Source organism: Notamacropus eugenii, chromosome 7, assembly GCF_028372415.1.
Source record: "Notamacropus eugenii isolate mMacEug1 chromosome 7, mMacEug1.pri_v2, whole genome shotgun sequence".
NCBI classification, from domain to species: Eukaryota; Metazoa; Chordata; class Mammalia; order Diprotodontia; family Macropodidae; genus Notamacropus; species Notamacropus eugenii.
The window spans coordinates 5539293-5611381 of record NC_092878.1 but is presented as its reverse complement, the minus strand read 5'-3'; the positions used below and the strand labels follow the sequence as shown (position 1 = coordinate 5611381).

Sequence of the window (72089 nt, the reverse complement as noted above, 5' to 3'; positions counted from 1 at the left end):
TTTCTCCCAGTGAAGCCAGAAGAAACTAAGTACTTCTATGAATAGCTTTTGGGGGCATGGGGTGGTAAGAGCTCTACAGGGGGAAAAGAAAGTGAAGCAGAGAGGAGTTAGGTCCAGATTTTGAGGAGTTCAGTAATGCAGGAAAAAAGCACTAGAGTGTTCTGGCTCGCATGACCAACAAGATGGAGGATTAGATATTTCCTCCAGTTTTCATGAATCCCTGAAACTCCCCCAAATATGTCTTGTATACTAAAGGCAAAGCAATTGCAGCAGCTTCATAGGTCAAGACACCAAGAATCTGAACAAGGTAACAATATAATGAATTAATAAAAGAGAAGGTGAATCACTAAACTGTACTGGGATATAATCTTGAAAATGACTGAACGATGTGTGTTTGAATCCAAGGCAAACAGCTCAGTATCACAGTAATACAAGTCTATGCTGTAACCACTGATACCAAAGAGGCCAAAGTTGATCAGTTCTCTTAAGACCTACATCTTCTAGAAATAACAACAAAAGATGTCACATTCATCATAGGGGACTGAAATGCTAAAGCAGGAAATCAAAAGACAATTGAAATAACTGGCAAGTTTGACCTTAGAATACAAACTAAAGCAGGGCAGACACTAATAGAATTTTGTTGAAATAACTTCCTGGTCATAGCAAACACTCTTTTTGAACAACCCAAAAGGCAACTCTGCACATGGACATCATCAGATGGTCAATACTGAAATCAGTCTGATTATATACTTTGTAGCTAAAGATGGAGACATCCTATACAGTCAGTTAAAACAAGACCTGGAGCTGACTGTGGCTTAGATCAAGAGCTTCTTATTGCAAAAATCAGATTTAAACTGAAGAAAGTAGGGAAAACCATCAGATCATACTGTGTTTGTTCGTCCTTCATTGCCAAAGAAGTATGCTGTCACAGAAATGATGACATGACCTACACTTGACTTTGTTTTGAGTGAGGGAGGGCTGTGCAGGTCACCAGCCTCGGTTCTCCTCCAGAGCCATCTGAATCCAGTGACGGGATATTCATCAGGATGACTGGAGATGACCCAGGATGAGGCAGTTGGGGTTAAGTGACTTGCCCAAGGTCACACAGCTAGTGAGTGTCAAGTGTCTGAGGTGAAATTTGAACTCAGGTCCTCCTGACTCCTATACTGGTGCTCTATCCACTGTACCACCTGTCTGTCCATCAGATCATAAAGGCATGATCTAAATAACATCCTTTTATGAATATGAAGTAGAAGTGATGAAGATTTAAGGTATTAGATCTGCTAGACAGAGTATCTGAAGAATTACGGACAGAGGTTCACAATATTACACAGGAGTCAGCAACAAAAAACATCCTAAAAGCAAAAAAAGGATCAAGAAAGCCAAATGGCAGGCTGGTGAGGCTTTCCAAAAAGCTGAGGAAAAAAGGAAAGCAAAAAGGAAAGAAGAAAGGGCAAGACATACCAAACTGAATACAAAATTCCAGAGAATAGCAAGGAGAAACAGGCAGGTTTTCTTACATGAGCAATGCAAGGAAATAGAAGAAAACAACAGAATGGGCAAGACAAGAGATTTTTTCAAGAAAATTAGAGATGCCCAGGGAAAGTTTCATGAAAAATGGGCATTGGAAGAGACAAAAATCGTAGGGATTTAACAGAAGCAGAAGAGATTAAGAAGTACCAAGAATACAAAAAAGAACTATAAAAGAAAAGTCTTAACATCACTAATAACCAGGAGGGTGTAGTTAGTGATCTAGAGTCAGATATCCTGGAGAATGAGGTCAAGTGGACCTTAGGAAGGATTGCTGACAATAAGATGGAATCCAAGCTGAGCTAAAAGATGATGTTAAAGTGCTGTACTCAATGTGCAAGCAAATTTGGAAAACAGGACAGTGGCTACTGGTTTGGAAAAGACCAGTTTACATTCCAATCCAAAAGAATGGCAATGCCAAGGAATGCTCAAATTACTGAACAATTGGGGTCAGTTCCCATGCCAGCGAGGTTATGCTTAAGATTCCTCACTATAGGCTTCCGCAGTATGTGAACTGAGAATGACCAGAACTGCAGCTGGGTTTCAAAGAGGCAGAGGAACTAGACACTAAATTACCCACATTCTCTGGATTATGGAGAAAGCAAGAGATTTCCAGAAAAACCTCTACTTCTCCTTCATTGACTAACTAAAGCCTTTGACTGTGTGGATCACAACAAAATGTGGCAAATCCTCAAACAGATGAGAATGCCAAGTCATCTTGTTTCCTGAGGAACCTGTAGGTGGCCCAAGAACCATCAGTTAGAACGGAACAAGGTACAACTGATTAGTTTTAAATTGGAAAAGGAGTATGACAAGGCAGTATATTTTCACCTTATTTATTTGACTTCTGTGCAGAGGACATCATGGAAAATGCCAGGCTGTTTGAATCAAAAGCTGGAATTAATGTTGCATGGGAAAATATCAACAATCTCAGATGTGCACATGATACCAGTCTGATGGCAAAAAGTGAATAATTAATAAGCCTCCTGAGGGTGAAAGAGGAGTGTGTAAAAGCTGGCTTAAAGCTTAACATAAAACAACTAAGATCTTGGCAACTGCCTGGCAAATAGAGGGAGAAGAAATGGAAGCTATGTCAGATTTTACATTGTTAGGCTCCAAGATCAATGCAGATGGTAACTGCAGCCATGAAATTAAAAGAGACTTGCTCCTTGGAAGGAAAGCTATGGCAAATTTGGACAGCATACTAAAAAGCAGAGACATTGCCTTGCTGAAAAAGTCTGTATAGTCAGAGCTGTGTTTTTTCCATTAGCAACGTATGGCTGTGAGGATTGAACTGTGGCTGGAGGAGACTTTTGAGGGTCCCTTGAACAATGAGATCAAGTCAATAAATACTTAAATTAATTCAGGCTATTTACTGGCTGATCAAATACTGAAGCTGAAGTTTAAATACTTTGGCTGCATAAAGAGAAGACAGGACTTATTAGAAAAGACCCTGATATTGGGAAAGATTTATAAGGCAAAAGGACAAGGCGACAGCAGGAGACTAGATAGACAGTATTATGGAAACAATGAACTTGGAGAGAAAGTGGAAGATAGAAGGTCTGGCATGTTACGATCCATGGGGTCATGAAGAATTGGATATGACTGAACAACAAAAATGCTCATTCAAAAGCCCCTTCCCCACCAGTTCCTATATAGTCTAGCAGCAGAACAACCCATCTCAACTGCTTGTTTTCTGAGATCCACTAGGAAATTTCATTTCTATAGCTTATACCAGCACACCATGTCCTTGCCCTTTCCCCACTATTCTATGACAACAAGCAATATACCTCAATTCTGCCCTCTCTCTTGGAGATGATGGGGAAATATGGAAAAAAGTGACTCATGCTCTTCTTTGGGGCAGGGGGAGTAGAATGCTGCAGCAGCTCAGCCAGAGAACCAAATGTATAGGGCTACACTATAGTGGAAGAAAGGGCAGTGGTATCTAGGTGAGTTAGTTCTGTCACCTCAGAAATCACTTGGGGCAGGGACTGAAACTGGTAAATTCCCCAGTATGGAAGGAGGCTGAGAGTGCTTGGAAATCTACCCCTAGGGGATTCACCTTTAAAGCTGGTGAAGAGTCCAAAAGTGAACAATAGGGAAATAAAAGGAAGAAAGATAGAAATTACCAAAGATCTCAGTATGAAGAAAACCTAGTTAACAACCTTGAACACAAGCAGATAAACCAACAGGGAAGACATTATAACCGTGGACAAGACGGCCACTAAGACATCTAAACTATTCCAAATATTTCTAAGTAAAAGTTCCAAGACAAAGAAAAAGAATTTGAACCAATACTCTGAGTCAAAGAAATCTGTTTATTCCCAATGGTGCATGGAGCCATAGCCAATGTTCAAGAAAGAAATGAGAATCTTGAAAACTGAAGTTAAAGGAAGGAGAAATGGCAGAATGCATGATCTGAACAACAAGAAAAAATAGCAGAAGGGAAAACTTAAATCCATGGGGGCTCATCTCGCTATAGAAATAAAAAAGAGAATGATTGATTAGGAGCACAATTACACGAAAGTGAAGGAAACAAATAAAATGCAATAATATTAAGAACATTATTACTGTATGTATAAAGACAATGCATAGAGAGACAATTTAAGGATTAGATGTCACCCAGAAGAATATGACAAGTCAAAAAGTTTGATCACCTCCATGTTAGAAATATTACAAGAAAACTGCCCCAAGCTTTGAAACAAAGAAAACAAAGTGCCAATTGAAGTAATCTAGATCGTTTCCAGAAAACAAAACAAAACAATCTGATGCAAATTCAACGACACAGGGTAGTTAAATTTAGACATTTCAATAAAAACAATAAATTCCACAACTGACTAAGATAAAGAAGACCTTCAAGTGTAAAGGAAAGGAAATTTAAATAACACGTTTGTTCTGCACATTCCAAAAACCACAGAAGGGAATGGAATGTATATTCCAAAAGGCAAAAGATTTCTAGATACGATCTATAATAACATACCCCGAAAACCCAAGTCTGGTCATCAATAAAAAGGACTGAGTCCCAACAAAAGAGAGGGACTTGAAGATTCCTACAAAAAAAACTGATCAGACCATTTGATTTACAAATGCTTTAAACAACATGGGCACAAGAAACGTAAATAAATAAGTCTGCCAAGGAAAACACAAGTAACAAAATAAACTACCCAATCTCTAGAGACTATTAAAAAGAAGGGGGTTTTAAAAGGCAGAAACAGAAAGGCACTGATTAAACAAGAACAATGACAAAATAACAACAGAGAGACCTTTAAAAGGTTTCTTTCTAAAAGTACATAAGGGGATGAAGATGAAAGCAGAATTTTAATAGAAATGATGGTGGAAGGATAGACTCAAAGCACCATCCACACACCCCACAGGTGAATCAATGATTTTTTTAATGAGTCTAACATGTCAAATTAGAGCATACATAAAAGGGAAAAGCAGAAGAAAACCTAGCCTAAGTGGACCCAAAGTAAACAACTATAAACAATGAAGGAAAAATAACTCCTCTAGTCTCAAGAAGGGAGGCTGTAAGGAAAATTAGTGAGTAACAAAGGGAGTGGTTAACATAAAAGTAAAGGAAGGTGGAAATGTCAATTCAGTAGTAAGGGGGAGTCCCACTAAAGAACACTCAGCAATGAAAGATGGGAACGTTAAGATGAGTATAACCCTCAGGGATGTGGCTCCATGGACCCATCCCGACTCAGAAGAATGAGGCTCAGAGTTCCTGGGGGCAACTGACTTCAAGATGGATGAGAGGGCATGGATCCAGTTTTCATAGACATCAGGGAAAAAATATCATGGAGAAGGCAGGGAGAAGAAATGGAGCTCATTATCAGGGATGTGAACATTCCTACCATAGGGTGATATTTCAATTTTCTCTATCTCTTACAGGAACTGATACTTCTAATAGTGAGATACAACAGGAAAGAAAAGGAGGGAGCAAGATCTACAAGGCAATATTACAGAAACTGTTTAGAAGAGGGCACTAAAATAGATATTTAAAGGGCATAATTTGAAGTGAAACATGAAAACTAGAGAAGGAATAAATAAACACAAGGACCATGCATCAAATAATAGAAGTTTAGACTAGAGAAGAAAATTAATGAAGAGAATGTGAGAAAGACATGAAGTTGTTTTTTAAGGCACCAAAATGAAAAATAACAAAAGTTCAGGGAGAGGAGAGGAAGAAAGATTTTAACTAATAATCTAAATAATTAAAAAAGAGGGAAAAATCAGATACACAGAAAAAGAATAAAGGAATGCCTCAAAAATCCAAATTCAGAGAAGACCAAATAATGTCTTAAATCATCCAGTCTCAGAAAGAAAAAAGTTGTGCCAAAAAACTGCCAAAGATAAAAATAAATTCTCATTCGGATGGATTCATAGGTGAATTCTCACCAATGTTTAAAGAACAATTAATACCTATACTAGACAAAGTATTTTCAAATTTTGAGAAAGACAGCATCCCACCAGAATCATTTTTATGAGAGAAATATAACTGAATACCTAAACCAGGAAATAACAAAGCACACAGAAGAACCATAGACTAATATTATTAATGAATATCAGTTAAAAAACTATTAATAAAATCTCAACAGGCTATGGCAATTTATCCAAGAAAGCAATGATTATGACCAATTTATCTTGTATTGGATACAAGAATGGTTCAACATTAAGAAAGCAATCAACATAATTCATCACATTAAAAATAAAAACATCCTAAACCACATAGTTATTTCAACAACAGCGGAAAAACCCTTTGGGAAAAGTACAGTAAGCATCAAAATCCTGTGGAGTCTTGGCCCAGAGGGATCTCTTTTCTTTTTTTTAACTTCACAAAAATAGAGCTGTGTGACACTAAAAGCAAGCATCGCACAAGAAATTTTCCCAATAAAAACACAAACAAAGAAAGGATGTCTACTCTCCCCACAATGATTTAATATAGTTCTGGCAATGCTCACAATTACAGTGAGATAATAAAAATTAAAAGCAAAAACATAGGCAAAGAAGAGCTAAAACTATATAGCCCTATGGGCTGATGGTACTGTTCCGCTTTTAAAAATCGAGGAAATCAGCAAAGATACTAATGAAGACATATTAGCTAACAATAAGGTAAACTAAAAGAAATTTCTGTGTAAAATAACATAATTCAAGAGGCAATAATAAACACCATCCAAAATAACTAAAAATATATGGAAAGAACTAGGAGCTGATATACAGTGAAGTAAGCAGAGCCATGAAAGAATACGTGCAAGTCAAGTCAGTAAGCATTTATTGAGCATTTTCTTGTGCCAGGCATTCTGTTGGAGATACAAAGAAAGGCAGAAGACGATGCCTGCTCTCAAAGACCTCAGTCTATTGGGGAGACAATACGCAAGCAACTGCAAACAAGGTATATGCAGGATAAACTGGAAATAATCAGCAGAGGGAAGAAAGTAATATGAAGATGGATCAGAAAAGGCTTCTTATAGAAGGTGGGATTTTAGCTACAATTTGAAGGAAATGAATAAATGGAAATAAAACGTAAGAATTTGGGATTAGGCTCCAGGCAAGTGAAAGAGAAGAGGAGCAGGGAGTACCTAGAACACTGACGCTGATTACATTTTAAAGCTGCCATCCTCATTTTTTCAAAGAGGGAAGATGTGGAAAAAAGAGGAGAAAAAGCACAAGGGAGCAAATGGGGGAAATATATAATGATTATAACTGTGAATGAAAAAGAGACGAACTCACCTAGAAGGCAGAATCTAATAATTTGCTCTTGACAAGAAACATATTTGAAATAAACATTTATATAGAGTTGAAACAAAAGGCTGGAGTGAAATCTATTAAGCTTCAGCTAATTTGAAAAAGGCAAGTATAGGAATCATGATCTCAGGCAAGGCAACAGTAAAAATAAACCTGATAAAAGAAATACATGGGAAAACTGCAATGTCTGAAGGGTATCCTATGCTAAATCAGATATCAGTGCTAAACAGAAATTCACTAAATGGCATAACATCCCTATATTTAAAGGAAAAGTAAAATTAGTTACAGGGAAGAACAAAAATTATAATAGTACTCCTTTTAGACTTAGACAAATGTGTCAGTAAAATAAGAAAGGACATGAATAGAATTTTTAAAAAATTAAATATGAAAGATCCCCAGAGATTATAGGAAACTAGGTGGTGTAGTAGAAGGTACACTTGGTTTGGGGTCAGCAACACCTGAGTTTAATCTGGCCTCAGGTACTTAATAGCTGTGTGACTCTGGGCAAGTCACTTAATATCTGCCTAGTTCAGTTTCCCTGACTGCAAAATGGGGATAAAAAAAAACACCTACCTTGAAGGATTGTTGTGAGAATAAAATGAAACCATCTTTGAAAAGCACTTATCACAGTGCCTGGCGTATAGTGGTACTCAATACATGCTTGTCTCCTTCCTTATTGAATGCGAATACAAAGGAGTACGCAATTTCTCTGGTGTACATTGCCCATTTACAAAGACTAGCCATGCATTATGACATAAAAACCTCAAAAACAGATGCAGAAACATAATAAAAACAAAAATTATATTTGATAAGAGTCATAGGAAATGACAGGTAATTTCATTGAAGATAATAATAAGTGGTGATAACACTGAAACAAACCAAAACTTTGGAGGAAAAAACAAAGCAATTCTTCAAAGAAATTTAAATCTTTCTACAAAAGATAAGAATACAATAGTGAACTTGGGCCTGAGCCCCAAACTTGCCTCAAACACTGACTAGCTGAATAACCATAGGCAAGTCACGAAACCTCTTTGGGTCTCCTTCTCCTCATTTGTAAAATGGGATTACCAGTGGCACTTACTCGATCAGGTTGTGGCCAGTATCAAGTGAGATAATCTAGATATAACATTTTGAGAACCCTTAAAGGACCATGTAGATGTTAGCTATTGCTATATGTTAATAACAAGAAGAGCCAAAATATGATTCCATCCAGTGATGCAGAAAAAAGCTTTTGATAAAATACCCATTCTTTTTTAACACACTAGAAAACATAGGAATAAATGAACTTTTCCTTCATAACTAATATCTCTCTAAACACAAGAGCCAAAGTATCTTTAATGGAGAAACAATAGCTATAGGGAAAAGCAAGGATGTCCACTATCTTCACTACTATTTTATAGAGTTCAAAATACAGTAGGTACAATAAGATAAGACAAAGAAATTAAGGAAATAAATGTGATCAAAGAGGAAACATTATTGCTTTCTGAAGATAATATGATAGTTTACTTATATCTCTAGATTCAACCTGAAATTAATTGAAACAATAACCTCAGGAAAGTTGTAGAATATAAAAATAAAAAAAAATCAGAATTTCTTCATGTTACCAACAAAACCCAACAGGAAGAATCAGGCAGAGAATTTGCATTTAACATGACTATAGAATGTGTAAAATACTTGGCAGTCTATCTGCCATGACACAAGATATATATAACTATGACAAACAAATTCTCTACACAGAAAGACCCAAATAATCGGAGAAATAGTAATTACTCATAGCTAGTTCAAGATGACATGATAAAACTGATAATACTACATAAATTAATGTATTTATGCAATGCCATATCAAACTAACTTTATAGAGCTAGAAAAAAATGTAAAATGCATCTGGAGGAACAAAAGGTCTAGAATCTGAAGGGAAATAATTTTTAAAAATGGAAACAAAGGAGACCTAACAGAACCAGATCTCAGACTACAAAGCAGCCACCAGCGAAATAACTTAGTACTGGTTAAGATATAGAGAACCTGATCAGTGGCATAGCAGTATCTTTGCCAAGAAAACCCCAAGCAAAGTCATGAAGAGTTGTACGTGAATGAGTTGTATATGAATGAAATGATTGAAGAACAAAAATAAATGGCAAATAAATAGAAGCTAAGTGTTCAATAAACCCAAAGTCCCCAGCTACTTGGGTAAGAAATCACAACTCAATCAAAACTACTAGGAAAATTGGAAAGCAGTCTGGCAGAGCCTAGGTGTAAACCAGCATCTCCTAATAGGTACAAAAGATAAACTCGAAATGGACACAGGATGACTCAGTCATAAAAAGTAACATAAACAAATTAGAGGAGCAAGGAAAGAATTACCTTTCAAATCTATGGAAAGGAGAACAATTCATAACTACATCAGATCCTGAGAGGATCGTAGAAGACAAAAAAGCATAGTTTCGCTTATGCAGAATTAAAAAGGTTTTGCACAAATTAAATGCAGCGAAAATTAGAAAGGCAGTGACCAAACAAGATTGCAAAGGACCTATGAGGAAACATGCTACCCACCTCTTGATAGGGAGGTCATGAATTCATAGTGCAGATGGAGACATATATTTTTTGCACATAGTCAGTATGGAAATTAGTCTTGCTTGACTTACAAGTGTCTTTTCCTTTCTTCTCTACTGGGAGGTGGGGTTGGGGGGAGGGACCAGAAGAGGGAAAGAATGTAGATTTTGTTCATAAAAAATTTAAATTGAACCTAGAAAAAAAAAGGAAAGCATTTATTGAACTATGTGCCACGCACTTTACTAGGTTCTGAGTATACAAAGACAAAAATGAAACAGTTTTTGCCCTGTGGGAGCTTACATTCTACAGGGAGACAACATGGACACAAATAATTACATACAAAATTATATAAAATAGAAGTACAAATTGAATTGGGTGGAGAGGGCACTAGCAGCTGAAGGGATCAGGACAGGCTTCCCGTAGAAGCTAGTATTTTGAGGGAAACAAAGCATTCTAAGACGTGAAGATGAGGAGGAAGTGAATTCCATGTATGGGGGGATTGTGCAAAGGCACACACTTGGGAGATTAAATGTCATTTGTAAGGAGCAGCAAGAAGGTCCATTTAAACCTCTAGGTTAAAGATGAGTTTCAGATGCCTAGAGTCATTCAGAAGATAGGTAGCAACTCATCTGACTCAATGTCAGAGGTCTGCATGCATGTATTTGGATGGCTCACAGTGTGTGAAATAGATCAAGAGCAGGAGAGTGGCCTAGAAGTATAGTCTCTTAGCTTTAATGATAAGAAAATAGAATATGTATTTCTGGTTCTAGAAGAACCATGAGAGAACTGTAAGAACAATTCTCATGGGGGACCCATGAGAACAGTCAATGAGCTTCTAAAAGAGGACACACAAGAGAACCGTTTATATGGTCCTTGCACCTGATTCTGGAGTCCTCTTACTATGGTTATGCTACATCAGTTGTGCTTCACTTCTTCTCCTTTTCCATTTTTATTTCTTTTATTACTGTGCTCCTTTTTTCTCCACTTGCTTTTTAAGTGAGTTAGGGGGGAAGGGCACCAGCAGCTGGAGGAATCAGAAAAAGGCTTTTTGTAGAAGATAGTCCTTGTTTGTTTTCCTTAGAATGGAATGGTGTCTTTGATGGTGTCTTCATACGACCACGCACATTGGAAAGGAAGAACCAAGAGATGATTGCTCTTGAGGGGGCATCTCTAACCCTAAATGCTTTGACGTTCCAAAACGGAGTGGTTGGGTTTAGAGTATGGGTAGCTTTAACCAGAAATGCACACTGAGCATTAAAGGCATTGACTTATTAAAAGTCAGTGTTCTGGGGATACACATAAAGATTAAATGGTAGACTCTCTTTTTCCTGTCCTGAAGTTCTGTCCAGGAAGCAGGAGGGTAAACTTTTTGGAGGGGTAAGAAGGCAGGGATAAGGAGGAATGTTCTTCCATAAAGGAAGTGGTAATGACACCTCTTTTACACTCTTCCAAGGGTATAGTGACCAAAGTAAAAATTAGTCTTCAAGTAGAGACTGTTGATACAATAGGGGTGATTCCTATTTGAGTACAGTTTCTACTAGCTGATCACTGAGGTCCTTTTCAGTTCTGAGATGCTGCGATTTAGTACCTTAGACATGTATAAAATACTTGTATAAAATAAATAGCAACATACATTGCAAGCATATATATGTACATGTAGTATCCTCTCTGAGCTATTCTCTTCACCTCCAACCTGCACCTAGAAGTTGGGTTACTAGCCTTCTTAGACTATGCCCCAGACTAGAAATAGTCTCCACTCTTCTTTCTTCCATCAATTAATCAGTAAGCCTTTATTAAGTGCCTACTTTGAGCCAGGGTAGGTGATCAGCTCATGTTGGCTTTCTGTGTTGAGTTCAAATGAGTTTTATGAGTTCCCCGCCTTGATATTGAGCCGAAAGACACAGAGAGACAGTAAGAATGGGAATAGATTAAAGCTCTCTTCTTTGTGATGGGATATTAGGAATGGTTGTGAACTGAATACCCACGGCAGGAGAGTGGGGTGGTCTAATGCTGGGGAAACTGCTCCTGGCATAGAAAACATGGATGTATCACATTTCTTGTCAACTTAGTAAAGAACACAGCCTTAGTGGGTGCTGGTCCTTTGCATCCTGTCTGCTTCTATCTAGATTACTTTGTCTTCCCTTCATTACTTAAAGCAAGGGGCCGCAATCTCACAATCCCATTAATGTCAACAAGTGAATCAAAGACAATGAAGGAAAAAATGGGAGAGAGGAAAATTAATGAAAAAAGAAAAGAACAACGTAAGAAGGATAAAGGAGTTTTAAAATAGGAACAGGAACTGAAGAATCCAGAGTGTGCAATATTAGAGGTGCCACCAGAGCATAACTGAGGAGGCTGCTCTACAAACCTCTTCTAATTCTACCAATGCCAGGATCCATCTTGGGGGGTATAAGACTGGAGGAGAATAGTAAGCCTCTCAGGTTCTCAGTAGTTCCCTCCTTTCCCTTCCTGTGAAACCAAGAATCTTCAACTAGCTGTTCTTAGTCAGGTGTTCAGATGTCCAGATTATAGAACTGAAAGCCATCATATATGGCATCTGGTCCAAATCCATCATTTTACAGATGAAGAAACAAGCAGAAAGAGAGATGGATGATTTTCCTTAAAGTCACACTGCTATTTAACGGGTCATGCCGTCTCTACTTCTCACAAATGTAGACTCCCTTTCCCTCTCTCTGTCACTCTGAATCTCCTGGCTCTCCTCATTCCTCCATAGGGGATGATGATACCCAAGGGCCTGTTGCCCCCTGGACATTAGACTGACTATGGCCATCTCTTGATTTTCTTCCTGCCACAGTAGTTGCTGGGCCCTGTACTACATCCATTCACTTTCAGTGGTAGTGTTGGGTGGTGGTGGTGGTGAATTGAGGTAAATATTGTTGTGAAAGGGGCTGAGCCAGTCCCTAGGCTGGATATGTAAGGCTCTCACATTTCATAGCTTATTCTTCTGAAGGTAAATCACAGGGCAATTCCTGGTGCTTTTCTGGAGCCTCTTGTGCCTCTAAGTGGGATGTTGACAACAAGGTCCATGTTCAGGATTCAGCAGTGCTTCTCCCTTTTACTGTCTGTGATGCCAGCACTCTAGTTCAGAAAGGATCTGACTGTGATGACATTGGGCCTGAGCTTGGTGCTGCCAGAATTCAGCTTGATAAGGCCAACACTTTGGCTTTGTTTTTCTCCTAATCTAATTCTTCTTCATCTGTGGTTGGCCAGGAATCATCAGCCCCAGGTCTGTTAGAATGTCTGCTTATAGATTCTTCTAACGAACTTTCTTCCACTAGAGTCAGCCTGGAGTTCACTCACCATCATGATCTAGATTTACATGGATTTTTAAGAGCCTTTATCTCTTATCTCCTATACCTACTCATAACAAAGCAGTAGCTGAAAGCCTAACTCACTTCCACATTACATACACTTGACAAAGGGAGAAACTACAAAGCAGTGAGTCAGATTGTCTTTTGTGCGTATGAGGAGACCTCCCTTGGTATCTCATCCTATTCTTTTGGGATTGCCTACTGTTTTCTCACCTATGGCCACAGAGATCTTCTTATGAAATACTGAAACTATAATTTAGTTTGATTACTTCAAAAATTATCAAAGATGATTAAAGCAATTATTAAAGGGTTATTGGACCTCTAGAAATGGAAGCCGTGATCATAAACTAGCACGTTTTCCTTCCCCCCTTTTTTTGACAGTTGATAAGAGTGGTAGATCATTAGCAAACCATTCAACAAAGTTTCTCATTTAATTTTTGAGGAAATGATGTAGAGATGGGTGCTAAATGGAGGTAAAAGTAAATGCATTAAGAATGGATTGAATGGGCCAAAAGAGTTCTTAATAATATTTGTACAAGTGTTTAGTACAGTTCCTGGAACACAGTAGGTGCTATATAAATGTTAGCTATTATTGTTATTCATTATGCCTATGCCGATGATGTTGTTGTCTCCGATGTAATTAACTAAGGATCCATGGTTTGCCTGGTGCTGTTAAACAACTTTTGTCAATATCTTAGCTAAAGGCAGATAGAGCCCATTTATCAAATTGTGGATCATACAAAGTTTGAGGAGAGCTAATACGCTGGGTGATAAACTTAGGATTCCGGAAGATTTTCTAAGTTTAGTTTCAAAGTCCACTGGCCCAGTGTGGACAGAGCTAGATCAAAATTTAACTGGGAAACAATAAAATAAAAACACAAAAGAACACAATTGTGTTTAATAAGTGATTTTCTGAACCGACATGCAGCCCTCAGGGATCCTTACACAGAGCTTAGAGACTCCTGTTTCTGAGTTTAAAATGACTGGTCTAGAACACTGGACCAAATCCAACAAAGTAAAATTTAAATGGAGAAGGTAGATAGAAGATTTATGTGGATTTTTTTTTAAAATAAAAAGGATATATTTTTTATTTAAAATTTAGATCCAAACCTCACAATATATACCATATTAAATTCAGGATGAAATGTAGACAGAAAAAAACTATAATAATAGATAAAGAATGACAGAATCATTTCTCTAAAATGTACAGGGGGATACACATTGTTATTAAATAAAATTAATTATAAGTAGATGTAGCAGTTTGCTTAAAAATCAAAAACCTCTACACAGAAAAACAATAAAATAGAAATAAAAAACTGGGGAAATATAGCAAATATACAGGTAAAAGTAGACGAAGAATTTTTTTAAAAAAAGTTTTACTTCTCCTTTTGGTTTTCATATGTCAGTCACTTCTGGATATTTCTCTGCTCTGCTTCTTTCAACCTGAGAATTAAACCTTCTTCTTGGAACAAGCAGCAAATTAAGAAACATAGGACAACATAGTTACAGTGTCCAGTAATGTCTGCAAACCTCTAAATCCATGGTCAGCTCCCTCTCTGATGCTTCATTATCTTTTCTGAGACCAAAATTTGTTTAACCACTACTTAGAATCCAGGTGTCTTGTAGTGTTCTGTTTACACCGTCGGGTTCAACCTGTTCTCTTGTACTATTGTTGTGATCAATGTGTATGTTGCTCACTTGGTACGTTTTCTTCTGCAGGAGCTCATACGGATCTTTCTATGATTCTCTGAATACGTTTGTCATTTCTCATTGCACAGTAACGTTCCATTAGATTAATAAACCAGAGTTTGTTCAGCCAGTCCCCCAATGATGGGTAGCCAACTTTGTTTCCAGTTCTTTGCTATCACTAAAAGTGCTGTTATTAACTTTTTTTTTTTTTTTGGCACATACGAAGCCTGTCTTCTGTCTTTGACCTCCACTGGTATATGTTCAACAGAAAGACTGCTCTGAATCCCAAGGTGATTCTGCATCTTCTTCCTCTTCCAATCCCAATGCTGACATCATCTCTCTTCCAACAGCCTACTTCCCTGATGTACTGTGAGCCTGAACTTCATTGGGGAGACTGGGAGTTTCAGGAGGTGTTTGTTTTCTAGTACCATTGTCAATTAATAGGTCATCTTCCTTTCCTTCCTCTGCTGATTCTGTTGATTTTTCCTTATTAATGCCCACAAGACTGGACAACACCTGGGAAGACCTTGAAAAGGAGCCAAGTGAGGGCTGGCCAGGATGAGGGAAGCGCTGGGCTTGGGATGAAGGCTTAGGAAGGGTATCTGTCATATCTTCCTTCTCGCTCTCTGATTGATTGTGTCCAAGAAAAGTTTTTGGTTCCTCACTGACAAACCTGTTTCGCTTAAGGTTTTCTTTATTTGCTGAGAAGCATTTGTTATTTTGGTTAAGTTCTACTTGGGGTGTCTCTTAGTACTAAAATCTAATTCTTCTTCATCTGTGGTTGGCCAGGAATCATCAACCCCAGGTGTAACACTAATGTGATACCCATAGCAGCTGCTATGAATACACATGTGTATCTCCATGGTTGGCTTGAAAAATATAACAAACTCTCCTCTAATACAAAATGAAAATATTTATTTGAAACATCCCTATTAAGATACCAGAAGGCAAGACTTAGTAAGGTACTCATCATCAATCCAGGGAGCACCGACATTTCTCTCCTTCAAGCCTCCCCAGGAGCAAGTTCCCCTAGGCAAGTTCTTCCCTCAGCCTCTCTCTTCTCTCCTCGGCTTTCTCTCTCCACCTGCCTCTCTCTACCCACACCTTTCCCTCCAACCAATACAATACATGCTGCTTCCAATCAAAGACTCAGCACTTGACTGGCTGAGAGCTGAGAAGCTAGGAAAACAGCCCTTAATTGGGAAGGTGTAGGAATCCCTGGAGCCCAGAGCCTAACTGGTTCCATGTGAGGCCTTTTAATGGGCAGGGAAGATCTTATATACATTAACTTTACACCAGATTTGTCAGAATGTCTGCTTATAGATTCTGCTAGGAAACTTTCTTCCACCACAGCTAGTCTAGAGTTCACCCACCATCGCAACCTAGATTTACATGAATTTTTAAGAGGCTATATAAATAGGATAGTATAGTTAGCCAGAAATTAATCTGAAAAAGATTGCCAGAGTTTAAGAGGAATTCCAACATAATATGAGGATAATAATTACAACTGACATTATACAGCACTTTCAAGTTTGCAAAGACTCATACTATAGTATTAGTCAACAATGCATCTTGGCATCAAAGAAAGTTAATGAAGTATTTGACTGGTTTGAGAAGCATAAAGTCTAAGACTTAGAAGGTGATGATCCCCCTGTCATAGTGAAAGGTCACATGGAGAGTACTATGTTCAGTTTCTCATGGTAAGTACTTGAAAGATAAATAACGAAACTAAGAGAAGGAAAGCAAAAGGGTCTGAACTTCATAACAAATATTATTTGAAGGAATCTTTAGCCTGGAGAAGAAAAGATGTAGAGAGGGTCCAATCTTCAACATGTCTCCAAGTATTTAAAGGGCTGCAATACAAAACAGGGACTGCATATGTTCTGCTTAATCAGAGATAGTATAGCAGCAAGGAGTGGAAATTGCTATGAGACAAACTTAGATTTCATTTAAAGAAAAGTCATATAACAATTAGAACTAGTTTAAAAATACAACAGGTGATTGACTTGCCCTCGCTGCAAGTCTTTACACAAAAGCTGGATGGCTACTTGTGGGATGTGGCATAGAGAAGGCTGGCAAAGCACTGATTCAGCTAGGTGGCCTCTGTGATCCCTCTGAGCTGAGATTCTGTGATTCTGAGAGAATGAGGAAGGCCTGAGATGTTGACAAGGACGCAAGGATCATTAACAGTAAGATACAGTCATCACTATCAAAGCCTGCTGGTTGTGTTCTTAAGATCTGCCAAGGTTGAATTGCATCCCACTATGGCGAACTCTTTTCTCAGAGAAACAAACCCAGTGAGCAGATTCCAAAAGGCTAGATGGCTGTCACAGGAGTTCTCCCTTGGGGCCATTCGTCATCTTGGTCCTGATGAGTCAATGTTTCATGATCAAAGGAAGTATAAAAATACTGCTTCATATGCCCTTTGACCTAGGGATACCAATGAGGCAAATACCTCAAGGTCAATGCTAAAAGAAAGGTCTCACATACTCCAAAGTACAGCAGCAGGTTTATAACAAAGAGCTGAAAGCAAAGCAAATGTCCTTTGCGTGGGTAACGGCTAAGTTATGGTACATGAATATAATGGAATTTTCAATGGACCAGTAAGACCCAAAGAATATAGAAAAGAATGAGAAGATTTATACGAACTGACATAAGGGAAATAAACAGAACCAGGAACATTAGACACAATGGCTACAGAAATTATAATTCATACTGATGGCTAATGTCAGAGACAAAACTGCTTGTAGGGGGTAGCAGGGGGATGTTGGCTGCCTGAAAATCAGCATATCTACCACTTTTCTTTTTTCTGAGAAGGCCTTTTCCTATATATCAAAAGAACTGCCAGACCAAGTGTGGTTCACAAAGGAAAAAAGACCCAGTCTTAGATAATGAAAAGTTTTTGTCAGTTCTCTTAGCAAGTAAGAAAAAACCCTTTTTCATGCTATCTGATGCAGACAAAAAGGGAGGAGACTAGAAGCATTTGGGGCCTTTGCTTTATTTTATAAAATGATGAAAAGGGGGGATTGAAATGTGGAAGTCAGAAGATGTAATGAAGGGGTGGGGTTTAGTGAACCCTAGAATGCTGGCCAATGGGGTTCAAGGTGTGAAATTTGAATATGGATGAATTATAAAAGGGCTTTTGTAATTATGTTAAGGTGTGCTTGTGCCTGACTCTTCTTTACAAGGGCCTAAAGGCCAAGGCAGATAACGACATGAAATAAAAATCTTTTTTTTTTCTAAATTCACTTGTGGCTAGGTAGAATTCTTGGTAAGACAGTTATTTCTAATAAGGGCTACAACAACGTAAATGGGAAAGACAAAATAATTGAAAATTTAATAAAAAAGCTAGGCATCATGTTACATTCTAGGGATACAAGTACAAGGAGACAAGACAGTTCTTACTCTCAAGGTACTTATATTCCAAAGAGGGAAGACAACATAGAAAGGGGAGCTGGAAACTGATGCAGGGAAGCAGGAGTTGGACATAGAAAAGGTACCTACTTGTGGCAAGGAAGCTGGTGAAAAGGCAGATGATTCCAGAGATTTGAGCCAGAAGTGAAGCAAGAATGGCTATGGTCTTTCCTAAAATGGTAGAGTTGATGACTCACCAATCAGGAGAACTGGCCCTCAGGGTGGAGGGAATGATGTAAAATTATAATGTCCCTATTTTAGATTGGCTACTATTCTTGACCAGGCCTAATTATTCCAGTCTTATAATTCAGGTCTGTGAGGCTTAAAATGCAATAAACAATTATGGATTATAAAATCCAATCAAAAACTATTTTTACTAATAGAAATTTTTCATGAATCTTCTTAAAACGATATAAAAACAATATTCCCCTTCTGCTACAGGATCAGTACAGCAGACAGGAAGGTATCACCTCCCAGAGGGTAGTAAATGCTCAAGTGAGATGTATATACTATTTCCCCTCAGGCTAAAAACCTCTACTATTTCAAATAGCAGAAAAAAAACCCAACCCATTTTCTTACATAGTGATCCTAGTTCACCTTGTGAGAAATGAGTCCCCAACAATCTCCCAACTTCGAGAAACATGCTCATCTTAAACAAAGAATAATACTTGTTGTGAAATAGGGAATTTTTGCGTTCATTCCCCCTGAACAGCAACTCCCACGGAAAGCTACTGGAAGACTACTATTTGTTCAGACCAATCAAGCCCTTTATACTGTTCTAGGTTTGAACTTCCCGCCACACGATCTGTTGGCCATGTGACTTCGTGTTCTCCTTTCTGATAGGCTTTCCCTCAAACAGCTCATCAAGCCAATGCACAAGTTTCTGACCTTTTATCTGACCATGCTGGGTCACAACTCTGATTAACTGCTGTGACTTCAAGTTGGGAGGAGTTTTAACCCTGTGGAAACAGAACTCTTTCCTTTGTTTCCCACAACCTTCCTCTAGGACAGAGGTTCTTAACCTAGGACCCATGAACTTGTTTTCTTTAATATTTTTAATAATATTTCAGTGTAATAGTTTTCTTTGGAATACTCTGTTTTATGTGATACATTTAAAAACACTATTCTGAGAAGGGGTCCATAGGCTTCACCAGGCTGCCACAAGGGGTCAACAGCACAGAAAAAGGTTACAATTCCCTGCTCTAGAGCACGTGTTTGGTATGCAGAAGGCTAGGCAGGGCCAACCACTGAAAAACTGAAAAGACGGGGGAAGGGATTGAGGCCTAAGGAATAGTAAGTGAGAGGTTCTGGCTGTGGCCATGGGAAAGGTAGAGATGCCACTTTGCTCTTAACAGTGCACAAATAGAGAAACCTGGCTGCATCTCACGGATACTCCCTGCCCTGTAGAAAAACGTAATTCGTATCAAATCTCACTTCTTGTTGGCAAGATTTATAGAATTGTTTGTAGGGGTCCTCCCACATTTAAAATACTCTTAAAATTATCCCAGCAATTTGAGGAGTAGTATCTTTAATGTAAATTTTAAAAACATAGCAGAATATGAACAATCTTCTAAAACAATGACATCAGAGCAGTTTGTAAAAGTAAAAAATAATCATAATGGTCAGGAGCTGCAAATGTAACCTCGTCCTTAGTAGGTTACAAGCAAGCATAGTATCCTAGCTGTGGTATCCCTGAAGATAGTTCCCAGCACCAAACAAATCCTACTCCTACTTCAACCCCAAGGAAGAGACTGCAGAAGGCATCTCCTTCTTTTCTTTGCAAAGGTGAAGGACTATGGAGGTGGAAGACTAAATAAAAAGCCTTTTTCTTTGTGTTGACTAAGGTTGCTAAATAGTTTTTTCCCCTTTTAAAATCTTTATTCCAAGAGAAGCCTTACTGGATAAAGAGAGGGAATAGATGTATCTGAGGGAAAAAGTGATATAAACACCAAACTCAAGAATTAAAAAAATAATAATAAGATTAAAATGCTGTCGGGGATTCCTATGTTACATCTGTGAAAATAGGCTGACTGCAGGTCATCCAATCTTCCCTGGGTCCTGGTTCAAGTTAAAAACATGCTCTCAAGCATAATTATGGAAGAAATCTTTGCCACACACCAGACTCTTCCCCTGTCCTAGGCAGGCCATCTCCTTCAGTTACTTGTTTCTTAACTAGGTAACAATGGCCACTTAATTAGAAAATGTAGACCATGAAAACTTGACGTGATCATACCCTAAGTCACTAGAAGGTCTTTAGGCGGTCATCCCTCTTCCAGTCATAGGCTTCCTTGGTCTTTCTAAAGGACAGAATTACTGGTACTGCTTGGGGTAGTTGGTTTCTCAACCTGTCAAATGTCAAAGATATATCACAATGGCGGCCTCATAATTTTTAATGCTTTGGAAGAGTTGGTGCTCCTGAGGGTAGCAATCAACTCTAGTTAACAATGAGAAAATGAGTAGTACAATGAAAGGTGGGTTATATTCCAATGAAAGTCTTGAGGTCATCAACTCGGATCACCCAAATATTGGTCAGAGACTTATCAGTTTCCATATAACTTGTCTTAACAAAAGTGAGAATCCACATTTTCCCAGACCTATCTGAATAAACACAAACAGCAGCAATCTGCCCGTTATAGCTGTCTTTGATTAGGTCTTTAGTCTGGGTCAACCTTTGAGAAAGATTTCCCACACTGGTTCATCTCTGGATCAGGAGGTAGAAAAAGGGAAAATCATTGGTCCTGATTCAATAATCAGTTATTAATACAAGAGAGAAGTAATATTTTTTCTCAGCTGCATGATGCTATTAACTGAGAACACCTCTCTATGCCTAGGATGACCCACTAAATTGGTTCTTTCAGTACTTATTTAAACCCTTACAAAATATTTCCATCAGTACCTCTCCTTCAAGTCAAAGAAGGCTCTTGGTGAACAACCTGACACACAGCATAAAAACAAGTCCAGAGTCCTCTCACCCTCAGTATGTCTGTGGCTAAATGCCATCTGTAGTCACAGCAACTGAAGTAAGTCAGAAATTCTACCTTGAAATTCTGGTATCTTTACACCAAGAATATTCCCTTATGCAAAAACAAAGGGGTTTACAGCATCTTCTTGTTTCCCCTGAGGCTACCCTGGGACACCAACCCCGGTACCCTTTTTATCTCCCCTAACCTTACCCTGCTAAGTCCTTGCTGAAGCATCTATCTAGAGCAAGGGTGGGGAACCTGTGGCCCTCTAGGTCCTCAAGTGTGACCCTTTGAGTGAATCCAAACAGAATAAATCCCCTTAACAAAAGGATTTGTTCCGTAAAACTTGGACTCAGTCAAAAGGCCAAATCCGAAAGTCACATGTCAAGTTTTTATTTCACAAGAATTCTGAATCCTTCCAGATTTTCCCTAGGACATAGGTACTATTCTAGGTCCTTGGATATAAGGATAAAAGTCAGACTCCTCACTCTTAAGGGTTCAAGCAAAGCCTCTTTCAGACTTTGCCCTTTTAAAGTTTTACATGTGGTTGAGAGAACTGTGGGCACTTCACAATCATATCATTTTGATCCTTAACGACAACCTGGAGAAGTGGCTACCACTGTTGTTTTCTCTTCACAGATCAGGAAACTGGGAGATAAGATAGCTTGTTTAAGATCACACAGCTATTAAATTTCTGAGACCCCAGTATAACTCAGGTTTCCCTGATCCATGCATTTTTCCAGCATTTTTTTTTTGCATTTGATACCACAGTTAATAGAACACATTTCATCACATCATAATTTAGTTACAGAACAAACCTCAACCAAATCAGATCTGGATTTATAACCACAAAACCAAAATCTCAGTTTTCAAGGGCTATTAGGCACCTGTGCTTTAAAATGTAGAGCCCAGAGATAATAATTAGTTCATTTTCAAAGGTTCATGGTAGCACCTTTCCTTAACCTTTTTATCTTCTTTCAAAAATCACCCAAAGAGTCCAATCAACTCCTTTGGTGTTCATAACTTAGCCCCACTCTCTTATCCTGAAGCTTGTCAGTTTTTGTTGTTATTGTGAGTCATTTCAGTCATGCCTGACTCTTCCTGCTCACATTTGAGATTTTCTTGGCAAAAAATATTGGAGTGGTTTGCTATTTCCTTCTCCAGTTCACTTTTAGAGATGAGGAAACTGAGGCAAGCAGGGTTCACTGATTTGCCCAAGGGCACACAGCTAGTTAGTGTCTGAAGTCAGTTTTGAACTCATGACTCCAAGCCCAACTGTGCCACTTCAATGCACGTTTGTTTGAACTCTGGGCAAAAGATGGAGCCAAGTGGCAAGCTCTTGTTCCCATCCCCTTGTTCTGGGGCTCACAAGATTCTAAAGACTGGGGAATACGTACACCCCTGGAATGGTCTTTCAGGGCCAGAGCACTGCATTTTTCAGCCGTGTCCCAAACTATGTAACTAATCTTTATTCCATGGAATTTCTCTTTGCAATTCAGCATGAAATTTTATAGAAGTCTAATTAATTGCAACAAAATACCCTTTTGAGCTTCTAACAATTTATACAAATTCATTGTTTCTTTATAATTATTTTTGGTGACTTTGCTTCTAATTTACCTAAATAATTAATCGAGAAAACTGCGTGAACCAAACTGACTCCATCTTGTAAAAATGACAATTTTGAAGCTCAAGCTTCATTTTCCTGTAACTTCTACCTGTTCACTGCTCATGGGAACTGAGTGACACCCTATTTCACACCTGCAAAAGTCTACTTGCTCACCTTCCCCCTTCCCAGTTCTTGACACTCACTTATTCCCCTCCCAACTCAGAAAGCCCCTAATCGTTCCTCCAATTAGAAATGAATTCTCTATTTTGTATTGTTTATATCCTGTTCTTTTCTTTTAATGCGTAAAAATGCCTCCCCCTTTATTTGGGGTCCAGTGCCAAGCTGAGGACTGCTCCCAATTTGTTATGCCTTTGGCATACATTACTTGATAAACTGATATGCTCAGAAGTTCAAATCTTCATTTCCTCAGTTATTTCAGCTTTGCTTCCTGTTCTTTCACCCATTACAAGGCAGTATTTGCAGATGGAAAAATCGAAGACTCACTGAGCAGTCAGTGGAGACAATGTACTTACCTCCTAGGTGTAGTTTCCCACTGTTATCTTTTGTTTCTGTCCACACATATATGTGTATAAGTGGGAGAAGTTCATAAGTAGACACTGAGAGAACATTTAGGGTTAGAGCTTTCTGGTGATTGTTGAAAAACATTACCACTGTCTAGACTATGACCTGGCCTGCAGATGTACTTATTTAAGAAATATGTTGGTTAATCACCTGGCATTAGGGTAAGATCTTGGGTTTGCCTGTATCAGGAAAGGACTAGGGGGTAGGGGAAAGAAAGGAAGGCCAAGCCCGAGGGCAACAGCTTCCTGAAATGCTGCTGCTTTTTGTTATAAAGGACTTGGTACCTAAGGCTGGCTTGTAAATCTACAAATTTAGAAACTTTAAAGTTAGAGTGAGATCTTGGACTTGCCATACAAGGAAAAGTGGGCTGGGGTGGGGTGGACAAAATGAACCCAAGGATAATATGCTTTCTCGAATGACATTATTCTTTGTCATAAAGGGATTGGTACCAAGAACTGGAGATTTCTACTCATCAAGATTCTGCGGGAGCAAAGCCGGGAAAGCTCCTCTGGTCCTGGGTGAAGGGTGTCTGCTTTTTCTAAAACAGCTAACTTAAAGGAGATAGCAGAACCCTAGCCTAGGATATCTGGAGAACAGCTCCCAAGGCCCAGCAGCGTCCAGAGGAGGTAAGATCAAGATGAATGAGAGCAGCACAAAGGCGTCTGGAATCCAGCAGCTGGAGAGGTAGGGTCTCTCATAAATAGCATGTTCCTTGGGCCATTCAGTAAATGCCTCACTTTAAATAGACTGTTTCACTGCCAAAAGGTGGGGACTTGTGAGCACTTTGTAGGATTATAGATCCACAGGACACCTTGACACAGGGAAGCTGTCCCTCAAGGAATTCAATTTTTATGGACAAGTTGAAGCAAGTTCCCAGGAGCGGTGATACACTTAGGTATATATGATACAGATATGAGGTGAGCTTGAGAAGGAATCACGAAAAGGCCTAAAGACTGCATTTCAAATGAGCTTTGAAGGAAAGTGGGGATTCTAAGAGGTGGAGGTAAAGAGGGTAGAATTTCCAGTTTTTATGTTCCTATAGTCTTTAGAAATAAATCTTTAATAATTACCTTCACTTTCAGATGTTTCATTCCTATAGTAAATGACATCTCAAAGCCCTTTATAGCAGAAGCTGGCAAACTGGCCTGAGGGACAACAACTCACCAGCTAATAACGGCTAGTACATTTTTTAATGCAATAAAACTTAATTTGAAAATCTAAACAACAGTCCAAAAAAACTGGCTGTGGACTAGATGTGGCCTACAGGACGGAGTTTGCCAACTCTTGCTCTACAGCCAACTAGGAAATCTTCCATTCTGATACTCTCCTTTACATGATACTTTGTTTTGAAAATACCCAATACATTTATCATAAAATATTATGTATTTCACTTATCTACGTGCACATCATAGAATCAAAGCAACTTGGAAACCTTCTAGCCCAATGCCTATCATATATCCCTAAAAACTTAAGTTTCGGTAGATCAAGAGCCATGTCTGTCATAAGCATTCTATCACCCGCTATGCTAGCATAAATTCGAAACCCAGTTCATACCATGGACCACTTCCACACACCCACCCTCCAGCAGCCTTCTAACACTGTCAGTTCTCTGTTGAATTTTCATTCTCTTTTGAAATCATCCCTGGAACCTCCATTTGAAGAGCTACCCACTTGCACCATGCTTATTTCAATCCTGACTCAGACCCTAACTCTCCAGAATACTTTCCCATCTTCCCTCCTACTTTTTAGCTCCCCTACTAGAATGAAATTCCCCCTCAAAGGAAGGACCTTTCTTTTTGCTTGTATTTGTATACAGAACCATTTAGCTCAGTGCCTGGTATATAATAAAATGGTGCCAGGTGCACCCACTCCTTTGAATTCTCCTCTATTTTCTCCCTTTTCTTTGTTTCTCTCTCCCTCTTTCTCTCTCTTAAGTGATAAACCAATGTACATATAGTTGACTCAATCATCGGTACCCCCATAATTTTGGAGATTCATAAGGATTAAGATTGCTGGACAGTGTTCTAGTGGGGAGTGGGGATGGAGTAGGGAAGATGAATGAGGACAAAATTAAGATCATGTCTTCATGGACAGATTGACTAGAGTTCAAAGTCTTCAGTATCAAGAGGTTGGAACACAGGTTTGGTAGAAATCCCAGAGGCTAGAAGATCCAACAATAATACTCTCTAAAATACATACTCTAGCAGGTAGTAATCACTTGACAACATGGAGTAATTGAAAATCCAGTAGAATGAAACAGAAATATTGTATTCTAGTTGAGGTTCCAATTAACTTTAAACCAAGTCACTCAATTTATTTGAAGCTCACTTGCCTCATCTGTAAAATAAGGACACTGTCTGCTTTTCAGGTAATGCAAAGATGTTTTGAGGAGTAAATGATATAATTTATGTGAGAAAACCTTGAAAACATTAATATGTTACATAAATGTCATGATATTATAAAAGCTAATAATAAGAGTTCCAACTTGGACGTGATCAGGACATGGGTTAGGATGACTGTATTGGATAAGGGTCAAACAGAGACAAAATGAAAGAAATAACAAAATTTTTGAATGATTGCGTGGCTTCAAAAAGGGGAAAAAATAGAGGTTTTCAGGTCGGACTTGGTAAAATCGTGGTGTCACTGACATAAAAAAAAGACAAGAACAGAAAGGAAGATAGTTCTTGGCCATCAATTATCAGAGAAGCTTAATGCAGGAGAGCCTTTATCAGGTAGGGATCAATGGTGGTGTTTTATGAGCGTCTCTCCCCCAGATATCATCACAACCCCCCCCCCCCCAAAGTTTAGACTCGCATTTCTTACCTTCAGGTTCACCTCTTCTCTTTTAGGGAACTGAATCTTAGATGACAACAATGTTGAACTCTGTATTACCATATTTCATCACATAATCATCACCACTGCATAATTGTTGCACCCTGTTTTTTCAGTCCAAAAACTGGTTTATAACCTTTCATTACATAATCGTCACAAAGCATAATTCTGTTTATCATGCCACTTAACAGTAAACAGTGCAGCAATGCATTCACCAGTAGCATATGGATATGCATTTATCTCTCATGCAAGTTTAGTAATAAATGACTTTTAAGTAATACCAGCACAGTTCTTAAAAACTTCACATAATGGTTGCACCCACTTTTTTGCAAAAGAATTGATATAAATTCTGCAACGATTATGCCGTGAAGCACGGCACTTTATTGTTTGCGTAAGTCCCTCTCTAACTCAACTGCTGTGCTACCCAGAAGTATCTAGCAGGTAGGTCTTTGTTGAGATGAAATTTGCAATCTCCTCTAAAGGGTACAGCTAGAGTCCCTGGCATCTTGGCAAAAATGGTCTAGAGAATAGTGCTACAGGGGAAAGGAAAACAGGAGAGCCACTGTTCACTCTCGTGAGGATGACTTAAGCACAGGAAGGGTTACCCCACAGAGGGGCAAGCCCTCTCTAAAAATACTATCTTTGTCAAGCATCAGGGCCTAACTACTCATTCCATAAAGCCTTTGGGACTGCCAATATGTATGACCTCATCTGAGAATGATGATGCTCCATTATTTCTCCCTATTGCAAAGATGAGTGTCATTTTTCTTCCTCAGTTGACCCTTTTCTTAAGGTGAAATATATTCCCTACTTGTTCATTCAGCCACTTGCTCATTCAGCCTTAGTTCCAGGCTCCTCCCCCTTCTTGCTATAGCTTATCTTGAGAAAAAAAATTTCTGTATTCAAATGTTCTCTCCTAAGGTATGTAAGTTAGGTATGTTCTGCCAGTCTACTGATCAATCCCAGGAAAACTAGACCTGTTCACATTCCAACAGTTAGCCACTGGACAGAGAGTTTCAAATCCCGAGTATCATAAGCATTTTACATACAAGACAGAGCTCAGGCCAAAAGGAAGTCCAATTTGCAGTGCACTCATTAAAGATCACACTGAACCCCACTTTCTTAGGCACATTGTTGGTGTTCCCCACAAACTGTCAGTACATAAATACTGAAATGAAACAAAAATAAAACATATCAAAATAAAATACAAAAAAATTCTCAGGCAGCTTACATTTTATTAGAGGACAGAACATACATACATTAACAATCCTTCTGCCTCTGTATCTTTATACTGGCTGTCAGTCTATGGAAAAAGAACAGCTTGGAAGGATTAAGATAAAAGAAGATACAGAATAAGAAGTCATGATCAGACAAAGAAAAGTTCTATGTTTTTGATCATGGAAGTGGAACATGTGTGGGTGATGATGAGATGGAGGGAGTGGTGACCATGTCTATCTGAGATCTGTGGTAGAGAAATATGTCATGGGAGCTGAGGAGAATGAGGAAGTGGGAGGCTGGCTTGTTTAAAGCACTATTGTCTCCTATGTTGAGGTCCCACAGCATAGGGCAGGAATCAGGGTGGAGAGAAAGACTGAAAGTCAAATACTGAATTCCTCAGAAGAGAGGAAGAATGCCTTGGATGCCAGGAGGTTGCTGCCATTGGCGTCTGAGCTGGATGGTATCTTTGGATAGTCATCCTCGCTAAATGAGGGCAACAAAGGGAGCATCTGGAGGGAAGGGAGCATTCCAAGTGCTCCTCCAGGAGGAGGGTGTCAAGGAGCACAAGACAAGGTGCAGTCAGTGCTGGCAGGAAAGTCTGGCATGGCCAGTGTCTGGTGGAGAAGCGGGAGGGTCAGGGAAGTTAGGCTTCTGTGATACCAGAAGAAGGAAAGCATGCAAGGGGAAAGGATCTAATTAAAGAGATTTTAAAATTATGAAACCACAGAGGATAGAGCCAGATAATTACAAAGGAGAGGTAGGACTGAGGTAGATGCAGACTAGAAAAAGGAAAGCAAGGTTAGAGAGCAAAAGCGGCTTATCCTTAGGCAGCTGGCACTCAGTAGCACAAGGATTAGGCTAGTAAGAGGCGGTGAGAACTTGCTAGGCACAGGACATGTGCCTGGTCAGAGTAGCAGAGGATGGGAGTAATTCCTCTGAGTATGGGGCGAGCGGAATACTCCCTGTCTCAGGGTCTTAGGTCCACTCACAGCGATCAGGGGCAGGGGCTCTATGCTTACACACAAAGGGCAGAGCAGGGCACTGTATGGTCAGTCCATCTGCAAAAACAAAGTACATTTATCTCTCAGTTTTTGTCTGGGTAACTTATGCACGGCGGAGCCAGCTCAGAGCACCCAGAAATAAAAGAGCTTTTAACTAGTAGGCCCTTCAGCTTGTTAAGGACTCTTGACTTGTGCATGGGAAAGCTGCATTTTTTTTTCCCCTTTTTAGTTACGTCTCATGTCCACCATGTTCTTATCAAAGAATTTCCTTTTAAAATCCTCCATTAGATCACACTGCAACCCCCCCATAAGAAGCCTAGCTAAGGATCACATGGGCAACAAGACAAAGTGGAAAAGTCTTTCACTGTTTCTTCTTTGTCCTACCCTCTGGCAGGGTTCAAGAGTACTTCACACTCTGGGCTTCTCCCAGGGTTGAATTCTCCTCAGTGGATTTGGCCCAGGATTATCCGCTAGATTTGAGGCAACTGTACTTTATGCCTGGAGCTCTGTCTGAGGAATCCAAACGTTCTGACTTCACAACTAGGCCCAACTTTGGTCGGAGTCTCCAAACGTGTCTGTACCATCACTGTTCTGACATGTATGTAGTATGCACAGCTAACTCATTTTCCTCTTTGGAGTCAGTCTTAAACTTGGAGAAGATTCCTTGCTTCCTCTTCTACCTTGCACTAAGGGCAGGAAGGAGAGATTGAGGATGCCAGCAGGAGCAAGGGTGAGGTTGGCATCCCCCAGGGTTCAGATGATTTCTCTGGAGAGCGTGGCTTAAGTCTCATCTCCGTCAGCCATCCTCTGAAGAAAAACGGAAAATCCTCATACACTTGTTGGTTCCTCACCAGCTGTTCATTCTCCTTCTATCTAGAAAAGTTAAAATCACAGCAAAGAAAGCAAAAGAAGGTAAGGCAAGGCAAGGCAGTTCTTTACGAGGGGGTGCCCTGTCACAGGAGACCAAATTCCATTCTGCTGACTCATCTCCTTCCACTTGCCCTCCAATCAGCAAGGGCTTAAAACAAAAGTATTTTGTAAAGACAATCAGAAATTAACTTCCTTAGCACGCTTCTGGGGACAAAGTCTCTCCAAGTATCGACTAGGTCAGGACTTCTTCAACCTTTTCCACCTGCGACTCCTTTTCACATTTCAGCAGCATTTATTGGTGCTACATGGGATGATGGCATGCACAGTGGAAACTACCCATGCTATGTGTTCAGAACTAAGGCTGCAGTGAAGCTGTGCAATCACTTCCAGATGGACCTCAGATTCATTTTGCATTTGATTTTTAATTAGTTTTTGGTTATTGCATTTTCAGAAACCTTTTACTGTTGACAAATTTTTTGTGACTCCATATGGGTCACAGTTCAAGAAGCACTGTACTACTCTGTCTTATTTTCCCCACAGATCTTGACTGGATGGAGGACCTTCTGGAGGAAGATTGTGCAGAAGAGTCTGAAAGGCTAGAAGAAGTCAGTTCTAACTGAATCTCAGATCTCCAATGGACTTTTGGGGGGGGTGGAGGATGGGGCAGGAGACAGAAGCATGGGTTGGTCAGATCTGTTCCCATCTGAGGCCTCCACAGTTGTTCTTGTAGGACTGGGCAGGTACCAGAAGTGTATGTCAGGTAGTTCCATCCTTGTCCAAGTTCTCCAGAACCTAAAGCTTGCAAGAGCTACAAAAGGAGCCAAACAAGGAGAAAAGAGAGTGGTTAATGCAGGGAAGATGGCATGGAAGAGAACAGAGAGGTCAAGGGACTGGAGGTCACAATGTGGATAAAGAAGATTTTGTAAAGGAAGGAGAAGGAAAGGTGAGAAGTCAATATATTATGGTCAGATAAGGGGATTTTGGAATTCTTGAACATGCAGGTAGTACATTTGTAGGAGATGTGGTGGAGGTGAAGTGGATAAGCAATTTGCCAGAAAAAAGGTTAAGGAACTGGGTGTTTAGGGTATTGGAAGTAAGAGTCAATTTGTATGCGGAAGTCCCCTAATATGAAGGCAGGAGTTGAGGAGGAAAGAAAAATTGTGAGCCTGGCAACAAACTCACTGAGAAAAGGAGAGTGACCTGGTGGTCTAGAGATAAGTATGACCAGGACTTTGATTTGGTGGTAGATATGAACAGCATGAATCTCAAAGAGAGAAAACTGATGGGTGGAAATGAGGGAAGGGAGATCCTGGAAGCAGCGATAGGGATCAAAGAGTATTCCAACTCCTCTGCCTCAATAGTAGATGGGTGACAAGCATAAAAAGAGCCCCAAGTCAAAAATGGTTTCATCACAAGGTCTATAAAGATGACTAGAAGAGATAAAGCAAGTCTGAAAAAATCAAACTAGAACTGAAATAAGAGTTCTGGGGAAAAAATGGCAGGAAAAGAACTTAGAACAGAAAGTAGAAAATGTTACACAAGTAACAGACTCCATAAAAAAATTAAAAAATAGAACCTAACAATGAGAATTCAATCACTCCTGGAAACAAAAAAGGAGAAACAAGATCAAAAGATTTAGAAAAAAGAAAAATATATGTTGTTTAAAATCAGTGAGTGACACAGAAAACAGGTGAAGGAGGGCCAAGCTAAGACATATCAGATTCCATTAAAACTAAGATCAAACTAAAACACCCAGAAAACTAATCTTAAGGGCTTATAAAGAGATTTGCCCAGATCTACTGGACTCAAAGAGCAAAATAAAGCTAGAAAAGATCCACTGTTCACCTCCTGGAAGGCACAGTGAACATCCAGTAAGGTTAAGTCATTCCAAAGTTCCTAGGCTAAAGAAAAATACTGCAAAAAGCCAGAAAGAGTTGGAATACCAAGGAACTTTAGCCAGGACAATTCAAGACCCTGATATAACTAAACTAAAGAAAACAAAGTCCTGGAATGTAACGTTCTAAAAGGCAAAAGATAAAGGCAAACATCCAAAAATGGCTGACTCAGCCAAACAGTACAAATCCTCTGACTGGGGCAGACTGGAAACGGACCTTTAATAGAATAGAGGACTTGAGCACTCCTGATTAAAATAAAAAAGAACCAAAGGGAAATTCTGAAACACAAGCATAGAAGAAGTCAAGAGAAACCTAGGAAAGTATTTCAATTTGAGTAACTGTAAGGGGCTAAATTATAATGTGAGAAGAAATTAAGGTCTCTACAAAAGTAAGGATTTTCTAGGATCTTAAAGGGAGTTAAACATAGTAACACAGGGACTGAATGTGGTTATGTTCTTTCTTAGATTTAAGGAAATAAAAGGGTCAAACAAAGGAATATGCCAGTGAAAAACTAAGAAAGAAGGGTAAGAAACTTAGTATGCTATAAAACTGGAGTACGTGAAAAGACTGTATGAACATTACAGAAGGCAGGGGGAGCAGCCATCTCAGGATCCTCATCTGAAACACACTGCAGATAATAGAATGATGTCAGTGCTTTAATATGGGTGTGTATACATATACACATACACACACACACACACATATGCACCAAATGATACAGCATCTAAGTATTCAGAGAAAAAGTTAACTGGAAAAATTGGGAACAATGAGAAAAGCTGCCAAAATTTTGGGAATGCAGTCAAAGAAGTCCTTAGGGGAAAACGTATTTCACTAACCACTTCCATCCACAAAAACAAAGGACAGATCAATCAATTTTTCATGAAACTAAAAAAAGAAAACTAGCAAAGTAATAAATTTTAAAACCATAACTAAACACATAATGATTCTAAAAATCAGATCTAACATAGCAAAAAAATTGAATCAATGAAATACTAGTTTTTGAAAAAAATTAATAAAATTAATAAATGTGATAAAAGAAAAATAAACTCCCTTTTCACAAAATAAATAAGAGTAAACAAAATAACGAGAAATTATTTTGTTTGGTTACATGCCAGCAAAACCAATAATTTAAATGAAATGCCTGAACATTTACAAAAATATTAAATGTTCAAATTAATGGAGTAAAAAATAGAAAACCTTAATAATAACCCAACCTCAGAAAAAAATTGAAAATCCATAAAGGAATTCCAAAAGGAAAAGGACCACACGAATTCACAATTGAATTCTATCAAAATTTTAAGGAACAATCAATTCTAATATTACATAAAATACATGAAAAAACATGCAAATAAAAGCTCCTACCAATCTCCTTGTATAAAACAAATAAGATCTTGATACCAGGAAGAGACAGAGTACTGAAAGAAAACTATATACCACATCAGTGCAAAAACATTGAATAAAATTTCAGAAGAGACTTAACAAAATATAAAAATGATTTTACACTATCACAAGGTTAGATTTATTCTAGGAATGCAAGGTTGATTCAACATAAGAAAAATGTTAAAAGTAATAGGTCATATTAATAAAGTCACATCATTACGTCAGTAAAGGAAAAAGGAGGTTATTCATAGTGATCTCAAAAAAAGAAATGAGCAAATAAAAGAGCATTAAGTCATTTAACTGAGTATTCACAAAAAATACCCATAAGAGAGCAGGAGGAAACTAGGAAGAGACGCAAACACCTACCAAGACAAAACTGGCATTAGGATGTTAAGTTTATTAAGTGTTTATAAATCTATCCATACCTGAGGATTGAATTTCACATGCAATTCTTTTTTTCTATTCATTGTCTATGGAAATGACCAGCTCTGCTGCTGTCTATAAAGTCTGTAATAAAAAAAATTAGTTCTATAATATCAGGATAAGCAACCGATTCATTCATCACTTTTATCCTTCCCTGGCCCAAATACAAGAATTACCAAAAAAACAAAAACAAAAAACTGATACGAAATGAAGTAAGGAAAACTGGGAAATTAAATATGCAACGGTTACAGCAATGACAGTGACCATCTCACCAATACGAAGACTGCGTCACTACAATGCCCAAGTTTGTCCCTAAAGAACCAAAGGGAAGGACAAAGCTCTCTGCAGGAGGGTGGCACACGCATGGACAGTCATACCAACCTGATGTCTTCATCAGCTGGGCTGCACAGTTTTCTTTTATCTCCTTCTTTCCTCATTGTAATAAGGGAGGGAGGCACTCTAGTAGAGAAATGAGAGATGTCTGAAAACAAAGGCAATATAAAAACCAATGACTGCCAGTATTTTTTAATCTGTTAAGATGAAATTTACTAGAGAGAGATGGAAAGTTTTACCTTTTGGTTTTTTGAAAAAAATCAACTTTACAAACAGAAGATGGTAACATCAAAGGTTCTGGCCAAGCCCAGTTCCCCAGAAAAACCACTTCAGGAACAATGAAGAGGGCCAGATGAAAGCCAGACATAAGCAGCAGGGCTTTTCCATCCAAATCCAGAACCACACCAGAGGATGGGAATTAAGCTGGCTACCTCATGGCTGGGGTCCAAGAGGCAACAAGGCTAGCTAAAGTCTCCAACTTCTCAGGGAACACAGGATGGGGAGGAGCGCAGGAGGCAAGGGTTGGCTATGGGAAGCCACAATAGTGACAGGGCAAAAGGTATGTAAAGGGGACAAGATCTAGCACTATAGTGCAGCGATGGCCCACCCAGCAACTGATGCAGGCAAAAGGACCTGGGCATAGCCACCTCCCCAAATTTATAGGGAAGAGAGGAAAGCCTAGTCCTGGCAGTCCAGGAACCAAAGTTAAAGGTATTAAGGAATTTTCTCAAGAGAGGAATAGGATATCTTGGGAGAGGTGGCCGATGGGTCAAAGAAAGGAAGCCAAACTGAAAGAAAAAAAAAAGTATTATTCAAAGGAAACTATGGATAACCAAGACATTCCATAGTTAAACTGGCAGGAGGCAAGAGGAGGTGACCCAATACTTTTTTAGTTGTGGAAGATCTTTTAAATAAAACTGCAAGGTTAAGATCAATGGTGTACTTAACAATTAGCTCTCCAGAAAAAAATGTTTGCATGGCATGCTTTAAATTTAATCTGAATTATTAACATTTTCTCCTATCACTTTCTTAGGTCTAGACTAGTAGTTATAAAGTAAAATAAAAACATCCCTATGGTTGCATATTGACTTAGAAAACCACACATCAACATCATATGTTATGTATGCTATATATTGTGATTCTGTTAAACATTTTCCAATTACATTTTCATCTGGTTGGGTCACACTGGGCCCAATTTGACACTTCTGGTCTAGACGATCCACAAAACAATAAATCAAGCCCTGTTTTGTAGCCTTTTGCTGATTTCCAAGGTATAAATACTAATAGTGAAAATTTAAATGAGTTCAATTTAAAAATAAAGCCTTGGCTTCAGGCCACCCTTGGTCGAATTAACTAAATTATTTAGACAAGACTGCGTGTGTCTCTGATCCAAGGACAACAAACAGTTGTTACAGTAGTGTTGAGAATATTTATTTTGCTGGCTATATTTAGTTATATTTTTTTTCCCTAACTTCCCACTTTTAAGTCACCAGGTAGTCTGGGAATTTCTACATTATTATTCCATCAAGATGTTGTAAAATGATTATGATTTCAATTTTTCCCCACAAAAGCATTAATTACAAAAAGAATGAAAGTTCCTATTATAATGAAATATTATGACCTAAGAAAATCCCAAGATAAAAACCCCAAATGACAGTTTTCTCACAGTTACAAGTAGAACCCACCAAGCAAGAATGAACCTGCCACAAGACGTACAAAAGAAACAAAGAAGAAGCTGAAACAAGAGACGAAAAAAGAAAATCATAATCCATGGAAGAGGAATTAACAACCACAAAAAGTAGAAGACCTTACCCAATAGCGGACAACTTGAAAAACAGAATGGAATAAACAGAACACAGAAGTTCAATGTTCAACAAGAAATAGAACAAAATCAAAACTAAAAAATTTGAACAACTTGTTGGGTGTCTACTATCGAAATCAAATTACCTGAAAAACAGGACAAGAGCGATAACTTAAAATCATTAAATTTCCTGAAAATAATGACCAAATAGAGCACTATATTTAATGAAATAATGAAAGAAAGTACTAATCAAAAATACAATAATAAAAAAGAAAATAAAATAAGAACTACTAGACCCAGAGGGCAAAACAAAAATAGGAAAAAAAATCTACAAGTTACTATCTGAAAGTTCAGATTGAACATGTCAACATATCTGATACGTGACAGCTGAAATCCAGAATTCCCATGTCAAAGAAAAAATACTGTAAACATCCAGAATAAATCCAAGTACTAAGGAACCAGAGTCAGATCACATCGGATCATTTAGCATTTATTATAAAGCAAAAGAAAGCTTAGAATACAATAGAGAATAAGGCTTATATTATTGGTCAGGCATCACTTAGATCAGGTCTATTGATTCAGGCTTTGGGATTAAAATGCAATGAATCACTTGTGGACTATAAAATAAAAATTTTAATGACTTTATTAATCACAAGCAATAAAACTCAAGGACTTCTTTTTAAAAATACACAATATATTTCTCCCCACTTTCCTCCAAAGTCATAATAAATAGGAAGACATTTTCCAAAGGCAATAAGTAAGCTTGGATGAAACTTTGGACAACAATTCCCTCCACACCCCCAAGGCTGAGCCTCTTATAGTTTAAGTGGAAAGCAAGCCACCCTTAAAAGAAATGAGCTCAGTATAAATGACCCCAGATATACTGCTCAATACTGTAGGATACTGGACACAGGTGCTGCTGAAAAAGCGTAGTGGAGAATAAGGGCTAACAGGAAAGGAGGAGAAGACCTGGACATGATGGACATGCAGGCATGAACCCAGTCTCAGCAGTACTTGGGCAGGGCAGCCTAATGTGTCTTCCCCACCTGACTCATCTACAAAGCACAACAAAGCTCCTACCACATCCTTGCTAGCTTAATGACAAAGTGCCATAAGTTTTCTAGAGGACATCCCTCCACTAAAATGATCTTAAAACAACTTGAACAAGCGCATGAGGGGCTCATTACACAAAATACAAACAGAAAACAGTATTATTTTAAAAGAGAAAGAAGGATGGCCAGAAGCTACATCAGCAACAAGAGGTCAATGGCATAAAGGTTGCTAGCTTAGAAGACATCACCAGTCCTGAGCACGTCTGAATCCTGGGCATCGACATAGCTAAGAGACAATAGGCATGCAATCTGTTCAAGGGCTTGAGCTGGTACTAGGGTTTATCCTACATCAAGGGGAGGATCTGTTCCAGGGTTGAAGTTGTGTGAGTAAGAAGAAGGGGACATATATAAGAAATGTCAATTTAGGAACCACGAGACTTGGCAAGAGATGGAATATGTGCAGGAGTGGGGTGAAGCATTGAAGGGGACCCCTAGGCTATGAACTAACCCCAAAAGTGGTTGTAAATTTCAGAAGACCAGAAGGGGATGGGGCAGGGAGAGGGATGAATCTGTGGAGTCTGAAATGACTATGGGGACCTTCAGTTTGAGATAGCCAATAGGAAGTTGGTCACATAAAAATGGAGATCTTAGAGGTTAGCTCTGGCTTCTATGAGAATCACGGAAGAGATGAGGGCACAGAACTGACTCTTGGAGACACAGCAGATTTTATGTTACATATATGTATATATATATATGTATATTTAAATACTGATGATTTTATGGCATTATCTTTTGTTTTGCTGAACACACATATACAATTTATTTTGGGGGGAATCTCTTGAGGTTCCTGTATGTGTAGAATCCTATCAATTGCCATTTTATGTATCTTGGCTTCTCTGACAATGATGTTTTAATTTCTTTTTCTTGCCTTAGCTGTTACTGCTACCAATTTTAAAACTAAGTCAGATAAAACGGACCTAGCTGTCCTGATAAAAGGGACTTAATTGTGTTTTTACCACAGTTGATAGTGGGAAAACTTCAATCTTTCTTTTTTCAAATAATGCTTATTCTAAGGTACAGATAAATACTTTTTATCACATTAAGGAAAAATTCTTCATTATATGTACTCTTCATCTATAGATCTTATCAAATGATTTATGGTTTTTCTTACTACTAATTATACCAATTGTTTCATTGATTATACAGTTTATTTTCCTAATATTGAGCCATTTTTGCATTATTGTTATAATTCCATATGATCATGCCACTAAGAGATAAAAAAGCTCATCTAGTTCACCCTCATTTAACAGAGAAAGAAACTGAGACCTCAGGTAACTCATTTAAGGTTACACGGATACTAATCGACCAAGCTAGGATTTAAACCCAGTAGCTAGGTACATAGTGGATAGAGTGCCAGACTTGAAGTCTGAAACTCATCTTCCTGAATTCAAGTCTAGCCTCAGACACCACTAGTCGCATGAGCCTGGGCAAGTCTCTTATCTTGTTCGCTTCAGTTGCTCATCTGTAAAATGAACTGGAGAAAGAAACAGCAAACCTCTCCAGCATCTTTATCAAGAAACCCCCAAGTGGGGTCATGAAGAGTTGGACACAACTGAACAACAACAGCACAGCCCTAAATCCAGGCTTCTATTCTACCATGTCATGAAATTTCATTTATTTTTTATTTTTTTAATTTATTTGTTTTCAGTTTTCAACAATCACTTCCATAAGTTTAACATTTTCTCTCCCTCCCTCCCCGAGATGGCATGCGATCTTATATGGGTTCTACACTTACATTCTTATTAAACACATTTTCCCATTAGTCATGTTGCACAGAAGAATTAAAACGAGTGGGAGAAACCATGAGAAAGAACAAACCAAACCAAAACATAATACAAGAGAAAACAGGCTGCTTCATTCTACCTTCTGATTCCATATTCTTTCTCTGGATGTGGATGGCATTTTGCCTTAAGTCCTTTGGTAACGTTTTAGGTCCTTGCATTTCTGCAAAGGGCTAAGTCTATCAAAATCAGTCCTTGCACACTGTGGCTGTTACTATGTATAATATTCTCCTGGTTCTGACCATTTCACTCAGTATTAGTTCATATAAGTCTTTCCAAATTTTTCTGAAGTCTGACTGCTAGTCATTTCTTATAGCACAATACTACTCCATTACATTCATATATCATAATTTGTTCAGCCATTCCCCAATTGATGGCATTCCCTTGATTTCCAATTCTTGGCCACCACAAAAGAACTGCTATAAATATTGTTGTACTTGTGGGATCTTTTCCCATTTTTATGATCTCTTTGGGATATAGCCCCAGAAGTGGTATTGCTGAGTCAAAGGGTATGCACATTTTCGTAGCCCTTTGGGCATAGTTTCAAATTCCTCTCCAGAATGGTTAGAGCAGCTCATTGGGATCCAGATGGCTCAGGAGGGGAAAGTCAGGCTGGTGACCCACATGGCCCTCCCTCACTCAAAACAAAGTCAAGCTCAAGTCATGTCATCATTTCTCTAATGTCATGGTCTTCTTCGAAAATGAAGGACGAACAAAGACCTGTGAGTAGACCAAGCTGCCTGAATGGGGACCCAGCTAGCTGGGTAACTCAGCTCATCTGCTCCCTTCTTTCCTCCCCCCTTCCTTCTCCTCTCCAAAGGAAGGCAAATTTGGATAGCCAGAGGGTATCCAGTTTAATTTGGAGTTTATGGGCCAGATTATTTTTCTTTTTCCCTTCCTCCCTCCCTCCTTTCCTTCCTTCCTTGTCCTTCCCAAAACCATAAACCCAGTGCACGCTAAAATCCATACACTGCACAACAAGACCTCCCTGCCCAAACTCCATTTAATGGCTCTTTTCGGGACCCTCTTGGCTTCCAAGTGATTATCAATAATAACTGTTGCTCTTTCCCTCCCAGTTTGATTTACTTGTTTTTTTATTCTTTTGCTCATTAAAGGGGCCATTCCCTGATTACTTCTTAAAGAGGCCTACTCACTGAATGGGCATTACCTCATTCTAAGTGAGTACTTGAATAGGTCAAGGTCTCCCATTGCATCCTGGGCCTTCTCCAGTCATCCTGATGGCTCAGGAGCGGAAAGTGAGGCTGGTAACCTTGCACAGCCCTCCTTCACTCCAAACAAAGTCAAGTGCAAGTCATGTCATCATTTCTCTGATGTCATGGTCTTCGAAAATGAAGGATGAACACAGACAGACAGGATCAGCTCACAGCTCCACCAACAATGAATTAGTGTTTCAACTCTTCCACATCTTCTTCAACATTTATTATTTTCTTGTTTTGTCAATCTGGTAAGTGTGATGTGATACCTCAGAGTTGTTTTGATTTGCATCTCTCTAATCAGGAGTGATTTAGAGCATTTTTTCATATGACTATAGATAGCTTTAATTTCTTCCTCTGAGAACTGCCTGTTCATATCCTTTCACCATTTATCAATTGGGGAATGGCTTGTATTCTTATAAATTTGACTCAATTCTTTATATATTTTAGGAATAAGTCCTTTACCACAGGCACCAGTTGTACAAATTCTTTCCCAGTTTTTTGCTTCCCTCTTATTCTTAGTTGCATTGGATCTATTTGTGTAAAAACTTTTCAATTTAATGTAATCAAAATTATCCACTTTGCACTTCATAATGTTTTCTATCTCTTGTTTGGTCATAAATTTCTCCATTCTTCATAAATCTGCATGTCATGAAATTCTAAAAATATATTGCTAGATTAATTTCAATAGTTTACATAATGTTTTATTCATATTAGTGTGGGCTGGTGTATAGGGGAAGACTGAATGGGTGGTGAGGTCTATCACCTCATACCTGGACTACTGCAACAGTCCTCTGGTCTGACCATGGTACTACCTTCACTGCTCAATAAACTCCAATGGCTCCCTATCACCTCCAGGATCAAATGTAAAAGTCTCTGACTTTAAAACCCTTTCACAACTTAGTTCTTTTCTACCTTTCCAGGCTTCTTAAACTTTGCTCCTCTCTATGTATTCTATGATCCAGTGACCTTTTCTGCTGGCCTTTTTGCTCTTTCTCACACATTACAATTCAATTCCTGACACTGTGTGTCTTTTTCACTGCATGTTCAACAATACTTGGCAGTTTATTCCTCTTCACCTGTGCCACCTGGTATACCTGGCTTACTTCAGACATGTCAAATATCACCTTGTACACCAGGCATTACCTCCTGTACCCCCTCCCGCCAACTTTTAGTGCCGTCTCTTTAAGATAATCTCCCATGTATGTAGCATATATCATGTTTGAACATGGTTGTTTGCATGTTATATCTCCTCAATTAGACTGTAAGCTCCTTGAAAACAGGGCCTACATTTTTGCTTTTGTTTCTATTGCCAGTGCTTTGCACAGTGTTGGTGCGTAATAAGAATTTAATAAATGCTTATTGGGGGAGGAGAGGGCGTATCCAAAATGGCTGAGTACAGGGTGGGACTCAGCTGAACTCTTCCCAAAATCCCCTCCAAACAACTTTTAAAAAAATCACAAATCAAATTTTGGAGGAGCACAGCTAACATAAGATCAGAAAGAGACATTTATTCAGCCTAAGATAACTTAGACGGTTCACAGGGATGGTCTGTGACCCTGGGGTAGATGCAGTCCAGGAGTGAGGCATCTGTAGTGTGCCTTGAAGGTGATTAGGATGATAACAGTAGCAGCAGTGGGCATGCTCAGCCCAGAGATGGTAAGGGGGTCGGACAAATGCTCTAAATCACTATTGATTAGAGGAAAGTAAATTAAAGCAACTCTAAGTCACAACTTCACACCTATCAGAAATGACAAATGGTAGAAAAGATGAGGGGAACTTGGTACATTAATGAACTTTTGGTGGAGTAGTGAACTGGTCCAACCGCTCCAGACAACAATATGGAATACTATGCTCGAAGGTCTATAAAACTATGCAGACCCTTTGAATTCTGCAATAGCACTACTAGGTCTGTACCCCAAAGAGATCAAAGGAAAAGAAAAAGGACCTACATGTATAAAAATAATTATAGCAGCTCTTTTTGTACTGGCAAAGAATTAGACATTGAGTGGATGGCCCATCAATTGGGGAATGGCTGAACAAATGGAAGCATATGATTTGCATGGAGTTGTGTTATAAGAAATGAAAAGGGGTGGTTTTACAAAAACAAGCAAGACCTGTAAGAACTAATGCAAAGTGAAATGTGAAGAATGTAGAAATCATTGTGCACAGTAACAGTAATGTTGTAATGATGGTCAACTGAGAAAGACTTCGGGTACTCTGACCAATGACATCAACTCTGACCCAAGACAATTTCAAAGGAATCATGATGAAAAATACTATTCATCTCCAGAGGGAGAACTGAAGAACTCTGAGTTCAAATTAAAATATAATTTTCTCATTTTAAATTTTGCGTGTGATACAACTAATATGGAAATGTTTTGTATGATCTCACATGTATAACAGATGTCTATTGTTTGCCTTCTCACTGAATGGGAGGGAGGGGGAGAATATGGTCATCAAAATTTAAAAAGAAAAAAATGTTTAACATAATAAATTTTAAATGCTTATTGACTTGCTGAGAAAATGTTGTGTATGGCTAAGAAAAAACACAGGAAATAGTTGTGCATCAATCAATAGTATATACAAATATCTTATGTAAAATCAACTATCATACATTTTTAACAGAAATAAAGGAAAAAGTTAAATAACTTTACAGATATTCTATGTCAAAGTTGGCCATACTAGACAAATTACGTTACATATTTGATGCAATGCAAAATTCAAATATCAGTATATTACTTCACATAAATAATAAAATTCTTATTATGAAATAACACATTATTTAAAACATTAGGGGGAGAAGAGTGACTTGAATGCTAGATATAAAAGCTAAAAAGAAATTTTTAAAGCTGCAATGATTAGAACAGAAAAGATATAACTGAATTCCATAGAATAGACAAGGACTGGATAAATTTAAGACCACAAAAGATTGGGGAAAGATTGTATTATTCAATAAAAACCGTTGAGAAAATCAAAAAAGCCATATGGCAAAAACTGGGATTAGATCCAATTTTCACACCATATACTCATCATAAATTCCATATGGATTCAGCCTCCAATGTTTTTAAAGTTATAACAAAATGGAATCTCTATTTTAATTCTAGAATTAAAGAATATTCTCATCATTTAACAAATAGAGATGATTTCACAAGAAAACAGATGAACTGGAGAACATAAAATAGTTTTGTATAGGAATCAATTCCTCCAGAATAAAAGGCAAAAAAACCTAACAAGTTTGGGAAACTGTTCTTTTAAATGATTCTGTTAAAATTCTGACAATTCCAAACTGGTATTAAGGAACTGACACAAATTTCTAGGAGGAAGAGCCCCTGTTTAGTAAGTACAAAAGGGCTGCGAGGATACAAACACAGTAACTTTCAAAAGGAACACAAAACAAATGCAAGATATAACTGAAAAGTTGTTCCAACATTCTAATTAATAAGACAATTGCAAATGAAAACAACTGAGGTCCCATGTTAAATTGCCGAAGATAATTAGAAAATTCAGAAAGGTGGTGGAACTGTGATGTATGGACAGATGGGAAATGGTATCATCTTTCTGGAGATCTGAACACCTACAAAAGCATTTCTACTTTTTGATTCAGTGAATATATACCATACTGCAATTGCATCATTAAAAGGAGAGGATTACTGTATTTATAACAAAAATAATAACAGCAAGCGATTGGGAGCAGCCCACAGAAAGGTAATTGGGCATGTGATGTAGGCCCTAGATGTACTGTCACAAAGACCTGGGTTCAAATTCTAACTCAGAGCTGCACATATGCACATATGACCCTGAGCAAGTCATTCAACTTCTCGGTGAATCAGTTTTCTCATATGTAAAGTAGGGATGCTGAACTTGACTAAGGATGCTAAATCAATGACGCTCAGCCGTCACACGCTCCATGACTGCGGAACAGTGAAACAAACGGTGGAATGGAAATGCTACGCACCGCTGCAGCAGCATCAGAAATAAGCAACACACACGGGAAAACGTTAGCAACGAGGCAGGATGAAAACAGAATCAGCATGACAAGGAACACGCCGACTACAACAACTTAAAAGACTAACAGTAAAAGTGAGGAAAAACTTCCAACACTAAGGAACAAATACAAGCATGGTGCAGCCTTGGGCCGGACGCATGGAAACAAACAAGGAAACAAATATGGAAACAAGCCAGAGTCGTCATGGATACATTTCGCTACACAACCAGTAAATAACACACGTGACTGCTTTGTATCTTTGCCTGGGTATTACATTGTTCGGGTTGTTTTGTTTCTAAGATGGTTACAGTAACTGCAGTGGTCTCTGACTATGTAGGAGACAGAAAGCCAAGCAGGCTGGAGGGCTGGGGAATCTCCAGGAGACCCCGGGTCCAACCAGGAAAGCCTTCCTCAGGAACCTATTCCGCCCCAGGCACCTCCATCCGATCAGAGGAGGGAAGGGAAGCTAACGCCCATTGCCACGACTGTTAATTTTCTTACCTTGAAAGTGGTCCCTGAGAACAGGCTGGGCAGCACGTGGGATCTTGGGGAACCGGAGGCCTTGAGGCCAGACTGGCTGCACCCCCCAATATTCCGGGGGCCTTTCTCACACGCTGGTTTCCCATTTCCTTCTCTACCTACCCTGGGGTTGTCAGACAGCTACACAACCACTGCCTGTGTGTGTTCGCCCCACCCGAAGGGCCGTCAGTGAGCACAACAGGTACATGAAGACATTAATTCCTGTTCTAGGAAGCCCGCTGTCCAACACAGAAACCTTCCTGGAGGTGGCACCCAAGGTTAGCCCTCCGGCCTCCCAGGCCAGAGCCCCACCCGGCCTACCCCACCCCTTCCTGCCCAGAAGCATACAGGAGACTCGTGGCGGAGGTGGGGGGCTGGGTGGGGGGTTCTTAAGGAGTCCTGGGGAGGCCCCTCCTGCCACTTGGCCCCTACCACCCTCTGCCCACCTCCACGCCTGCCTTCTCGTTGGCTCTTGTGGCAGCTCCGCATCCGTGAGTCCCCTACAAACCAAGGGATCAGGGCTACCCTTACTTTGGAAGGTCCCTGGGAAGGCTGGGGCGCTCAGTAGGAGGAACCCCCAGGGTTCTCTCTGGTTTTCTGGCCTTGTCCTTTTCAAGTGATAGGCTGTCTCTGCCCTAGTCCCGCCCCCTCCTCTTACATGGCCCCAAGGGATAGGCTGCTTCTGCCCTGGGGCCGCCTCCTTCTGCCTGACGCCCCTCCCTTTTCTGAAAGCCACTCCGGGTGTAAATTTCTATGCTGGAATCTTCCGTGTCCCATGTGCAGGCAGCATGACCGGCGGGCTGCTTGGGACACGAGGAGGGGGAGGTGGTGCTGGAAAGAGACCCCTCTGCATAAAAGCCCAGTGGGGTGGGGGCTACCCTCGTGCACGTGGGGAGCCACAGTGAGCCACTTGGGCTGGGGTGGAGAGGAAAATACATATATGTATAAAATGTGTATTATTAAAATATGTAACTTGTGTCCCCTAGAAGAAGTGCCCGCCTTAGCTATCTGTAGTTCCAGCTTACCCCCCAAATTCCCTCAGACCTCCAGAATTCACCTCCTCTACACATCTTATTTTAATTTCCACCCTTCTTTCTTCTTAACATTTCAGTAACCTTAAAAATCATCCTACCAAGGAAGATCCTTGCGCTGTCCTACATGTTTTTTAGGGTAAACTGGCTCTGCTAGTTCCTCATTGAAACCGTGGCCCATAATAATTTCACTCTCTGTAATCTCATTTTCCCCATCTATAAAATATATGATAAACTTGGTTGGCTCTCAAGTGTCAAGGCTACACAGAGGGTTACTTAGCCACTTTGGGGGCCCTGGCAGGGAAAGCCAAAACTTCATTCCCAGGTCTGCAGAACTTTATCCAAGAACTTCGTTAGTAAATTATGATTGTTGGTGTGGATATCACTTCTGTTGTACCAGTTTTAATTTTCGATTACTTGCTTAAATAATTGAAAGTTAATTTTCATTGTATTCCATATCCACTTCCTTTTCTTTTTTATTGTGAATTTAACAATCACCAATAATCACAAATGTCTCAAAATGGTGAGGATGAGGATGAGAACTGTCAACTTATGCAGTGGTTTGTTCATTTTTATTATTCTGATTTTGAATCCCACAGTGCTTTCTCTTCCTTCTCTTTCATATCTATATCTATATCGATATCTATTTCACGTTGTTATTCTTCCTATTTACATGTTATCTCCCCCCATCCGACTACAAGCTCCTTGAGGGCAGGGACCTTCCTTTCATTCCCAACACTTGACGGAGCCTGGCATGGAGCAGGCATTTAGTGCATAAGGGTCCACTTTGTTCTGATTCTCACTGTTGCTATCACTTTATTAATTCTAATCTTAGCTTTCGTGACTGTACTTAACTGAGACAATTTTCAGAATGGGTCTTTTCCTTTTCTGTTAAAATATAATCCATTATATTCTTCATGGCAATATTGCATGTTCATCATATCAAATGCCTAGAGATTCTTTTTGTAAAGTATTCATACCATAAAGGCGTGAAGCTCCTATGCAATTAACAAGTTTTTAGCTTCTCTCATCTTTTGCCCTGAATCATACTTTCCCATACATTTCTTACGATTATTACTTTCTCCTACCTTTTAATGAAGTCGTCAATTATCAGAGAATATGCTGATCTGACCTGGAAGGACTTAATAAGTTCTTCAGATGCTTTCTACAACTTCAGCAAAATGAGCAAAACATAGCATATTATATTTTGTTATATACAGTCATATTTATAATTATGTATTATGCTTATATATTTATGTATTATATATTCATATAATATAACCATGGCATATAAGTCTGTAGTGTGATTATAATGGATATAATTATATGTTTGTAAAATACAATCATATAAATAATATCTGTGTGCATATTTTACAACTTTGAAGCATTATAGAAACACTAGCCATCAGGTGGTACAGTGGATAGAGCGCTGGACCTACAGTCAAGAAGAGACTAGTTCGAATGTGACCTCTGCCACTCACTATCTGTGTGATCCTGGGAAAATTACTAAATCTCTCTTAGTTTCCCTGTTTGCAAAATGGAAATAATAACACTACCTACCTCTTTAGGTTACTGTGAAGATAAGATATTTATAAAGTGCTATGTAAACCTTATGAGTATTATAGAAATGTTATTATTATGTGGCACATATGCCTCAATTGCTTTAACTTATTTCACACAATCCTTTTTCTTTTTTCTTCTTTTGAGACTGGGTCTTCCTTTCTTGCCCAGGCTGGAAGTACAGTGACCATGGGTCCCATACAACATGGATCAGCATGGAAGCTTTAAACTGCTTTATTATTATTATTATTATTTTTTAGGCAGCCTAGTGGCTTGTGCTTCTAGGAGCCCCACTATATTGGTTCCAGACATAAGGAGAATGCCCCTTTCACTTTAGCCCTACTACATCTGAGAACTCCTGAACTCAAGTCATCTACCAGCTTCCACCTCCCCAGAAGCAAGGGACTTCAGGCATGTGCCACAATGCCTGACTCAAATTCCAATGACATATTTTGTGCTTATATTGATACTGAAATATGTAATGACCAAATATATCATGAAATATTCTTGTTGACTCTGGGCACATAATAACATTCCAGCTACCAATTCCAAGGAATATCCGTGAGAGAGTCTTCTATCTCATTACAACTTCCAGGTGAAGTATAACAAAAATGTCAGACTGATGCAATTCACCTCTTGTAGCAACATGTTTCCTTATTGGTCATTGGATAAGGATTTTATATTTAGGGTTCCAACAGTCAAACAAAGGTTGTAAGTGATCTAAAATGATTAACTGTTAGTATTCTCTATACTTTCCTCACCAATCTGCTTCTGCTGATTTTTTATCTACAATATCTATTGAGAAAAAAAAAAGTTTTTGTAAAGTTTGTCATGAAACTGCTGTCAGATTGTCCAAGAATATTTAATCAAGGAAGAAAAAGGAAATAAGACATGAAAAAAGTGGAAAAGATCTGTTGATAGTTTTATAACAAACTAAATGACTATGGAGGAATCATATTTGCACTTTAATATCACTGCCTTCCACCAACCTTTTTGCTACAGCAAGAGCTAGAAATAACAAGTAAGAGAGCATGAGAGAGAAACACAGATTTTTGTAGAAGATGTTGTATACAAAACTGCTCTGCAGCCGCACAGTGGATTGAATGGAGCAGAAGACACCAGATATGCTCAAGAACCACTGCAAGAACTAGAATTCCCATTCTCACACATTTTGTATCATATTTCTGAATGAATAACCCCTCATGTAAATTTCTACCAGTCATTTTTCACATCCAATAGCACTGGTGTATCCATTCAATACGCAAGCTTCAAAGGAGATTTCCAGCATCTTGTATGAACACAAGCTTAGGACAAATCTGATTGAAATTCATATTTCAAATATGGACTGACAAGCCAGATAGAATTGAATTGACATAAAGTGGCACTGAAAAAAGCTACCCACTGTGCCTGAGTAAAAGGAATTTTCAGAGATAATGGTAATGTTAGTAATGATAACAGTAACACATTATGTAATGCAGTGCTCGGGGCACAGCAGGCTAAAATCAGGATAACCTACATCCCCAACATTCTCCTGCTCTACACTTAACTAAACCTGTCAAAAAAAGGAAATAAAGTTAGTCTGGTAAGACTTCTTAATGAAATCAAGCTGGCTTTTTTATAATCACTGCTTCTTTTGCTAGTCACGATTGGGGAACTTGGGGCCTCAGAGTCACATGTGGCCCTTGAGGTCCTCGAGTGTGGCTCTTTGACCAAATGATTTATTCTAGAAAGTTTGGATTCAATCAAAGGGTGGTGCTTGAGGACCTCAAGGGCCACATGTGGTCTGTAGGCCCCAGGTTTCCCACCCTGTCCTTAGACATTCCCTTTAGTATATATTCTAGAAGTTTGCTAGGAATCAAAGTCTTTTGTCTTTGGACTCCATTCTCCTATTTTATTCAAATAAACTGGGGCAACATTTCAATTTCTCCAACTTCTCCAGAACTTTTCCTTTATCCTTTTCTATGATTTTTCAAAAATTACTGATAGTTTATTGACTAATCAATAAACACTGATATGTTTATGGATCGATGGTGCCTCAGCAATCACCTGGGCTGATTCAGTACCAAAGAATTTGATTTATCAGAGTATGGTGACAGGAACTCATCAAGGGCATCTGTCAATCTTTTTACTTTTCTTTTTTTTTTGCATACTAACTCTTGGCCAAGCTGGAGTCCACCTTACAAGTCAAGACAACAAACACTTGCTGAATGCCTACTTTGTGCCCAGACACCGTGCTAAGTAACACGATTTGGTTAAAAATGTATTGCCTGGTATCTTACCAATCAAGTCAAAAGAACTTAGATGTGAAAAAAAGAGGGGAGGAAGAAAACTACCTACATATATCTAACAGTCTAGATAGAAAGAGAAACTATAACTTTGGAAGCATAGCTATTAAAAAGTTAAAAATTCACAGGAGACAAAAATCCAAAGAAGGGACCTGTAAGGAAAACCACAAGCATCTGCACATGAACACGTCACTTGTTACAAGGTGGATGAACAGGAAATCCTATTTCAGGGAGGCAGGTATCACCAAGAATGTGACTCTTGCCTGAAATACCCAGAAAGAGTCTAAGAAATAAAAAAGAGAAACAAGAGAGGGGCTGGGGTAGGGGGGAAGAGTGGAGGGGGAGGAAATATGGAAACCAAAGATGGAAACCCTATTGGAGCCCACCAGGGTAAAAATCAGTGGGAGAAGAAACAGAAGTGATGTCAGCATTTATAAGAGCTAGCGTTTATGTAATTCTTCAAAGTTTGCAAATGTTTTCATTTGATTCTCCAAAGGACCTCAGGTTTTTGTTGTTTTTCAGTGCTACCAAGACTCTTTGGTGACCCAATCTGGGGTTTTCTTGGCAAAGATGCCATTTCCTTTGTCAGATGAGGAAACTGAGGCAAGCAGGGTGAAGTGACTTGCCCAGGGTCACACAGCTAGGAAGTGTCTGAGGTCACATTTGAACTCAGGACCGTGGGAGGCGGGGGCTCTTATTATCATTTCTATTCTACAGATGAGGAAACTGAGGCTGACAGGTTATGTCACACACTACTGTGAGAGCAGGATTCGAACCCAGGTCACCAGGATTCCCAAGTCTAGCATCTCTTCTGAGCCCTATTACTGCACAGTTATATGTAACATTATATAATATACATTAGACATATTAATAGTACACATCACAGGGACCTCCCACAACCAGAGCAGCAAGCATTGGGCTCACCTCTAAGCGTGTGACACCCTAAGGCAAGGGCAGCGGACGATGCTTGTCACTCCACACCCTTGAGGAGACCCAAAGCAGTTCACCACGTGCGACTGTAAGGGAACATTTGGGATGGGAGGAGGGAAGAATTGTTAACGTCATGGGATGAGGTGAGGCAAGAGGAAGGGGCGGGCCTAAGGCAGAGCTAGCCTATCACATTGGGATGAGGTAAGAGCAAGGGGCGGGCCTAAGGCAGAGGTAGCCTGTCACATTGGGATGAGGTAAGAGCAAGGGGCGGGGCTAAGGCAGAGGTAGCCTGTCACATTGGGATGAGGTAAGAGCAAGGGGCGGGGCTAAGGCAGAGGTAGCCTGTCACATTGGGATGAGGTAAGAGCAAGGGGCAGGCCTAAGGCAGAGCGAGCCTATCACATTTGGATGAGGTAAGAGGAAGGGGCGGGTCAAAGCCAGACACAGCCTATCACATTTGGATGAGGTAAGAGGAAGGGGCGGGTCAAAGCCAGAGACAGCCTATCCTGCTTCACCTTCAGTCTGCACGGATCCTCTACGGAGCTCTTGACGTATCAGCTGTCTGTGTTGGCTCCTGGCCTCTTGGGGGGGAGGGGAGGAAGAGTGGGCTGGGAAGCTGACGTCATGGTTTTTCCCAAGATGCCCCTGCCCTGGAGTTTCCGCCGGCAGCCACGAGGGCAGCCTTTGCAGAGCGGCCTCCAGAGCCCTCGCAAGCTCCGGGCTTGCCCTTCCTACGCCGTCACGTCCCCAGTCTCCAGTCATTGAACACGTTAGAAATTCCCATTTTTTGCTTTTACGAGGACATCGCTTCTTGTGTGCGCGCATGACATGTTTTTCCGCTCCCCCAGCTGGTGCGTGTGCCTGCTGCCAAGGAACCCTTTTGTGCCTTTTTAATGCCCCATTGCTAATGAAGACTTCAGCTAACTTTCTATCCTTTTTCGCTTCCCTATCCTGTAATATCTCGGAATTGCTTCGACGTCCGCACCTCATCGGAACGATTCAGCTACTTCCTGATCGATCGTTTGCGTTTCACTTTTAGAAAATGGCTGGTTCGTCCTCTCTGGGCGCTTATCTCTTGGGATCTACATTTTCTACAGATGTTTGTCCTAGAGCCGCATTATCAGACTGTTACCAGCATCGTTTTTGAAAGCCCCCATCTGTTTATTTCTCATTTTTCCTTGATTCATTGCTTCTTTTGCAGAAAAAGATATTTTATATCACTTAATCTAACATTTTCTCCTGTAATTTTTTTTCTGAAATTAAAAAAGTTACTTTATTTTAATTTTTTAAGACTTAAAAAGAAACAACTGGATCCATATGGAATTTATTATAAGTAAAAGTGGTATGAAATGAGTTTCTAATCCCAGTTTTTGCCACATGGCTATCCAGTTTTCTTAGTGGTTTTTATGGATGAATATATTTCCTAAGTGTTTTGTGATGTTAGATTTATTTTCTCTTTGCCTTTTTTTTAAATTCTGGGTGATATTCGGTTCCATTGTTCCATTTTGATTTAATATGGGTAGTTTTAATAATTACCGTCCAGCCATCGAAGTCATCCTTCTTCCTCTTCCTCAATCATTCTTGCTCTCTTGTTCTTGTATTTAGCTTTTGTCGCTGTCATTCTGTGAAGTGGCCAGCTCCTATTTTGTTTGGTGTTCCATTTCTAAAATAATTGGGCTAACAATGCTAATCCAGTTTTGATGCAGCTTGCTGCTCTTCATAACTTCATACACAAACTCAGAACAGGAAAGGGATGCGGGGCTCATTCTGATGAGTCAGGGGAGGGACATTGCATGTGGGGCTTGAAGGTGGCACCTAGACAACTTTAGGGAAATGGTTGGGGAAAGAGCTTCTGTTTCTTTGTCTTTTAGTTCCTGTTTACAGGTATCAGGAAGATCTAGGACAGCATCGGCCAGAGTGAGGAGGAGCCAGGCTACCCCCTTGGGGATGGAGCCTGGTGACTGAAGGCTTGTGTTCATGACCTGTCCAAGGGCGCTCTGATTTAATGAGTCACTGAGCCAGACTTTCCTCTTGAAACTACTCTGTGGGTGACGTGAAAGTATATATTACATATGTGTGTGTGTACGTATATGTATGTAGTAATGTGGCTGAGATTTTCTGTTGCTTTGCTATTCATTTCTGCCTCCAAATATGTTTTGCTACTTTTTCATTGCTTTGACTCTTAGGATGGAGAGCCACTGCGTATATGACTTGAATTAGCTTCATATGGTTGCAGTTTGGGGGGATGGAGGTGGGGAATCAGTTAGAGAGGTAAGATAAATTATCATGGACAATTTTAAATAAAGACCATGACAATCCTGAGCAGTTGGGACCTTAACGGTTTACTTAAATACTTCAAGAATCTGTCATTTCATTGCTGTGAATACTCACTCAGCCAGTTCAAGATGCAGGTACTTTTGACGCAGCTAATCTGGTCCTTTTGGGGACACTGGTGGCACAGTGGCTAACGTGCCAGACCTGGAGGCGGGCAGCCTTATCATCCTGATTTCGAAGCTGGCTCCAGAAGCTTAATAGCATGAGACCCTAGGCAAGGGTTTTTCATCTGTAAAATGAAGTGGAGAATGAAATAGCAAACCACTTGAGTATCTTTGCCAGGAAAACCCCGGATAGGGTCATGAAGAGTTGGGCACAACCAACACTACTGAACAGCAAGGCTGGTTCTTGAAGAGTACATAAGTCCATCGCTGAGCCTATATTCAAAGTCTTTCAAGCCTGGATCTACCAGAGATTTTACCTTCTGGAATTATATATTATATTATATATAATATATTACATATATTATACATGATATCTTCTGGAATACATAATATATACCTATGCATAATTCATGTCTCTCTCATATCCCTAGGTTTGAAGGTGGCGCACTGGGTAGAATACTGAACCTGGAGTCAGGAAATCCTGAGTTCAGATTCAGCTTCAGATACTAGCTGTGACCCAAGGAAATTTACTTAACATCTGTTTCCTCATCTGTAAAATGGGGATAATAGTAGCCTGTACCTTTCAGGATTATTGTGAGGATCAAGTGGAATGATATTTTTAAAGAGCTGTGTAAATGCTAGATCATTACATAGCTGCATCTGTCAGAATCAGGTCCTTTTGTTTGCTGAACATCTCCCCTTGCTTTCCTTTTTTTTGTAATTTTTTCACACGCATCCTATGTGATTACATTGGTGAATGTTTTAGCAATTCTCTTGGTTGTTTCAAAAGCACTGGATCTTTATTTTATGGACCAAGCTAATTTGTCTATATTTTATTGACTTATTTTAATAACTTTCTTTCCTGATTTTGTCTTGTTTTTACTGTAGCCAAAGGTATTAATTTGTCCCAGGGCTGCCTTGAATCAGATTAAAATATAATTGGGAAGTGTTTTACAAAATAAATAAAAATACGATGCAACATAAATAATGTTAATTTGATGTTTTCTATGTGAACATGCAGTTTTCTATTTGAGTTCAACACCGCTGCTTGCATCTGTTTAACTAGGAATTTTATTTTCTGTTTTTCTCCCTGGTAATATAGGTGTTCAGGAATATAATTTTGATTCCCAGTATTGTTTTGGCTGCATTCCTATATATTTTGACTTGGTGTATTCCTCATTGTTTGTTCTATGTAACACAAATTATTATTTCCAGAGGGAGGCAAAGTATAATAAATTGATAGTCTGATTGCCCTGTAGCACAGGGAAATGTTTTGTTTTTTTTTTTAACATGTGTGCTCTGTGTAGGGTTTTTGTGAAAATGTGGACAAGAAATAACACATGATGGGAAAGTATGACCATATTATGATCTGTACTAATGCAGAAAATAACCACATCAGTGACACTGTGAATGATCCATCAAGAAAAATGAATTTGTTGTTTTGCCTGAAATTCATTCAATAAGTCATTTAAAAAACTTTATAAAGTTTTGTATTTTTCTGTCATATTTTCCTTATAATGCTGTTTTAATCCATAAAGGAAATGTTTAGAATATGTGATTTTCTACATTCATAGGATGTGATCAATTTTTGTAAACATTCCTTGGCTCTTTTTTTCCATTAGTGCTTTAGATTTTACAAAGCTCTTCCTGTCAACAACTCTGTTGGGTAATAAGCTAAAGTATAGTTATTTTTATTGTGCAGATAAGTAAATGGCATCTTCTAAAGTTTATATAGCTTGAATAGGGTCAGGTAGCTAGTGTTGGAAGCAGACTTCCATACTCAGTGATGGAATTGAGAGATTATTCAAGGAGGTAGAAAGTACAGAAGAAAGATCCCTGGTCATGGAGTCAGAAGACCTGGATTCCGATTCTGGCTCTGGCTGCTCACAAGCTTTTTATGTCCTTAAACAAGTCACTCAAGTTGAAAGAGTCACAGCATCTTCACCTGTAGAGTAAGAAAAAAATAATACTGATGCCTGTCTATTTTAAAAAACACATATCCTGTTTTAATTTCTCCTTACATATTTATCCAATTATATCTTTCTGCATTCTAACTAAATCTATGAATTCTTTCTTAGGTCTATTTTTATTTATAATGTTCTGCTGCATTTTGGGATGTTTAAATCACTCATTCTTATTGATTTTCTATTTAATTATTGCACTCAGTTAACTTTTTTCTTTATCACTATTCCATTAGATGCATAGATGCTTGATACTGATATGCTCACATAGAAATAGATTTTAAGCATGGCATAGTAATTTTATTATTTATTTTTCTTAATATTTTCTACTTTGAAATTGGCTTTAAAGTGAAAATCCATATTTTTAAAAATTACATACTTCCCATATAGACAGCTTGTTTTTAGCTTGACACACACCTATTCTCTCTTACCAATGGCAGTAACTACAATTCCTAACTTATTAATGTTTTTAATATTGTCATAGTGGGACTACATATTTCCTTATGCCTTTCATCTTATTTAGTAGTAGTGATAGCTTTGCAGTGGACTTTATTTCTTATCTCCTTTGATAACAACTCTGTGAGACAGGTACTGTTGTCCCAAATTTTACAGATGAAGAAACTGAGACAGAGAGAGGAGAGGTTAGATAATTTTATCAATAATCACATGAAATAAGTGTCTGAAGCAGAGTTAAAAGTGGAATCTTCTTGACTCAAGTCCACCCCTCTACCCACTAAGATATTACTATCTGCCTCTAATAACTAACTTTTGGTGCCCTCTTTCCCCTATTTCTTCATTTATTTTGCATTAATAGGTATATAAGTAGTAATTCTTGACTTATTAGATTGTTTAATAAATTGTCTATTCCTTTTGTGACCTTGAAATGTTAAAAAATGCTGGTGGATATTTATTAATTGTCAGTCTTTGTTGCGTTGATATTGGTTTCCGTGTGTTGTAATGGGGTAAACATACCAGCACTTCTCTCATTCATTCTGAGTCTCAGCCACTATCCCCACAGTTGAAAATTACGTTTGTAGTATGTATTTGCTCTGGAGTCAGAAGACTTAGGCTTGAGGCCTTTTTTGATCATTTGCTATCCCCATGTTACCTTGAACAAATGACAACCTCTGGGCCTCAAGTTTCCTGACTTGTCTAATGCTGAAGGTAGGGCAGGATAGCTTCCAAGGTCCCTTCTTAGCTCTTAGCGGATATCCAAATAAAAGCTGACAGTTGTTATTTTACTTTTATGAATTCCGTTCCAAAACAGCATGCTACCCCTTCTTGCCATTTCACATCCGAGCCACCTCAACTTTGTTTTACTCCAGTGGCGTAATATTATTTGAATCTCTCTCCTAGATCTGTCTGCCTGTATTTGATACACTATAATATCACAACTATGTGGTGAATTCCCTTTCAGTGATCTGACATTTTTAAGTTTGTGGCCCACACTTTTAACTTGTTAGTTTGCAAATCTAGGTTCCTGCTAGCTTAGACTCTGGAATAAACGTACATATTTAAGTGAAACACTTTTAATGAGCATTTATTTCTTGTAGACCTACATGAAAATATTATGGAGAATCAAAAACCTAATTTCTCTTTATTATTCCTGGTTGTGGGAAACAGGCAAGTTCTGTTTCTACAGTGTCATGACCTAGGCCAGTCAGGCAAAGGTCAGAAACTTGTGTGCACGCTCCATGAGCCATTTGAGGGAAAGCCTATCAGAGAGGAGAACAGGAAGTCACATGACCAGGGCATGGTGCCAAGGGAGATCCAAAACTCAGAAACCAGTGTAAGAAAGTTCCATTTCTCTGAACGTGTTGTCGTCGTCATATAACCTTACCAGGGAGGCTATGGTCCATTCAGGGGGATGGAGGTAAAGATCAGTAAAAGCTTCCCTGATTCCACAACAGGTGCTGTGCTTTGTTTAAGGTTGGAGGCTTGTTGTTGGGCTCATTTCTCACACTAGTTCTTATGAGTAGAAAATTTTAGAAGAGTCAGATTTTCCTTGATTTTTTAAATTTTTTTTCAATAAATCATGTTCTAGCTTCACCTTGTTTTTCTTGTCATTTGGATAAATAAGTCTGTGCATTTTAAATTGGAATTCATTCATAAGAGATATCATTCTTTTTACTTATTTGAAAAAATTCGTTTTAGGAATTGGAAATGGCATTAATTTTTGTTGGCACACAGTAGACTGTTCATCTGTCTGACCTTTGATTTCAAAGTTGTCTTGTACAATTTCAGAAAAATGGCGGCCAGATGTTTTGTATTTTTCAAGGACAGTGACTTTCCTATCTCCTGGCATTATTGCTTGGTTGTTTAGCTTTGTTACTTAATTGTGTGTTTGCTTATAAGCTTTATTTAGTCCTCCCTCTTAGCCATTATTGCTTTCTTTGCTAATAAAGTTCTTAAGTAAGCTTTTTCAGTTTATTTGATCTTTGACATTCTTTTTCTTCTTGTCCTTTAACTTCTGCCAATTTGTTTTCCAGCATAACTTTTTTCCCTGTTGCTCCCATGCTGTTAGTTCATATCCTACACCGATTGTTATTTATTTGTGCTATTTTTGTCTTGCTCCATCTTAGCGGATGATAAATCTGACAGAATTATAGCGTTACAGCTGAAATGGACGTTAGAGTTCATCTAGGCCAATCCCATCGCTTTACAGAAGAACTGAGGCCCATGGAGGTTAGGTGACTCACCTAAGGATATACAGCTAGTAAACAGTTAGAGCCAGGATTTGGAACCATGTTCTTGGATTCTAAATCATTATCAACTCTTTCTTTATCAGTGATATTCCCACTTTTGTTTCCTTTTATTTCCAATACAATTTGACATGTCTTTTTTTATGTTAATTTATTTTTAGTTTTCAGCTTCATTTCCATAAGTTTTAAATTTTCTCCCCCTCCTTTTTGTCCCCTGTCCCCAAGATGGCATGCATTCCTGGTAATCGTACTTACACATTAGTCATGTTGCATAGAAGAATTAGAACGAATGGGAGGAACCGTGAAAAACGAAACAAAAAAACTGAAAGTAGTCTGCTTCAGTCTCCAGCGTTCTTTCTCTGGATATGGATGGCATTTTCCGTCATGAGTGTTTTGGACGTGTTTTAGGTCCCTGCATTGCTGAGAAGGGCTAAGTCTATCAAAGTCAGTCACTGCACGCTGGGGCTGTCACTGTGTACAATGTTCTCTTGGTTCTGCTTACTTCACTTAGCATCATTTCACCTGTAAGTTTTTCCAGGGTTATCTGAAGTCCTCTAGTTCATCATTCCTTAAAGCACAATAATATTCCATTGCATTCACATGCTATAACTTGTTCAGCCATTCCCCAATTGGTGGGCAACCCTTCACCAGTTCTTGGCTACCACAAAAAGAATTGCTGTAAATATTTTTGTACATACAGGTCCTTTTCTCCATTTTTATCTTCTCTTTTAGATACAGCCCTAGAAGTGGTATTGCTGGGTCAAGCAAGGTTAAGTGACTTGCCCAGGATCACACAACTAGTAAGTATCTGGGGCAGGATTTGAACACAGTTCTCCTGACTCCAGGCCCAGCACTCTATCCCCTGTGCTACCTTTCTGCTCCATTTGGGGTATATCTAATTCAAGAATTCTTAATTTAGGGGTTCATGAATTTATTTTTTGCAATATTTTGCTAACTGCAGTTCATTATAATTGTTTTCCTTGGTAATTATCCTTTTAAAAAAATTTATGCCCTGAGATGAATGAAAAGTCCAAGAGAGAGAGTTTCTGGGCAATTGGTGATCAATTTATTAATTAGACTAGTTGATAATGAATTGATGGTCAGTGGTTTCTACCAGTAATTAAAGGCAAAACCATGGAGATCCCTAAATACTTAATATCTTCAGAAAAGGAGGTGGCCCTGACTGGTGAAAATCAACCCTGAATAGTGAAATGAGGAGGTGGGCTAAAAGTCTTTAGCTCTTCCTGCTGAGAATGTGACTTGATCATGAGACTCAGCTGCCTCAAGCAATCTCAACAAACATATCCATTTCTACCCAGACTACTCTGGTTGATTTTCTCCTTCATGAGCTCACTTCCCCTATGCTGCAATGGAGGGGTGCAAGGACATGGACTCAGTCCTTTAGGGATGGAATACAGCTAGATTAGATTCTGTAGATAACTCTAAACAGAACTAATGCCGTGTAGTTGGGTAGGGTTCCTCCCAAGATCACAGAGCATGTACGCAGAGAGTTTGGCCAGTCTCATCTGTCAACTTTGTTGTTCAGAGAATGACTGGTCCCTGAATGAGGAAATAGAAAGGAAAAGCCTCAATCCTAATTTAATAATTGGTTATTAACATAATAGAAGTATAATCACTTCTCTCAACATTTGAAAAACATTCTGCAGAGGGTTCTCCTTGGTTCACCAGACTGATGAAGGGGTCATTATTGGGAAGATTGTCCTTACATCTCTCTTTCAATTCTCTCCATTGCTCCTAAGTTCTATCCTGTGGCCAAGCAGAACAAGCCTAGTTTCTCTTCTGTCTAGTAGAATTTGTGACAGCTATAATGCCTCCCTTAGTCTTCTCTAGGCTAAATGTATTTATTCCATTAGGTTGAAATTCTGGCATGATCTCGAGATTCTTTACTGTCCTTTATATTTTTATCAATATCTTGCCTAGAATGTGGCATTCAGGATTTAATACCTTACTCCACATGGAGTCTGTCACCACAGAAAGCGGGACCAACAACTCTCTGGGCCTGAAAACTCAACCTTTGTGAATCCTATGTTCTAGACACTGTGCTAAGTGCTGGGGTACTGAGAAAGGGAAAAACAGTCCCTACCTCCAAGGAGCTCATGTTCTAATGGGGGAGGCAACATGAATAAATTAACTGGAAAGGGTTTTCATTCGTTTTTCAGGGGAAAAAGGAAGAAACTTCAACCCAGTCTGCCCAGAGAAACCGTATAGACCCAGAACCTCAACATCATGTTTGTCCTTTCTGTACTCCTTTAACTTCCTCTATTTTAGCCTGTAAGAGGCTTTTGTAGAGGACACATTGAGTGTCCTCTAATCCCAAACAGACTCAGAAGAAGAAAATAAGTTGGTTGTTCAGTCTATGCCCATTACATAACTGTGAAAGTATAAAGGGTCATTTGGAGAATTGGGACGGATTTTGGCATATTTTAAAATAACCTTGGTTCCTTGGGTAGAACGACAAGAATAAAGTGCTACTGCTTTTAATCCGAGCAGCACTGCCACACTTGTGCCTCAAAACAATGACAAAATATTCACTGAGGAGCCAACACTGCAAGGAGCCCAAAGAGGATGAAACATACCAGGAATCTGCCAAAAGGAGAAAGAAGGCAGAAACATGGAGCATGGAGATGCTTAACTGCATGTCCTGCTGTGGGACATGTGCAGTATGAGGTGAAGAAAGTTTTCAGTATCTTAGTGAGTGAAAGATAGAAAATGCGAGACAAGTAAGAAAAAAAGGATGATGGATTCCTCATGCATAGGTCCCAACAGACTGTGAGGCTGCTATGCTTTTACTTGCTCTGAGAGCAAAACATCAAGGAAATCCCAGGTCTTTTCTCTACACATCATATGGTTAACACCGTACTTCCGTACTACCTTTCACTCATGTTCTCCCATGAGCCACCAAGAGAGTCTATCACAAGAATTTACCTAAGAATTTTGTGCATAAGAGAATTTGAGGATGTAAAGAATGTGATTCATGCAGTGCATACACTCCTTGCCTTCAATGAAAGGTTTGTCTGGCTGAGATTTATTTTTCTTTAAAAGAAAATTATATAGGTTGGTTTTCTAGCAGGTCCTTAATGATGTGTAAGGTACCAAAGAAATGATAAGAGTAATAGGAGACAGTTTTATAAGTAGAACTTCCCCTTCTCCATATATGAATTTGGCTTTCCAGCCCCATTGGTATATTAATTTTATTCCTGAATGCCATGAAATTTGCCACATGTCTCTTTCCAATTATGTTCTCTCCTTTCGTGCCTGTAATTGTATTCACTGCCCTTTCTGATTACCTAAATTTCAGTTTCTGGTCATGATTGAAAATGAATTCAGCCTCTTTCCTACACCCTACGTAAGCATCCTAGGTGACAAAATTTTCCTCCTTTTATCTCTCATTCAGATCAGCATAGTTCCTTTAGGAAGTGATTTGGAGAGAGAGTATGTGTGTGAGTGAGTGTGCCCCTCATTTCTTGGCAATAAGGATAGAAATGCATCAATGGGAGATGAGTAGAGTGAACAGACATGTAGAAGAGCACATCTTTTACTTTGGATTCCTACCTTTCTCCCTCTAGACATGTACTGCTTTCCTCAACAAGATTGTCAGCAACAAAAGAGTAGTGATGAGCCAAACGCGTCTTCTTGAAACCTGTGGTAAGTCAACCTCAAGAAACCTAAGAGAATCTGATGGGTAGTCTGACAATTCTGAGAATAAAATAAATAAAAAACCAAAACCAACATTTATTATGCAGTTTTTATATGTCAATCATTGTGTTAACCATGGGGATACAGAAGGAAAAGTGGGCAAGAGGGGTCAGCTACATGACAGATGTAAATTCCCCTTGATCTGTAGGTTGTGTTGGCAAGAAAGATGGCAATATATTTTCTTTAGTATAATTTTCATTAATTAAAATTCATGTCTGTTTCCAATGCTGAACTATTCAAAAGAGCAACAGATTTTAAGAACTTGCTTTCAAATCCCAGCTAAAATTCTACTTTCGACTAGAAGCTTTTTCTGATCCTTCTTAATCCTAGTGATTTTCTTCCTCTGTTGGTCATTTCCAATTTATTTTGTTTATATAGATAGATAGTTTGGATAGTTACTTGAATATTTTCCTACCCATTAGACTGTGAACTTCTTGAGAGCCTGTCTTTGTATCCCCAGGGCTTAGCCTAAGGTAGGCATTTCTTGACTGACTGATTTGGCTACCTGTCAATAGCAGTAATGGCAGATTGGTAGATGGTACTGAGGATGATGGTAGAACCCTTTTTTCAGAGGAGTTGCTCTTCTGGACAGTTGTTGTAGCCCAAGAGAAGAGGCTAGTTCTCCCTTGGGGAGAACATTTAAGGGTGTACTCAGGACAGCAGTAGTATGTCTAAGGAATTCAATGTGATCTTTACTGAGTGCAATGTAAGACTGACTGATTGCCATTTGATCTGAGTTTGACTGTTATTTTATCCTGAGTGTTCATGGTGTTCTGAGGATGAATCTGTGTCAAGGGAATCAGTATAAGGGCAGAGCTGAGAAGCTGGAGTGACTTCTTAGACAGGAAGAGCTGGCTTCTAAGTCACACTTACTTTGCATCTCTTTAGAGAGAGTGTCTGAAAACCATTCTTTTGTTGAGGTGTAACCAGAAAGATGAAGAGTCAGGGCTTGGAGCTAACACAGTATTGGGAAAATTAGTGTACTAGCTATGCTGAGTGATGAGCAAGGAACAGTGCACATCAGCTCAGGAAAAAGAATTCATTCTTATGCAGTCAAAATTGTGCCTTTTTAGTGCAAAAGTGAGAGAGAATTGAGCATCAGTCAGCCTCAAATGAGGTCCTATATTAGCAATATGTCTTTGTCAGCCTCTTAGAAATCCATCTGAGGAAGCTCTCAGACTTTGGGTACTTTCCAAAGACAACAAGTTTTTGTTTGTTTGTTTGTTGGACAAATAAAGACCTTATCTCTCTGGGCAGAAATATTTTCTCTACTTGAACTCATAAAAATGGTAGGCAGTGGCTTCCATGTTGTTAGGGATATTTTTCCTCCACTGGAAATTCTCTCATTTTCTGTCACTGAAGAATTTGTTTGCTGGTTATAGCTGCGGTGATAGGATCTCCAGCTTTACCTTTTAAAAGAAATTGCATATCTTTCCAGCAAGTACAGCCAAAATGGGTAGGGGTATGAGTGCCACCAATAGGTAGGGATTCTTAACCCTTTTTATGTGTCATCAACCTCCTTGGCAGTGTGGTGAAACCTGGGAATAATGTTTGTTGTTGACTATGGTAACTGGAGAAATTTCAGTTAGAAGTAGAGAAAATAAGATGTAACTTTTTCCCATCTAAGTTCACAGACTTCTAGAAATCTGACAAGATCTTCATCCTTTCCCTTGCTAATAGAGCACCAGTGCAGGAGTCAGGAGGACCTGAGTTCAGATGTCACCTCAGACACTTGACACTCACTAGCTGTGTAACCTTGCGCAAGTCACTTAACCCCAATTGCCTCATCCTGGGTCATCTCTAGTCATCCTGAGGAATATCTGGTCACTGAATTCAGATGGCTCTGGAGGAGAACTGAGGCTGGTGACCTGCACAGCCCTCCCTCACTCAAAACAAAGCTAAGTGCAAGTCATGTCATTATTCCTCTGATGATATGGTCTTCTTCAGCAACGAAGGACGAACACACACGCTATCAGCAGCACCACAGTCTATCAGTCAGCCAGACTGGAAACCTCTGGATTTTTTTAAAAACTTTTTCTTTTGGCCCCATGGTTAATCTGCTGAGTGAATCTTTAGTTTTTGTTCATTTTTTTCCTCATATCACATTTCCTTTTCTTTCCCTTTTTATCTATATTACTATTTGTCCTGGTCACCTCAAACTTGATTAAACATGCTAATAACTTACTCTTTTGTATGATGCTGTAAAACTTTCAAAGTTCTTTTACATAGACACCTTTACTGCCCACAGGACTTTTGTATTTGTCATTCCCCCTTCCATTTTACAGTTTCTAGAAGTATTGACTCTTACTCATTCTTTAAGCTTCTATTCTGATGATCCATTATTGCAGCTGATAAGTATTAAACACTTGCTAGGGATGTAGAAGTACTTGTTCAGCTATGATTTAGATCAGATGGTTTCTTGGCCCTGTCCAAATAGAAGTTGTATGGTCTAGCTTATTCTCTCACTTTATGGATGTGCATGCTATTCAGACTGGTGTTTTGTATTCATTACTGTCCACTTAAAAACTCTTCCCTAGTCACCTTAGACTATTTTGATCTCTCCTTGAACCCCTAGATTTCTACCCCCCAACATTTAGTACTTAACTAGGCTGGTTGGTATTGCTTAATGTTCTCAGCTACATTATAATCTTTGAGAGCAAGGGTTGTGCCTTAAACTTATCTGATTGTTCTTGATGATTCAGTTGAGCAAATGTAATTAAGTACTTAAGGCATGAAAAAACTAGGCTAGTGAAAAGGGAGATAGAAAGTTTACATAAGATGTCATTCTTGTTCTTCTGAAGTTTACATTCTATTTTGGGGGAGATATGGTACAGGGTGGACCAGAGCAGAGGTATGAAACACCTGGTCCATTTTAACCAGGTTAAAATGTAATTAGGAAACATTCAACAAAATAAAAATATCACATAATATTGTAATATAACATTATAATTACATTATGTAATATAATTGTATTATTAATATAACAAAAATGTAATAAAACATATTAAATTTTAATACTAAAATCATGATGTTTTCCTTGAATACAGTTTTATAATCATAAAATGAATAATGTAATACAGCCATTAGCATGGTAATGGTTGATCTTAAAAGAATAAGTTTCCACTCTCAAATATCTAGTTATTTTGGAGGAGGCAGAGAGGAGAGAGATGTAGGAATTGAGAATGTGGTTTATGCCAAAATTTGGTGGTTGGGCAGCCAGGAGGAAACTCAGAGTGGGTTGGTGGCCAGAGAAATGCTAGGAAGCAGGCCCTGCTTTGGCGCTAGTAATGGAAATTGGAGATAAGTTTGTGGCACATGGAAGTCAGAAGTCAGAATCTTGGGTATGAGCAAAATGGCAAAATGAGCCTAGAGGATTTTCAGTTTACAGCCAAATTCCTGTCTATTCAAATTGTAATCAATTTTCAATGAAAAAATGCAGAAAAATATAAAAAAACTTTGTAATATTGCCAGTATTTGAAGGGCCATTAGTGGAAGAAAAATAAAATTGTTAATTTTCCTTTGCATGGTAGCTATAAAGTCTATATTTTCAACTGATTAAGTGCCCTGTAGCATAGTAAACATTTATCCATACTGTTCATTTCTGTGCACAAGCACTGATTCTTTTGCGTAGCACTGAAGCATATAATGGGTTAGGCAGCCTTCACTTTTAAATTAAAGTTTGACACAGGACTTGGTAGATGCAACATGAAAAGATCAGAGATCATGGAATATGATATTCTGGAAGGCAAAGGGGCTAATAGTCTACAACCAAGAATTACTTACTGAGAAAAACTAAGCATAATATTTTAAGGGGAAATATGGTTATTGAATGAAGTAAAGGGATTTCAAGCTTTCATAAGGAGAAGACCAGAATTAAACTAAAAATTTTATCTCCAATTGTAAGACCCAAGAGAAGCATAAACAAGTAAAAAGTGGAAACAAAACATAAGGAATTCAAAAGAACTAGACGTTTTACATCTCTACATGGCAGGATGATACTTGTAATTCCTAAAAATTGTATCACACATAGTACATATAGAAGGAATATAGAGAGACAGAGCATATAGGTATGAGGTGAATTTGAGGGAATGACATAAAAAAATTTAAGGAATGAGAAAGAAGAGTGCAATGAGTGCAGAAGGAAGAGAGAGAAAGAATGGGGTAAAGTATCTTACATGAAGTGTTGAGCAAGACCTATTACATTAGAGGGAGAAATGGGAGAGTGGGAGATGAGCATTGCTTGAGCCTTACTATCATCAGTGTTAGCTCAAAGAGGGAATAATATACACAATCAGTTGAATATAGAAATCCTTCTTACCTGACAGGGGAGTAGGAGGGGAAAACAAGAAAGAAGAGTGTGTGAGGACTGAAAAGGGAGGGCAGATCAGGGGAGGGTGGTAGACAGGAGCAAAACCCTGGTGAGGAGGGAAAGGGTGAAAGGGGAGAGATAAACAGAAGGAAGAATAGGATGGAGGGAAATGCACAGTAATCATAACTCTGAATGTGGATGGGATGAATTGTCCCATAAAACAGAAATGGATAGCAGAGTGGATCAAAAACCAGAATCCTACAATATGTTATTTACAAGAAACACTTGAAGCAGAGAGACACACGCAGAGTAAAGATAAGGGGCTGGAGCAAAATATTATGCTTCAGCTGACTTTAAAAAAAAAATGGGGAGGCATCCTGATTTCAGACAAGTAAAAGCAAAAATAGATTTGATTAAAAGAGATAAGAAAGGAAACTGTATCTTGTTAAAAAAAAAAAAAACAAACCCAATATCAATACTAAACATATATACACCAAGTGGCATAGCATCCATATTCTTAAAGGAAAAGTTAAGGAAGAAACACACTAAAACTATACTGGAGGAGGACCTCTAGTGTTCCCTCTCACAACTTGATAATTTCAATGAAAAAAGGAAGAAAATAAGGAGTAAATAGAATATTATAAAATTTAGATATGACAGAGAAAACTAAATGGGAATAAAAAGGAATGTACCTTTTTCTCACTGGTATACGGCACCCACATAAAGATTGATCATGTAGTAGGGCATAAAACCTTGAAATCAAACACAAAAAGGCAGAAATAGTAAATTCATTCTTTTTGGATCATAATGCAATAAAATTATATTCAATAAAGCACAATGGAAAGACTGATTAAAAATTAATTGGAAACTAACCCTAAAGAATAAGTGGGTCAAAGAACAAATCATAGAAATAATCGATAATTTCATAAAGAGAATGACAGCAATGAAACAGCATACCAAAATTTATGTGATCTAACCAAAACAGTACTTAGGAGAAATTTTCTCTAAGATGTTACAGCAACAAAATGGAAAAAGAATAGATCAATGAATTGGGGATACAGCTAAAAAAACTATAAAAAGAACAAATTAAAAATCTCCAATTGAACAAGGAATTGTAAATCCTGAAAATCAAAGGTGAGATAAATAAAAATGAAAATAAAAAAACCATTAAGCTAATAAATCTAGGAGTTTTATGAAAAAACCAATAAGATAAATAAACCACTGATTAATTTGATTAAAAAAAAAGAAAACCACATCCAGTATCAAAAATGAAATGGGTGAAAATCACCAATGAAGAAGAAATTAAAGTAATCGGGAAATATTTTGCTCCTTTATATGCCAATAAATCTGACAGTCTGACTGAAATGAATGAATATTTACCAAAAAATATAAATTATCTAATAGATCATGAAATAGAATGCCTCAATAACCCCATCTTAGGAAAAGAAATTGAATAAACCATTAATGAACTCTCTAGGAAAAATTCCCAGAGCCAGATGGGTTCACAAGTGAATTCTACCAAAGAACAATTTAAAGAACAATTAATTTGAGTACTATATAAATTATTTGAAAAAGTAGGTGAAGGAATCCTACCAAACTCCTGTTATGATACAGATATGGTGCTGATACCTAATCCAGAAAGGGCTAAAACAGAAAAAATGATAGATCAATTTCCCTAATAAATATCAATGCAAATATTTTGAACAAAATATTAGCAAGGAGATTACAGCAATATAGCACAAGGTTACACACTAGGTGGGATTTATACCAGGAATATGGGTTGGTTCAATATTAGGAAAACTATCAATATAATTGACCATATGAATAACAAAACCAACAGAAATCATACGATTATCTCAATAGATGGTGAAAAAGCTTTTGACAAAATAGAGCATCTATTCCTATTAAAAACATTGGTGACCATAGGAATAAAGAAGCATTCCTTAAAATGGTAAGTAGGATCTATATAAAACCACCAATATTATCTAAAAAATTACTTGAAATAATTAGCAACTTTAGCAAAGTTGCAGGATGTAAAATAAAACCCACATAAAGCAGCATTTGTTTATATGACCAATCAAGCCCAGTAGCAAGAGATAGAGAAAGTCCTTTCAAAATAACTGTAAGAAATATAAAATACTTGGGAGTCTACCTTCAAAGAGAAACTCAGGAACTACATGAATACAATTACAAAACACTTTTCATGCAAATAAAGTCAGATATAAACAATTGGAAAAATATCAATTGGTCTTGGGTAGGCCAAGCTAATATAAAAACGACAATTCTGCTTAAACTAATGATATCAAATTGCCAAAAAGAAATGTTATAAAGCTAGAAAAAATAAAATTCATCTGGGAAAACAAAACGTCAAGAATATCAGGGGAATTAATGCAAAAGAAATGCAAAGGAAGGTGGGCTAGCGATACCAGATCTCAAACTATATTATAAAGCAGTAATCATCAAAGCTATCTAGTACTGGCCAAGAAACATAGTGATGAATCAGTGGAATAGATTAGGTGCAGGAGACACAGTAATCAATGACCACAGTAACCTAATGTTTAATAAATCCAAGGACCCCAGCTTTTGGGATAAGGACTTACTACTTGACAAAAACTGCTGGGAAAACTGGAAAACATAAGGACACAAACTAGGTGTTGATCAATATCTCACACTATATATCAAGATAAGGTCAAAATGGGTGCATGATTTAAACATGAAGGGTGACACCATAAGCAAATTAGAAGAGCAAGGCTATGGGGAGGGAAAGAATTCATGACCAAATGACAGAGCATAATAAAATGTAAAATAGATTATTTTTATTATATTAAAAACCTTTCGTACAAACAAAACCAGTGCAACTAAGAATAGAAGAAAAGCAGAAAGCTAGGAAACAATGTCTATAGCCAGTGTCTCCAATAAAGGCCTCATTTCTCAAATCTATAGAGAACTGGGTCAAACTTATAAGAATACAAGCCATTTCCCAATGGCTAAATGGTCAGGGTATGAACAGGCAGTTTTCAGATGAAGAAATGAAAGCTGTCTGTTGGCATGTGAAGATGTGCTCTAAATGACTTTTAATTAGAGAAAAGCAAATTAAAACAACTCTAAGGTACCACCTCAAATCTATTAGATTGACTACTGTGGCAAAAAAAGAAAATGGTATATGTTGGAAAGGATGTAGGAAAATTGGGACCCTGATGGACTGTTGGCATTTTGAACTGCCTTTTCAAGAGCGCTTTGGAACTATGTCCAAAGGGCAACCAAACTCTGCATCCCCTTTGATCCACCAATACCACTACTGCATCTGTATCCCAAAGAAGTCATGAAAAAAGGAAAAGGACCTACATGTGCAGCAATAGTTATAGCAGACCTTTTGTGGTGACAAAATATTGGAAATTCAGGAGATGCCCACCAATTGGGCAGTGGCTGAACAATCTGTGGCATATAAATGCAATGGAATGATATTGTGCAATAAGAAATAATGAACAGGTAGATTTCAGAAAATCCTGGAAAGACTTGTACAAACTGATACAAAGTGAAATTAGCATAACCAGGAAAACATTGTCCACAGTATCAGTAACATTGGGTGATGATAAACTATTAATGACAAAGCTCTTTTCAAGAATACAGCGATCCAAGACAATTACAAAGGACTCAAGAAGGAAAATGCTGTCCATATCCAGATAAGGAACTGATGAACTCTGGGTGCAGATTGAAGCATTTTTTTTCGCTTTATGTCTCATGGTTCTTTTAATCTGTTTCTTTCACAACAGTGACTAATACAGAAATATTTCTTACCTGATAGCATTTGTATAAACTATTATCAAACTGCCTACCTTTTCAGAAGAGGGGAGAGGTCTTTAAGAAGGGAAGGAGGGTGCAAAATTTGGAACTCAAAATCTTGTAAAAAATGAATGCTAAATTTTTTTCTTGACAAGTAATTGAGGAAAAAATAAAATACTCCTAAAACATTTTAAAAAATAAATTGATCTTGCATTTGTTTTGGCAAAGTACCACCTATCAGTAACCAACAGTCTAGTGGAGTTCATGAGGAAATAAACAAATGAGAAGCTGTTATAGCTGAGAAAGGAAGAGAAACCAAAATGCTTAGTGTGGGACAGCCCTTCATGTACTCTAATTGCTGTTTTCCTCATAGCATGGTCTGTCTGTTTTGTACCATGTGTAAATGTCTATCATATTTTGAAATTTTTCTCCCTATCTTTTGTCTAGTGGGAGAAAGCTTCATGCTACCTGTGCAAGTAAATTCTGCCCTTGAAGTGCTTTAAGTATAGTTTGTGCACTTGTATAGTTTTGATCCATGAGCCATTCAGATTCATTCTGTGTTAAATGGTAGGCAGGAAACATGATATTTTATTGCTTTCATGTTGAATGAGTCTTTAGGTAAAAGAGGCTAAGAGAAAGGAGTCTTTACTGTAGCTTACACATTTTTAACTAGAAATATAAAATGATAAATTTCTTAAAACATTTCATAGGAAGGTGGTCATAAATTGTCACATTCTGCAAGTTGTAAAAAAAACTCTGTACAAGAACACAGAATTTTCAGATAAGATGGGGGCTAGATTACTTCTTTACAGAATTAAAGTCCAAGATTTTACATTTAATTTGTAAACACAGTATTAGTGTCCCCAATGAGTATAATTTAAAATGCCATTATGACATACACTGCTGTGATATAATACTTAGCATAAGGTAAATTAAGAAATTTGAAATAACTTCAAAAAAAACTAAGTATTTACAAAAATCCATAAAGACAGTGAAAGTGTAGTGAAAGCTAATTGCACTGTTTCTAAACTTGTAGCTAAACATTCATTATTTTAGTGAAGGTGAATTTGTGGAGTGTATAGTGAAAGCCATTGAAATTCTTTATCCTGAAAAAATTTTCAGAATATTTCAGCATGAAACACTGTTGCAGAATTAACAAAATTGTCCCTGATGTCAATGGAAAACAAATGAAAATTGGAAAATTTCTGACTTTTGATTATTGTTGATGAAAGTATGAATGTTAATGAAGTGACTCAAGTAGTTGTATTCATTTGTGCATGTGATGAAAATCTTACTGTGGGTAGAGAATTGCTAGATATTTTTTTCTCCTAGTTATACTACAATAAGTGAAGATTTTTAAAGGAAGTATATATAGACTTTTAGAAAAGTATAATTTCCATGATCAAAACTAGTATGGTTGGTGCACTTTGTACAGCAGCAATTAGAAGGAAGAGAAGGGAATTTGCAGCTCAATTATTGGCTAAGGAGAATGAAATTGCTCCTGATGGTATGTTTCATGCATTATATGTGAAGAAATATTGTTCTCAAAAGCAGTGAAAGTGGAACATGTGCTGAATTTTCTTAAGAAAACAGTGAATTTTATACATTGTCAAAGATTAAATCAATGATAATTTTCTTTTTTACTCTCTGAAACTGAAAGTAGGCAGGAAGGTTTACTTTCTTATAAGAAGTTCTGTGGGTTTCCTGTCATAAGATTTCTTTAAAGTCAGTTTTTATTGATACTTTCTGTTTCTTACATTGCCATAGTTATCCCAAGTATCCCTCCCCTTCCTCATTCCCTCCTAAAGAGCTCTTCCCTATAATAAATCATATTTTTTTAGCAAGGAGAGAAAAGTCAGCACAACTTAACACTGCATAGGAATAAAGTCCAAAAATGTGCAACGTGTGTAGCTTCTCTGGACCTCCCACCTTCAGCAGTGACTAGTTGGGGTACTTTTCCATTATCTCTTCATGCTAGTTCTGCTTGATCTTTAGCTTTGTCATATTTGCTTTTGCTTTTTAGTGTATAGTTCTTAAAATTTACATAGTTGTAGTTACTGTGTATGTTTTTTTTAGCTGTGCTTACTTCAGTCTGCATCAGTTTGTACAGATTGTTTCATGTATTTCTATAGCCATAGACATCATTTCTTAAAGCACAGTAATATTCCATTACATTCCTGTACCATATTTTGATTATCCATTCCTCAATTGATGGGCATGTACCTTGTTTGCACTTCATTGCTATTACATAAAGTGCTGTGATATATACTTTGGAGTATATGGAGAGCTCTTATCAATGGCTTCATTTGAATATAAGTCTGGCAATGGAGTCTCTAGTTCAAAAGAGTGTGGACAAACACCTATTCCTGTTGAAAACACTAGAAAGCATATGAATAAATGGAGCTTTTCTTAAAATGATAAGTAGTATTTATCTAAAACCAATAGCATGCATTATCTGTAATGGCGATAAACTAACAAGAAAGTCCATTATCATTATTATTATTCAGTACTGTATGAGAAATACTTGCTGTAGCAATAAGACAAGAAAAAGAAATTGAAGGAATGATAAAAGGCAGCAAGGCTATATACAAAATTATTATTCTTTGCAGATAATATTATGAAATATTCAGAGAATCCTAGAGAATCAACTAAAAAAACTAGCTGAAGCAACAACTTTTGCAGAGTTATGGGATATAAAATAAACCCACACAAACCATCAGCACTTCTATATATTAAACAAAACCCAGCAGAAAAAGACAGAAATTCTATTTAAAATAACTTCAGATGATATAAAATTCTTGAGAGACTCACTACTAAAACAAACTTAGGGATTATGTGAACACTTTTCACGCAAGTAAAAACAGATTAACAATTGGAGGAATGTTAAATGTTCATGGGTAGCCTGAGCCAATATAATAACAATTTCACCAGAATTAATTTGCTTATTTAGTATCATACCAATCAAACTACAAAAGAATTATAGAGTTAGAAAAAAAATAACACAATTCATTTGGAAGATCAAAAGGTCAATAATATCAAGAGAATCCATGAAAAAAAGTAAAAGAAGGCAGCCTAGCAGTACCAGATTTCAAGGTTGTAATCATCAAAACAATCTGGTACTAGATAAGAAATAGAGTGGTAGATCAGTGAAATAGGTAAGGTACACAGTATGAAGTAGTAGTCTAGTATTTGATAAACTCAGAGATTCAAATTTTGGGGGCAAGAACTCATTGGGAAGCTTCTGGGAAAAATAGAAAACAGTATGGCAGAAACTAGGTATAGACCAATATATCCCACTGTATATGAAGATAAGATCAAAATGGATACATGATATAGACCAAAATGGTGATATAAGAAAATTAGAGGAGCATAAAAAAATTTACCTCTGAGATCTACGGAGAAGGGAAGAGTTTAGGAACAAACAAGACAGAGAGGATTGTCAGAAGTAAAATGGATAATTTGGTTTGCATGAAATGAAAAGACATTTGCAGAAACAAAACCAATGCAGCCAAAATTCAAAAGAAAAAGCAGAAAACTGGGGGAATATTTTATATTATGTTTCTCTAGTTAAGGCTTTATTTTTTCAGTTACATAG

At 38.2% G+C, this 72089-nt stretch overlaps 1 long non-coding RNA gene across 2 annotated transcripts; it reads right to left on the bottom strand.

Moving 5' to 3' along the window:
* Window positions 1-27458: 27458 nt before the first annotated feature.
* On the bottom strand, window positions 27459-49740 carry LOC140514169 (uncharacterized). Of its 2 annotated transcripts, none has more exons than XR_011970456.1 (3): window positions 33412-33511; window positions 33033-33114; window positions 27459-30140 (listed from the first exon to the last, which is right to left on the bottom strand). It is a non-coding gene; the product is annotated as an uncharacterized lncRNA (long non-coding RNA). The 2 variants fall into 2 exon arrangements; XR_011970455.1 differs by lacking the exon at window positions 27459-30140 and adding an exon at window positions 49579-49740 and having other exon boundaries at window positions 32985-33114; window positions 33412-33489.
* Between the last annotated feature and the right edge of the window lie 22349 nt (window positions 49741-72089).